The sequence below is a fragment of the Mustela lutreola genome, chromosome 10 (genome assembly GCF_030435805.1).
Source record: "Mustela lutreola isolate mMusLut2 chromosome 10, mMusLut2.pri, whole genome shotgun sequence".
Lineage (NCBI taxonomy): Eukaryota > Metazoa > Chordata > Mammalia > Carnivora > Mustelidae > Mustela > Mustela lutreola.
The window spans coordinates 81,013,305-81,085,393 of NC_081299.1; the positions used below are offsets into that span (position 1 = coordinate 81,013,305).

At 38.5% G+C, this 72,089-nt stretch overlaps 1 protein-coding gene across 7 annotated transcripts; it reads left to right on the plus strand.

Annotated features, from left to right (window-relative positions):
• Positions 1–1,748: 1,748 nt before the first annotated feature.
• On the plus strand, positions 1,749–23,754 carry RWDD3 (RWD domain containing 3). Of its 7 annotated transcripts, none has more exons than XM_059136041.1 (8): positions 1,771–1,945; positions 2,149–2,317; positions 2,512–3,435; positions 6,905–7,033; positions 9,825–9,914; positions 20,790–21,277; positions 23,049–23,164; positions 23,263–23,754. In XM_059136041.1, exons 5-8 carry the CDS (start codon positions 9,911–9,913, stop codon positions 23,375–23,377), a joined length of 723 nt encoding a protein of 240 aa, XP_058992024.1. In that variant the 5' UTR covers positions 1,771–1,945; positions 2,149–2,317; positions 2,512–3,435; positions 6,905–7,033; positions 9,825–9,910; the 3' UTR covers positions 23,378–23,754. The 7 variants fall into 7 exon arrangements, with proteins under 7 accessions (XP_058992028.1, XP_058992024.1, XP_058992025.1 ...); XM_059136042.1 differs by having other exon boundaries at positions 3,370–3,435; XM_059136045.1 differs by lacking the exon at positions 9,825–9,914 and having other exon boundaries at positions 1,749–1,945.
• The last annotated feature ends 48,335 nt before the right edge of the window (positions 23,755–72,089 follow it).

Consider the following 72,089-nt stretch of genomic DNA (forward strand, 5'->3'; position numbering starts at 1 on the left):
TTCTGTGGTCCCCTGTCGGCATGACCATTTCAGGCAGTGGACATAATTAGTATTCGGTAAAGATATCCCTTGATTTCTTTTTGTGAAAATGTTACCCAAAGCAATGAACATAGAAGGAAGACTACTCCCTGAAAAATTTCCTGAGTGTGTAAGCAAGTTAGAGATCATAGAAAGTTACCAAGAATTCCAAGCCATATTTAATACTGAATTAGGAAATAGTTGCTCCAGGTGATTATGTGATGCCAGCTAACAACAACAACAAAAATATTCAGGAGTCTCTCCTTAAATGTATTATTAATTGAAGGCAGTTTATGGAATCAATTCCACTTCTGTTGAAAGAAAGATTCTTAGTACTTTTGGAAGAAATACTTAATAATATCGTAATTCCAATCACATTCCATGGTTTGTTTTTTCCAAGTCAACATTTTTGCTAAAGAGTTTTTTATTTATAAAATTATATTGACTACCAAAGATTGAATATATAATTTTTTAATAATTTCAAATCATTTGTTAATCTATATTTTTAAAGGTGATCATTCTGGGGAGAAAAGCAATCATATATTCTATTTTGGTATTAAAATCTGAATTCAATAGTCCATAAAGAAAAACAAGGACCCTTCAGCCTCCTTCTTATTTCCTAATGTTAAAGATCTGACTTCCTTTCAAGGATATATGCTGGGGTAAGAATAAGAACTCAGTGAACCATTCCAGAACTTGGTGGGTTTCCCTCTTTCCCTCCCTGAGTCACAAGTCTTGTGGTAAAAACAACAACAACAACAACAACAACAACAAACCAAAAAAACTTTCTTCAGATAGTTTCTGGAGATAAGGTTTTAAGCATAATTTATTTCTTCTATCTCATCCATAAATATTTTATAGTTAAAAAAAATTCTTACCACTGAACAAAACCATCTTAATTTTGTTAAAACTATCACTTGAAATATTGAATTTGAATTCTACTAAAAAACAAATACATATTACCGAAGAAACCAGGGGTGGAACTGGCCATGAAAACCCCCGGGTTTATTTACACATAGTGTGACTCACGCAATATCTGGATGGCTTTCATTTGTGCAAGAGCCACAAATCTTAAAACCAGCAAAGTTCTGTGAAATCATCTCGTGATTTGCATCTTCTTACAGTTGGGGAAACTGAGTTCTCAGAGTTAGGTGGCTTGTAGGGAAACAGCTGCTCACAGGGAGACTGAGTAGGTATGTGGTACTGCTTGCTTGCTTGCTTGCTTTCCCTTTCTTTCTTTATTTTCTTTATTATTATTATTTTTTAAAGATTTCATTTACTTATTGGAGAAGAGAGAGATTGTGTGTGTGGGGAGGGAGAGGGAGAGAGAGTCTGAAGCAGACTCCATGCTGAGCTCAGAGCCCAACGTGGGCTTCCATTCCATCCCACAACCACAGGATCACAGCCTGAGGCAAAACCAAGAGTCAGATGCTTAACTGAGCGAGCCACTCTGGCTCCCAGTCCTGTGTTCCTTGCTCCCTGCTCCCCGCTGCTGAGGGCAGACAGCAGGCCCCCCTTGTCTGCAGGCATGTGTTCCAAGACACCCCTCCCGGCCAGGGCGCCCGCACCTGTGGGTGCCACTGAACCTTCTATATACCACGGTTTTCCCTACCCAGACAGTCCTATGATAACATTTAATTTCCAAATTAGACACAAGAAGGGATGAAACATAATTACTAATAAAATAGAATGATTATAATGAGATACCTGTAATCAAAATTATGTGAATGTGGTCTCTCTCCCTCAAATCATCTTCCGGTGCTGGACTCCACGTGCCTGTGACGGTGGGGGCCCTGGGGCGCCTCGGTGAGGAGACGGGGAAGCGACGTGAGTGACGCAGGCGAGTGACGTAGTGGTGGGCGACTCCTGACCTCCCGGGGATTCTTCAGGAGGAGGATCGTGGGCTTCCACACCGAGGTGGACCTGGGTAAGTGAAACTGCGGAAAGCAAGCCCGCGGGAAAGGGAGCACTGCTCTAGTTGCTCTAGTTTCAACCCAAGCCGACTCAGGCGCCTCCGGGGCTGCCGGCTGTCCCTGAAACAGCCAGCTTGGTGTGGCTCAGTGCAGCGAGCCAGCTGCGTTCGGACCGTGTGTTCAAGGTGTGTGAGAGGTAGTATCTTCTTTTCACTAGTGAGATGTGTACATCCGTGAAAACTGGCAAGTGTTACAGTAGTATGCCCTTTGCTGCAAGTGATGCAGTCCCCAAGAGAACTGGTTAAGGCTGAGAAAGAAGGCGGTTTGGTGTTAGGATTCTGGGAGCGCTCACACAATGGAAGGAAGACCTGCGCTGCCAAAAGAAGGTAAGCTGTCTTCCAGCACAACCCGACCAGAACTGAGTGCTGCTAGGACTGTCATTCTCTCTCTCTCTCTCTCTTTCTCTCTCTCTCATTATCTTCTGTCTTCTTTAAGCTTTCATTGGAACTTCTGGGGATGGTGGGGTAGGGGAGTTACCCAACTGAGAACCGGTTCTGAACTCAGGTTTGACTGCTTGCAGCTCCAAAGTCAATACCTGAGAGACAAGTGACGTGGGAAAGAAAAGCTTGCTCTGCTCAGGAAGCTGGTATCCTGAGAAGATGGTGGACTAACATCTCAAAGACCATATTCCCTGCCTAGGGGAGGCCAGACGGTTTGAAAGGGGAAAATGGAGGGGGCTACTGGCAGGAGAAGCAGGTGCCCAGGCAGTTAGGTGTCTGTTGAGATGACCCTGAACAGAGTTGGTGGTATATCTGGCAGCTCTTTTCAAATGTAGTCAGGCCTTACCTTCTGGAAAAGTCTGGTCCTTCACTCCTTAAGACCAGTGGTCTTCAAATTTCATGGAAAGTAAGTTAATTTTGCTACAGACCAAAGGGTTTAGTTCAGCAAGCAAGGAGTGCATAAGCTCAAAGCAAGTTAATCCTTCAGTGTAGTTTGATTGCTGGGATGCCTGGCTGGCTCGTCAATAGAGCATGTGAGTCTTGATCTTGGGGTTGTGGGTTTGAGCCCCACACTGGGTGTTGAGAGTACTTAAAAATTAAAACTAAAAAAAAAAAAGAGAGAGAGAGAGAGACAAGAGACTAGCTGGAGTGCTGTTCAGGGGAGAGGAAGGGGAAGAAGTTACTATATAAAGTCAAAACAAAGTTCACATTCAGCTTTGCAGACTTACTTAGGCCGTGTTATCTAATGGCTCTGACCTGATAATAGTCAGTTAAATGGTAACTTTCTCTCAGACTTTTTGGGAAGAATTACATGTAGTGATATGCATAAGTCACTTAGCATAACACTGGCCTATAGTAGCAGCTAGTCAATAAATAGTTTTTTGGTTACCATACACTTAAGATTCTTTCCTGCCTGGTCTTTCATCTCCCCCTGGCAGAAAAGCCAACATAAAAAAATTGTGAAGATCAGCTTCAAGAGCATCTAAGATGACATCAATTGTAAGGTAAGCCATTATTTTATTTACCTTTAAAATATGCTGCCAAAAAATATGCTGCCAATTATACTATGGCTCATCACTTGGGTTTTTTTATACTCCTTGAAAAAGCTTTTTTAGACTTATTTAGATGTATATTAAAAAGAAGATACACGGACGCCTGGGTGGCTCAGTTGGTTGGACGACTGCCTTCGGCTCAGGTCATGATCCCAGAGACCTGGGATCGAGTCCCGCATTGGGCTCCCAGCACCATGGGGAGTCTGCTTCTCCCTCTGATTTCTCCTCGCTCATGCTCTCTCTCACTACCTGTCTCTCAATAAATAAATAAAAATATTTAAAAAAAAGAAGATATGCAAAAAATTGGTTAAAATGTTCCTGAAACTCCTTCACATTCTGTGTCTGATGGCTGTGAATCAATGTATCAACTCAGAGGCATCAGTGTCTGTGTTTTTCCACATGTATCATCCTTTATTCCATCAAGAGCATCAGTAAGATGGCATTTCTTTTAAAGAAGTCATTCCACCAATGCTAGGATTCTAGAACTTTTTCCAAATTGCTAATACCCATTCTGCCATTCTGCGACTTTTGAGACTGCTGCTTTCATGATCTCCCCAGAAATCACCTGATCAAGGAAAACATCCAAGTTAATGCATGTGCGAGCTATGGAGGTGTCTGCTGCCTGGCCAATGGCCAGTGCAAAGTGCCGTGAATGGTGTAAAGAGACCCAATTTCAGAGCTGTTAAAACGTGAAAATATGTGCATCTAAGGGTTGATGTACAAATGGCGGACAGCGCACATCATTATATGTCCCACACTTAGAAAAAACAGGTCACCATAAAATTATTTGAAATAGTGAGCTCATTTAGTGCATTAAAAAGTATTCGAATAACCCCTCTTTAATCTATATAAAATGAGGTGTACTTGTCTTAGTCACATTTTCTTTCTTTTACATCAACAGGAAATGGTAGACTGAGTTTTAGGCTAAAAACAACTTACCCTAAGTCAAGGAACAGTTTTCTTCAGTTCCGTTAGCATCCTACTCACAGAGACAAATTGGTGCCATTGGAAGATACTTGGGACCTGCAGCCCCTTCTTGCCAACATTTGTTGTTTTAACATAAAAATCAAGCAGCAGCAAAGCTTAAGAGTTTTAAAAGAACAATTTCCTTTAATTTTCAAGTTGAGGGCATATTTAGCTCAAAATCAGAAATAAAAGGAATCTTATAAAAATATGATGAACTTACTAACCCGTATCTTCCTCCCAGCACTCTTTTTTTTAAAAATTGAGATACGCTTTATGTAAAATAAAATGCATAGGTCTAAAATAGTACAGTTAAATGGCATAAAGTCATATAACCACCACCCCAGTCAAGAAATAGAATATTTCCATCATGACAAAAATGTTCCCTGGGCCCCTTTTCAATCATTTCCCCCGTCCCCTTCAACATAGTAGTCTTTTAACTTTAGACAGTAGTCTTTTAACTTAAATCATGGGTCATGGGTCAACAACATATTAAAGTATCAAAAAGAAAAAAAAAGAAAAAACTTCTTAAGTGATTGTGAGTTATAGGGAGAAAAATCTGTTTTGTAACTTAATCTTAATTGCTATGGCTATGTTGTTATATATAATAACTATCCTGTCTTTAAGTGTTTTTGCTATTTTTAAAATTATTAATATTAACCTGAATAGTAAATAAAATGTATACCCTAGTCACACATGCACAGGTGGAAATATGATCTGTTTTTAGCCAGGCTGGATCAGGTAGCTTGTGGTGTCCCATTTCAGTTTAGGACATAAACACTATATAGATTTGCCTACCACATGACTTTCAGGCTTAGCCCAGCAGTCTCAAAACTTTATATTGTGTAAATAATTACTTAAAATTTAATTTTCCTTTGCATATAACAAAGTGAAGTGGAAACTGTGGGAGACCATTACTGGCATGTAAAAAGTTACTGTGGGTGACAATGTTTCTCTTTTTCACTCCCCTGTATGAAACCAGGGGACTTTAGTAGGAGTAATTCACTACTTTTTGCCCAGTTGTACTTTCTTAATTCCAAATGTGATTCCAGTAAAGACAAGGGTTATAATCTTCTTGCTTAATGTTGATGTGTATTAACATGTTCAAGGGCTAATAAAATCTGGTCAGAATCAGAGTAGAGGTAATAAGAAAAAAATGAGCCACCGTCTATTTACTTTGACAGTAGGACTACGGGTTCACTCATTCTTGATTTATTCTATAAACATTGAGTGCCTTTTGTATGCCAGTCACTATACTAAAGTTGGAGGTACAACCAAAGATAGAATAACCAGACCAGAACCAAAGACAATTTTGGACAGAGTGGGATCTCAAAACTTGTCCACCCAATAAGAAGTCAATCAGTTCCAACAAGGAGTTGATCTCCCTGGACAATCACTTGTCCAGAGAGCGAGGACAAGTACAATGTCAATTACTCATTGCATCAAAGTCATACTCTACTGGGGTTATAGACACATAAGCAATTACAATACAGTTTGACAAGAGTGTAAATATGATAAGTAGTGGGGAAATATAGGAAGAGTCCTCATCTCAGACTCTGATGGAGGGGTGTGATTCAGATCTAAAGAATGAGAAAGAATTCACCAGGTAAAGAAGGGGGCAAGTAGCTTATAAGAAAGGAGAAGGAGATGGGACAGAGTATTTGGTAACATGATCCCAATAGTAGGAACTCTGGCCATGCTTCTTCTCGAAGTATAAAGTTCCTTTTGAAACAAATGAAGCCATCAGTGAAGAAATTACTGGCCAATCAAGGTTTCAAAGAGAATTGAGAATCACATAAATATAGCAGGATTTTACCTGAACAATAGACCAAGTATTCTAGATCCACTTTTCTATTCTAAGATAGTTTTTATATTCCTAGGGAGAGACGAGACCCTTCCAACTGATAAAAGTGCCACAAAGGAATTTTGATGTTGTTGTTGTTTTCTTGGTTTGATTTTTCTGTCCACTGAAAACAGAATGAAACAAAAAAGTGAAAACAACAGGGAAATACAGAAACCCTACCACAAAGGGACTATTGTCTTGATCCAGATTGCGTTAGAAAAACTGGCAAACTAGTGCTTCTCTGTTCTGATTGCTGGGAAACACATCACCGTCATTATGAAATTCTTGAGATGCACGCAGGCAATTTCATCTATTTCCATGATTTCAACAGGTTGCTGATTACCAGATGAGTTATCTCTTAAGACCTGTCTCTCCCACTACAATACAACTTCCAAGATGTATGTGTCAAAAAGCCATCGTTTCCCTGAGGCTTGGTGTAATACTTGGCACATAGTAAGGTGCTCAATGAAAGCTTGTTGAATGAAAGTAGAAATTTCTTCCCAGCCATCTTTTTCTCCAGCTTTCCTCCTTGTACCCTGTGATGGGGAAATTCAAACATGATGGCCAAACCAGAATTCCTTGGCCTTCACTGACAGCCCTCTGTTCACTTGGCAGGACACTTACCAGCTGGCCCCAGGAAAGGCTGCTGTCTCTCCCAAACTGGATTGGGAGCTTCTGAAGGATGGTGGTGGTGTCTTAATCAGTCATGGAATGCCTGAGATCTCCTACAATCACTAGGATATAGTAAGTGCTCCTAACTTACTGAATAAGGAATTGTATAAAGAGTTTGTGAACTTTGCAATGAGTTTATTTGTATCAACAAATATTCACTGCATTCCTAATTCACTAGGTATTGTTTTAGGTATGGAGGATACAGAGGTGAAGAAGACTGATAGGGCCCCCAGCTTTATGGAGGTCAAAATTCTGGTGGAGACAGACAATAAACATGTCTGACTCTGTTTGACTGCTGACAGCTTTCAAGCCCCAGCCCTCCCTCTTCCCTGGTGTCCCGCCTCTGGACAAGTGGGTGAGGAAGTCTGGACACTCCCTCCTTTGTTCAGACCATAGAAACCCCAGCGATGTATAGGAGACTTTTAATTTTAATTTTATCCCTGGCCCCACCACAATGAACACCAGAACCTTTCACCCCTGACTTCAGTCAGGCCATTTTGAATTGCCCTGTTCTTCCCAGAAAGCCTCAGCATGTGAGCCATAAGCCCTTTGGATCCTGCTGGTACATGTATGTGTCCTCATGATTCTGGACACCTGAGCCATTTTGGTGGTGCTGGTGGGAGACTGATCCCATTTTCTGTGGAGCAACCACAAGACACATATAAACAAACAAGGTGATTTCAGGTAATGGTAAATATTATGGGAAAAATAAAACAGGACAGGACAAGCAGTGAGGGGTGGCGGCAGTCAAGGCATGGGAAAAGGGTAAACTCTGCAGGATCAGGTATGTGACAACTTAATCTCTTGACCAAAACTCCACTTGATGTTGTGGGGACTGCCAGCTGACTCCTAATATTTTCCCTTTCTCCATAGTAAAGGAATAACAACAGTATTTCATTTCCTCCTCCACTTTTAGCTGGACCTAGAATAAAAATGCCATTTACCAACCCCTTAACTGGGAGTGGTCATGGGACTAAATTCTAGTCAATGGGATTGGATGGAGTCCCATTCTCTTGATTAGATGCAGACTTGGTGGTTGGAGCTCCAGGGACCACCCTGGAGCATGGTATGACAGTGGACCCAAACTGTGCACAGCAGAACCACAGAAGGGAAGTACCATTGGTCCCTACCTTGCGGAGCACCCCAGCTTTGCCTGCCTCCCTCCACTGAAACCTCTAAGACAAAACCCCTGTGTCTTGTTCAAGGTGCTGAAGTTTTAGGTTTTGTGCTTTTCTCACTTGAATGAATCCTAAACCATACATTTGTTGGACTTATCACTTTTGAACCTATTATTTTCTCTCTTCATGCCTTTCACCAACTCTGTTTTCTTTACTTAGTCCATTTCTTTTCTTTTCCCTTCCCTCCCTTTCTGTTCTTTTCTCCTTATTGAGCATTATACAAAACTCAAATACCTTGACCTATTCTCTATTGAATACATTTTAAAAAGTAACCTATTATAGAGAATGTAAAATACACAAAAGTAGACAGTATAGAATACCAAATCTTTCTGCACTCACAACTCTGCCACACCAATTTGTAATCTATGGTCAACTCAGCCACAGCCATACTCCAGCCTCTCGCCCCTTTCTGCATTATTTTGAAGCAAATATCAGATCTCATATTATTACCAAATGGAGTTTCAGGTCTCCCTATTGCTTAAAAAGCAGATGAAGCCATACTTTTCTTCTATAAATAAAGCCAACTTTTAAAAATTCATTATTTTTATTAACATATAATGTATTATTTGCTCCAGGGGTACAGGTCTGTGAATTGTCAGGCTTACACACTTCACACTACTCACCTTATCACATTCCTTTTCCAATATCTATAACCCAACCACCTTCTCCCTAACCCCCTCCTTCCAGTAACCCTCAGTTTGTTTTGTGAGATTAAGTCACTTATGGTTTGTATCCCTCCCAATACCATCTTGTTTCATTTATTCTTCTCCTATACCCTTAACCCCCCATGCTGCAACTCCACTTTCTCATATCAGGGGGATCATATGATAGTTGTCTTTTTCCGATTGACTTATTTCGCTAAGCATGATACGCTCTAGTTCCATCCACATCATCACAAATGGCAAGATTTCATTTCTTTTGATGGCTGCATAGCATTCCATTGTGTATATATACCACATCTTTATCCATTCATCTGTTGATGGACATCTAGCTTCTTTCCATAGTTTGGCTATTGTGGACATTGCTGCTATAAACATTCGGGTGCACGTGCCCCTTTGGATCACTATGTTTGTATCTTTAGGGTAAATACCCAGTAGTGCAATTGCTGGGTCATAGGGTAGTTCTATTTTCAACATTTTGAGGAAACTCCATGCTGTTTTCCAGAGTTTAAAACCAAATTTTTAACTCATGTTTTTCTTCACTTCCTTTTCATATTAAGTGTTCACCTTACTATTTCCCTGCTCTTTGCCCCCCCCATTCCTTTTTTCTCCCTCATTCCCCTCTCTTTCTGTATCTAATACATCATTTGCCAATAGCCCACCCCCCCACACACATTTTTTTTTAAAAAGGAAGTCCAGGTCTAATTTTCTCAGTCATAGATGTAGTTCTTTGATCTACCTACTTCTTTTGATTTTCAACCACTGAGAATCATTTTGCCAAAATGGCAGAATTTCCTCATTTATAGTTCCTTTGTGAGTTTGAAAGTATTTTTAAAAAGTCACATAGTCCCCAAACTACTCTCCCTCTGTCCCCATAATAAAAACTGGCTACACTAGTAGTACACTGTGAGAAAATGTAAAAGGAATCCAGTTTACAGTAATAACAAAAATTAAGTATTGGATGTTATTTTAATTATACAAACTCTAAAACCCGACTGATACTGAGGACTTGTTTTTATAATATAGATAAGGCATTGAACTCTTATGTCATTGGACCTGGGCCATGTGGATGTTTTCCCACAAAGCAAGCTAGAACTGCTTCAATACCACTCATGGGTAAGAATCAAACATGTTTCTCATAGGCAGAATGTAACCAAGCTTTTGGAGTGAGTACAAATTATTTGGACATGGTGGAGGTGGATCTTGCCACCAAGTGGTATGATTACAAAGTCACTGTCAAATTCTTACAGATTTTATTTGTTTTTATTTTGTTTTCTTGGTGAAAAATCAATTTGTGACTTTTCGCACTGTAACAAAACAAAAAGAACTATGACCAATTAAACCAACAGTCTTTGTGTACCTTTGGAAACAGACTACGTTCCTAAACATTACAAATATATTTCTCCTCTGGGAAGTTGTGGGAAGTGGGTGTTACTCCACCCATTTCTTTCACCTACTACATTGACCTTCATACCAATAAGAAAATGTGAAAGAACTTGTAATTGTTGCTCGTTGTGTTTACTTGTCTAACTTAATACTCAAGTCTTTGAGAGCAAGGGCTTGTTGCTTTCATCTCTATTTCAAAACACTAAGCTTGTAGGGTCAGGCCAGTCAACAGTCAATGTGTGCCCAGAACATTTTATGAAATGAGTAAATACAGAAACTCTTCAGTAGGAGAACCGCTCACACAGCTCATTGAAGTTCAGGTTCATTTCGCAAGTTGGCATTTAATGCCTCTTTTATTCTTTACTCTTAGTGGTTCTCTCTCTGTCTTTTAAATTCCAGTTAGCTAACATAGAACGTTATATTAGTTTCAGGTATACAATACTCTTAGTAGTTCTTAAAAAGCATTTTTACTTTTCTTATAGTCTTAACATGATCATTTTCTTTATCATGTCCCACTACGTCACTATTCTTAGCTTTTTTGACATGATACTAACATTTAACCAACCTCTCCTAATACTCTTAAAATTGTGTGTTCTCACTTCTATGCCCCAGTGGGGTTTGACATACATTTTCTGATGTGTATTTAGTTCCACATACTACTCATGATGAAGTGAGAAGAAGTGTTTTCTCAGAAAAGCTAAAAGAACTATTTCCTGAGCTAATGGTTTTAACTGGAGGTGAGAGATTTAAAACTTCTCCTCCTTATGGTCTTGGTAAAACAACTGTTTAGAAAAGTTGCATGTATAAATATTCTAGCAAATCATACACTGTTTAAGGGAGGAGAAGTATGGAGAGGGAGAGGCAGAGAAAAAGAAAGTGCTCTAACTAGACATTCATCTACATGTCTAGACATTCATTCCACATTTAAATATTTAGAATTTTCAGTAGCCTGTGAATACAAGAAAATTTATTACATTAAGGTAGATATTTGACATGTAGATATTTGACATGTAGCTGATATTTTCATAGTGTGAGAAATATCAAGCTGACATTATGCTTTCTCTGTGATGATTACTTCCAAATGTCAGAGAGTAGAAACTTATTCATGGGATTTCGGGGCCTTAGGATAGTGTCAATTTAAAAGACATTCACATCGACTTCTTTTTTTATTTAAACATGCTAAATGGAAGATGAAAAGCAGGTTAAGAAATCAACAGAGAAAGGAAGAGCAAAGAAGAAACATATTGACAAGAAAATTTTAAATAGATTGATGTACTCTTACATCAATTTCATGAAACCCTAGCTGACCGCAGGCTTTGTGATTGCCTCCTAATATTTCTGACAAGTGGAGCCTTGCTGTTCATATTATTTTCACTCCCATCACTTATGTTGAATTTGGGAAATTAAAAATAAGATATGAACTATTTGACTTTTTGTAGACTATCCTTAATAAATAAGGCTAATAACTAAAATTTGTATTTTAATACTGGCATTGGACTTCAAACTAAAATCAAATAACTTATTGATATTTTAAATTTAAAATGTATTCTTTTGTTCACCAAACTCCTTAGAAGTTAATTATGAACCTACTGAATTGCTATTTTAGAAGTAACTCAAAGAAATTTTAAAAATTATTATTAAACAAATTGGCCACATCAGAGATAATTATGAGTTTAAATAAGCCTTTGTCTTTCCCAATTATGTGCACAGCAGTGCTCCTAATTACTTGGGGTCACCGAAATCCCATGGCATCCTGTGAAAAGCATTTCTCCTGCAGTTTATCTGGTTAGATTTCCTTTCTTTTGTGGGGGAAGCCAGCGTCTTCTCCTTTTTAAAAACCCCTTTTAGCAACAGTGGGAACAATGTTGAGGATAATAACATGATTTTTGTTGTGACTTGTGTAGGTCAATGACAGGAGTCACCCTGTAGCCGTCTAAGTTCTCTAATTCATCTTACAAATTTATTTCTGACTCAAAGAAAAAAATTGTGGAACCTCAGTGAGCTAGACAAGCTACTTCCTGGAGCTGCAGAATTTGAAATTGTTACTTAGAAAAACAAAAGGACAAGCCAAACATGCTGGCTGATAGAACTATCTCAGAGGATCTTCGTAATCTTGTTCACTATATCAAAGCTGGAACAGAATGGATTGATAATTCTCTTATCCTATTGGTGTTGCTCAAACTCTTAAACTGAAATGCTGAATTCAAGGACGATCATTCCATTATTAAAGCTTTAAGTGTCCCATTGTTTTGTATTCATCGAGTATCCTAAAATGAGTAATACTGAAAAGCTAGAGTTTGCTACGTTTCCACACTTGATGTACTCCTCCCAAGGCCAAGGAATCTGGGCTGTTCCCTGTGAAGGCAGGAGACAACTGGGAAAGTTAAGACGTTGCCAGCACCCTGGCACATAACGACCCACAAAGTCCACAGCCACCCCAGTGACATCCTTAGAATGGCAGGAGCTGTAGGCCCTCTGCGTTTGCAGGGTTAAGAGAAACAGGTCTCAGGAATCTGCCTCTGGCTCATAGTCCCAGTGCCAGGTCCAGCTCAGCATCTGGGCTCGTTATTGCCCCCGGCCTTTTCCGGGTGTCTCACACTGCCAGAGTCACCAACAGCTTCATCTGGACAGAGTGTTTCCTGCTGACTGCAAAGTCCCCAACACCCAGCTCCATTTTGGGCCGGACCAGGGCTCACCTCCTCACTGATCACTTTCCTGCTTGTTTTTGTCTTTCTAAGCTTCAAGTTCCTTTCTTCCACTCTGTCCTCTACCCCGAGCCCAGGGCCAAGTCTGGGTGGGAATGGTGGGCGTTCAAAGCCTGGGCTAAAGTTAGGGGATTTCGGGCTTTGCTGGGAGGCCTCCCACCTTCCTCTGTTAGAAAGCAGCGGGGGCGCTGTACGGTCGCCTCTGGCTTCCGAGAGAAGTCTCCCGGGAAAAGTCCCCCGCAAAGAGACCGAGCCTTGCGCCAGGACTGCAAGGAGCTTGGACGGCGACTCTTAAGCCAGCGTCCTCACCCCGCGCGTCGACCGTGGAGACGCAGGGCGCCCCCAAGTGGCCGCCGTGCCGCGCGGCTCCGGGCCGGTGAGGGCGGCGGCAGCGGAAGTGGAGGGGCGGTGGCGGCGGCGGCGGCGGAGCCTGGGCGGCCATGGCAGATGCCGCGCGGGAGGAGCTCTCGGCCCTAGCGGCGATTTTCTGCGGGCCGGACGAGTGGGAAGTGCTGAGTCGCTCAGGTGACTACCCCGGCGAGGGAGGGCCCGGGCGTCCTTCTTCCCCGCCACTGGGACCGGGCTGCCTGCCCCAGGGTCCACCCTCGGGGACCCGGCTAGTGGAAGGATGAACGGCACGCCCCGGGACTGGAGATGTGTGGGAGCAGCCGGCAGAGTGAGGCGACCCCTCCAACGTGGACTGTGTGTCGGCGTGCACTCCGCCCCGCAGGGGACTGAGCTCGCAGCGCGCAGGCCGGTGCGGCCCGCCGGCCGGCCCCCGCCCCACCGCCACCGGCCGAGCGCCGGGCCCTGCGCCTCTGCAGCCTGGCCCCGGAACGCACTCCGCCCGGGTTCCCGGGCCGCCCGTGTTGACTTCAGGTCTCACCTTGAAAAGAGGCCTGTCCTGACACCCCCAATTTAAACCCAGCTACCCAGATTACATTGTGTCCTTCCTAAGCTCTGTGCATTCCTTCAGGGCACCCACCATAGTTGTAACTCTGTTAAGGGCATTGAGGGTGCCCAGCAGCAGGTGGGCGGGGACCCTGTCTGTTACGTAATCACAAAACTCTAAGCTCCTGGGACAGTGCCAGGCATATGGTGGTTAGTTAAATGTTTGTTGAATGAATGTTTGAATTGGCTCTGTGCTCTATCCGAACCTTTTCTCGGTTATGTTTCCTAGTCGATTGCTCTTCTTTTGCGTTTTTCTGGCCCGCTGAAAGGTGACTGTCAGAGGCTTTTGGCGTGTTGATCTTTCAGCCCGCATGTACTGATGCCCTGTAAACACAAGGTTTCAGAGACACAGCCCTTGTCCTCTGCGAGCTTACAGTCCAGAAGGGTTCTTTTTGGCTATTTTTTGATGATAGTTAAAATTTATTCTGTCCCTGTCTGTGACTTATATTAAGTAAAAACCAGAACTGCAGATTTTGAAAAAAGTGCAGTGATACAAATAATTTTCAATTTTCACTTAGCTTTTAAATACATTATGTAAATTTTTTGGCATGGGATTTAGCCTTCTGTTATGTTTCAGCAACTATTAAAGTTGCCTTTCGGACCATAGATTGGTTGACCTTTAAGAAAGTAGTCTAAAAATGTTCTGGGTATTGTGAGAAAACCATCTAGGACTAAGATGGGTTTCGTGGTATCATTTGGTTGGTTATTCACACAGGAAGCCAGAGCCAAGACTTTTCATTCTTTCTTCCTTGCATCACCTGTGTGACCACAATTATGTTCTAGGCACTGTGAACCAATTTGGGTAATGCAGCTGCTTTCTTTTCAGTGCCTGGCCTGTCTTGTATCCTATATAGAAACTGTTGTTGACAGTCCATCCGAAATACTTTATTTTTAGTGTTTTCTTTTCACCCTCCTTCTGATTGGAGGATTCATAATTCTTCATCTTTCTTACTGTCTCCATGTGTCTCTTTATTGATAATTACTTCTGCCTGAGGCAGTTATTTAGGAGATCATCAGTTTTTCTAAATTCTTTCATGATGGATCAGTTGAAATATCCTGGAAAAATGAACACAAGATTTCCCATCACACCTTAAAGAGGATGGAGTGGTGGTGAGCTGGGTCATGAGTACATAGATAGCTATGCATGATACTGCTGACCAGTCAGAGAAAACCTAAAAAAGTAAGCATTGAAAGAAAGAGAGCAGATTTTTAATAGCGAGAACACTGTGGACCCTTTATCTGCTGTTAAATTGAGCATGACTTTCAAGCCATGCCTCCTAATTAATTTAATTCAGCATTCTGGCATCAATAAGTAATTGAATTATAAAAGAATTCAGTGTAACAACTTAGGACATTTTGTTGCTGAAAGGTTCATTGGAGAATAGAACAATTGAGTGATTGAAATAAGGATGTTTGATATCCACAACTGGGAATTAAGGGTAAGGTAAGGCTTTCTTTAATAGACCACAGTAAACATAAGTGGGCTGCTGGCTGTCGTTCTCACGGTCACTGTCAGCCTGGGTTGGACGATAGAAGATTGATACCAGAACATTAACACCATCAGTTCCATTCTGGCCTCCCCACAAATAATGCTGCTTCTTGTTGCCACTGGAATTAGGCGAACATCCCAGTGGGTGGGATTGCACTTCTGGTATGAGATTGCCCAGGAAGGGTTAGGCTCCCAACCCAGGGGTCAACTATAAAGGCCATCAGATTGAAGAGGCTGACTAATTGAAATCAGTTAAGTTGGGCTAATTTATGTTGGGAATTTCAGGGGATATAAGCACATGGCCTCTTTACAGTGGTTACAGTAAGCCTATAGTAAGAAGCATCAGGTATAATTGTCTTTTAAAGGTACAAATGATGTAAATCCCCACACTGCTGTCTACTAGGGAGGGCTATGGGTAGACCAAATCAGAAGTATTCTGCCTCTCCTGGTATAGTGCAGTCAGGCCAGGTGCCAAGTTTAATGGGGTCACCTTCCATGTACCTCATACTTCAAATGAATCTTACCTGATGAGGGGTACTCTTAGCTTTTTCATAGAGAAGTTAACAGATGCTCAGGCTGGTTAAGTAACCATCAGGCACCAGAGTATATGGACCCTTAATAGAGATGGGGCTGCTGCACGAGGAAAAGAATTCTTAGCAAGGATAACACTTACGAAAGAGCAATAAGAGCCCCCATAGAAAGGAGATGGGTGTCACCCAACTTATGTTCAGAGTAATTCTACAGGGGTGTGTGCGGGCATGCATCTGTGTGCACACCTATCAGGTAAAATGGATACTGTTATAAATCCTCATTTTCCTGATAGTTGAGGGTCCCGGATTATATTGCTGTAGTCAGTGCTCATTATATGTGGAGTTGTAGTTCTGGAAATTATCTTGTGGATCAGAAACTTGTAAAATGGGAGGTATATAAGACTCAGTATCATATAATATGTTGCACAGTAGCTTCAGCATGAATTTTTGTCTTCTGCTAACACTCATGTTCAGATTGGATTGGGCCCTCTTGCAAAATGAGTCATGACTGTCACCCACTGACCCCTCTAAATCTGCTCAGCTCTGTTTCCTGCTGATTGTCAGTACCGTGCTCACCTCTGCAAAATCAATTCAGCCTTGAACTTAACTTCTAAAGGATGGGATTGCCACTTTTAGCTTCACTTATTTTTAGTTTTCCTTTTGCTTTTTTTTCCCCTGTAGCCACATTTTTAAACACATATAAAAACCCAGCTATAGCATAAAAACAAGCACGAGGGGATGCATACTTGTGGCGAGCTGCCTGGGAGGAAGAGGAAAGAAAGCCCCGTGCAATGAAATACAACAGGGGACTAGGGCCTGCTTCTTGGTTTTCTGAATAATGGCTTACCTTGAGATATCTAAAAATTGAAGAAAAAAAGAAGCAAATAAAAGGAAAGTTAGTTGTATGTGATTTCTTAATGGGCTCCAAATGAATCTTGAAGAATGCATTCTATTAAATTGTTTACATTTTCCAATGTCTTCTGTTATTGGACAGTATTTATTAAGTTCCTATTGTGTAGCTATGAAAAACAGAAATTCTTAAAAATAACACTGCTGTGGAATTTGGGGTTCAGTTCAGTTTCTCTAGTTTGATTTTCTGTTGTTTGGAGTGTGGTTAGGTGTACAATTTCTTTCATGTACTTGTAAGGAAGAACAAGGTCTGAAACCTATTTTGGTTAGTGTTCTATTTATGAAATTGATACACTTATAAGGCAGAGTGACTTACTTAAAAAAACAAACAAACAAACTAGGGAATTTATATGTGAATTTCAACCAGAGGCAAGGCCTACATCTTTTGGTAGGTTCTTTAGGTCTTCAAACTTAGGAATCCTAATTTCAGTTTTCTAGGGCAAGTGTAAATTTTCTAGGGCATAGGTGTTTATTGACAATTATGAGTTTGTAAGTTAATGTGTTTTTTGAGCTCAGGGAGGGGCAAAGATTAGTGTTAGATTTAGAGCACGATTCTTTTTTCTGTTAATCACTCTAAGCTGTTAATAGTCTTAAAGCAGATAGAGGCAATTTTGTTTTTTGTGTCTCTCTTTTCCTTTAATGAAAAAACCAGATAGACAGTACATGTGGTTATATGAAAAATTCTGACATGAGAGAGAGCCAGTTTAATTGCATGTACAAACTAAAGCAGATATGAAATGGAAAGGTAATGCACATACTTCTAGAGTTTTAGGGAGAAAATGAGTTTTTAAAAGAATATAATTTTATTACCACATTAAATATCAGCAGAGTGGGGTCATTATTGGGCTTTTCATTTTCCTATAGAGATAACAGCATTTTGTGTAATTTTAGTTTGCAGCCCCAGTATGTGTGTATGTGTTGGGGTGGGTGGGGGGAATGGGCAGAGTCACTGTCTCTGAGAAGACCAATTAGGAAGAATGTTAATCCTTTCCAGTTCTTGAAAGAATCAAAGCAATTTTTCTTCTAAACATATAACTAATAATTTTATAGTTTTCTAAGGCAAAAGTAAGGATTTCTCCCATTGCTTTTTTTTTTTTTTTTTTTTTTTTTTTGAGAAAGAGAGAGATGAGGGGTAGAGAGGGAGAGAGAAGGGAGAGAGAAAATCCCAAGCAGGCTCCACACCCAGCCACCACCCCGAGATTATGATCTGATGCGAAATGGAGAGCTGAATACCCAACCAACTGAGCCACCCAGGTTCCCCTCTCCCTTGTTTTCTAGTTGCTGCCTAGGACCAGAAAATCCCTATGAGAGAAAAATGAAAACTGGTAAGGATTTGAAAGGCCAGCTCAATAGCATTTTCCTACTTTCTCCCTGAACTGCCTGTTTCTGTCAGTTGGTTACCTGCACTGGGGAGGAACAGGTATATACATACTTACATGGCAGAGATTGAAACACTGTGGGTTTCAGGGGTTTGATCAGAAAGGGATTCTTGCTTGAAGGGAAAGCTTGCTTTGTGGACACAGGTACTGTATTAGTTTCCTGTGGCTACTGTAACAGATTTCCAACAATTGGTGGCTTAAAATAACACCCATTTTTTTCTCTTGTCATCCTGAAAGTCAGGAGTCTGAAATCAGCTTCACCAGACTAAAAGCAAGTGGTCAGCAGGGTTGTGTTCCCTCTGGGGGCTGGAGGGGGAGAATCCACTTCTTTGCCTTTTCCAGCTGCTAGAGCTCATTTCTTGCATCCCTTTGCTCATGGTCCTTCTCTGTCTTCAAAGTTGGTAGCATGGCATCTGACTGCAGTGATTACATTGCCTTGGACAATTGTGATTACATTTTCCTTGTGATTACATTTAGGTCCCGTCTCGGGATCCATAACCCAATCACATCTGCAAAGGCCCTTTGCCATGTTCTGGCAATTAGGACATATACATTGTGGGACCACTATTTAGCCTATCACAGGTAGCAAGGACTTCTGCACCTGTGAGCCCCATGGTTACAAGCTAGCGCTCAGAGCTATTTATCTGTAAAATTTAAAAGCTTCTTATAACTTATGAATTATTTCTTGGCTATTGTCTAAAAAGAAAATTTTAGATAGTCCAGTGGTGAAGAAAGTAGTTCATTTGGTGTGAGAAAGTTCATTTGGTGTGAGTAGTTCATTTGGTGTAATTCTGGTGTGAGAGTACCACAGAATTAGTTCAAAATACCATGGAAATCGTAAGACAGAGTTTATAGGGGTGATGTTCATTTATGATGAAGGTATGAAGATCTTTAGAAGTTATGCCTCCCTTTCAGGGAGAAAGTAGGCTCCCTAAAGGATTTCTGGAGAATTTATTCCATCTAATGGTCATACATTGTCTGTAGGTGTATTTATAGTGCCCATTTCACATAGTGAAATGTACTGATCCAACTGACATTTAGGGACTCTATTTAATAATAAGATATTTTAAAAAATAAGGAACTCGGTGGAAGAAAGAAGGGTTTTGAGAAACATGATGAATTGTGGAGGAATATGCTAAGGTTTGGAAAATTTTTCTTTATCCATACCCATTTTACTTAGGTAAACACATTTTAGTTGTATCATTTTTTTTTAGAAATATTTTATTTATTTATTTATTTGACAGACAGAGATCGCAAGTAGGCAGAGAGGCAGGCAGAGAGAGAGGAAGAGAAGCAGGCTCCCCGCTGAGCAGAGAGCCCCATGCGGGGCTCAACCCCAGGACCCTGGGATCATGACCTGAGCTGAAGGCAGAGGCTTTAACCCATTGAGCCACCCAGGTGCCCCTAGTTGTATCATTTTAATATGGTCTTTATAATGGTTGCTGTCTGTGTTTCTGGGTAATGTCTTTAAATAGTAGTTCTTTGCCACTGATACCAAAAAGTCTATTTAAACAACAACAACGAAAACCGTTCTGTAGCAGATGTGTTTGGTCCTGTGTGAATCAACGTCTGTAACAATAGCTTTTACATAAGTGGAATCAGGTGGCTAGAAAGCCACATTAATGTTCTGTTTGGTTCTTCTGGGGCGGGGCGCGGGGCGTAGCCAGGTTCCAGTTGTTGAGGCTGTTGAGCAGCAATCCAAGTATGAAAATGAGAAAGGTTTGCCTGTTGCTGTCATGAAGGAGGATGGAACAAGGGCGTGTGGAGAAAGAAGCAGGGGTAGAGAGAGGCAAGTTAGCTTCAAAGATACCGCTCTGCACCCAGTTCTCTTCTACTCTGCTCTTCTGATGTGTGTGCTTCTGCCCCCTGCAGAATGAATCAGCCTGACGTTTTATCAACTTTTTGAAAAGTGGGGTGAAGCGGTGTGGAACACATCAGAGGGGTGAAGTGGAGCAAATCTGAAAGGGAGCAGTGTTTCATCTCCTAGCCTGTGTGTGCCTCCCCCTCCTCCTCGTGGAGCCAGAGAAGGCTGAATTGATGTCCGCCCCATTTTAGTTCATTCTGCTACTTTCATGTTACACTGATACTAATACATTTGAAGTCAGAAAAGAGCGGGGCCGGGCAGTTACTGTTTCATGCACAGTCATCAGTTTCTTGGGCCCTGCAACTATACTGCATTGTGGTGTTTGCTTTGACTTGAATCTGCCACCCGATGACCTGCCTTGGGTGCACTGTGTAACTTTTAAATTAATCACTGATTTTATGTATATGCAGCACTGTTTCTCTGTATGTTCATGTGAGTTCATTACGAGTTTCCAGAGTTAGAACTAAGTGAGGGTAGGAAAAAAAAATCATGTGATGAGAAAGCCTTCTGGTAAACCTGACCAGAAATGGGGCACTAGTCAGTGGAAATGCCTCAGAAGCTCTGGATGCTGGGATGCAGGAATCCATGTGTATATGTGTATGGTTGAAGAAGAGAATCTGTAAATCATGGCTCTCTTGGGATTATGTGTCTCTTTGTAAAATATATCCAGTTTTCTCATGAAACATCAATTGACATTGGAAATGAAAATCTTAACTTCTTAGTGTGCCATTCAAATTGAATTATGTATAGCTAATCATTATTTTTGGATGCTTTCCAGGGACAGAGGGGACGGTGTTCAGAATTCTCACAAAAGCTGAAGGCCTCATGGGTGCTGACGTACTTTTAGAATTGGTGTTCCATTTGCCGGTCAATTACCCTTCGTGTTTACCTGGTATCTCAGTTCACTCTGAACACCTGACCCGGGCCCAGTCAGTGACTGTGAAGGAGAAGTTACTTAAGCAAGCAGAGAACCTTTTGTCGGAACCTATGGTCCACGAGCTGGTGCTCTGGATTCAGCAGAATCTCAGGCATGTCCTCAACCAACCAGAAACTGGAAGTGGCAGTGAAAAGTGTACTTCTGCAACTGGCATGACTGTGGATGATGGACTGTGGCTAACTCTTTTGCATTTAGATCACATGAGAGCAAAGACCAAATATATCAAAACTATTGAGAAGTGGGCTTCCGATTTAAAGCTGACAGGAAAACTGATGTTCGTGGGTAAAATAATACTGATTTTACTACAAGGAGACAGAAGCAATATCAAGGTGCCAAAAAGTTTAATGTTGAATATGAATTGGGCTATTTTCTGCTAAAATGGTGTGTCTATAAGTGTGTTTTGTGACAGTGGGACAGGTTAATCATTAAGATGTTAATGGATCTCCATTTTTTTTAAAGAATGTCTCTAACTTCTAATTACAACAACAAACTTGCAAGCCTTGAAGAATAAATAGATTATATTTTTAAAAATTATTCCACATAATGAAAGGGATAGGTCATTAAAAAAATCTCTATAGTGCATGAATTTTGTTTCTTTAGTTAGCTTTGAGCCTCAACTTTATTAAATGTGCACTAAAAGTTTGTGCATATCTGTATTCCATTCCTCAGGCACAGTGTCTGTCTGTGGGTACTGTCTAACTTTTTGGCAGTTAAAAACATATTCAGACACTTTAATTTGGCTTCTGTAATACCTGGAAAGAGGAGCTGATCCTTCCTAACCAGGATTTAGTGTTAGTGGAAGTAGCATCGTTATGCTGTCAGCTTGTCACCTCCTACCTAACTTTTGTTTTCCACCTGACTTGTCTCAGCAGCTGCTTTCAAAATCATGATCTTCTTCAGATTCTCCAAGTTCGCACGCTCAACTCACCTAACCTATTTTATGTGGGACCAGACAAGGAAAGCTGCTTATTATATTTTAAATCTTGAAAGCACTACAAATCACTTAATAGGTTTATGCTTTCAGATGGGTTGGATCAAGAATACTTCAATTGAATTTATTCAAAACAGATTTAGTTTGCACAACCTATAATCTGAAAGATTTGTAGAATAACTACCTAGCTTTTTCAGAATGGGTGCTTATCACAATACTTATTTGGCATTTGGCTAACCAGATTAGTGCTGGGGTTATAGCATATAGATACCACAAATAATTAAAGCTGAATCAGTCTTGGTTTGAGGTCTGACCAAAGTACCAGATACTGCAAGGTGATTTATAGTATATCTATAAAACTTGACATTCTGGGTAAACTCCTGGCTGACAGAATGAATACAAATTAATTTCCTTGTTCATATTTCCCTAAAAGGCTCAGATTTTTCTTTAAGCCAGCTCAGGAGTGTTAGGTTAAGGCAGCTGTTTTGCAGATTGGATCCTTCAATTGATAAGTATTTATTTCATATATCTAGAACTTTGCTAATATAGAGGAATTGTACTTTTTATTTAAAGAGTTCTTTCTTTTTTATGAGCTTTCCCTAAAATGCCATTTAATGTAAATATCTCTGTTAAAATTTTTAAGATTATATATCAGGATTGAGAATTACAGGTACGTATTTATAGATGTCATCCAATTTGGACAGGTAAGTGCTGTGTGCCTGTTAATTTCTTTCAGATGCAGAAGTAGTCATAACACTACCATTAGCTGGTACTGTTAATTGTGCCAAAGCACTTTGTGCCAGGGTGTCCTCTGTGTGCTTTGCACAAATTAACTCTTTTAATCATCACAGCTTCCCATAAGGTAGGTACCGTTCTGAGTACCATTTTTTGGAGTAGATTCCTGAGGCACAGTGGGCTTAAGTAACCAGCCTGGAATCAGATTTAGGAGGCTGTGCAGTCCAGATTTAACCCTGCATTGTTTGAAGGCCTCCTTCTACCAGCACATTCTGCTGCCTAGTATAGAAAGACAGTGTAGCCCTCTTACTGCTTGATTCAGAAAGAGAGTACTCTAGGCAGGAAAATAAGCCTGCAGATGCATGGCTCCTTTAAAACTAGGACTTGGAGATTCAGAGTAAGATATGTACTTAATGTACTGATTTATCATTTAGGAGTACCTGCTTCTTCAAAAAACCTCCAAAGTAGATGTGGACTCAAGTGGAAAGAAATGCAAAGAGAAAATGATTAGTGTACTGTTTGAAACAAAAGTACAGACAGAACACAAAAGGTATAATTTAGTACTATTGCAGATGGAAAAGTAACTGAATCGATAATTATACTCTGACAAATCTAGGCATATTCATGAGTTTCTCTTGTATAATGCAGGTTTCTGGCATTTGAAGTCAAAGAGTATTCATCGTTGGATGCATTACAAAAGGAATTTGAAACTGCAGGACTTAAGAAGCTTTTCTCTGAATTTGTGCTTGGGCTGGTAAAATGAAATGGAAGACAGGAATCTTTTAGTCAGACAGCGGTGGCTTTTTGTTTTGTTTTGTTCTGTGTTTTACAGTGGATTTTGGGAATGGTTAATTGAAATTATCGTAAGGAAACAATTTTAAAGTTTCTCTGAAGCAAAATGATAGACACCATTCTAACTTCAGGAACAAAAGCCCATTTTGCTTATGGATTATTAAACTTTAAAAATGCCCATATATTCTAATTTTTGCCACTAAAGGCTAAGTTTAATAGATGGAATGTTATTTGAAAGATAAATATGAAATGATGGTAAATGAGCCCTTGTGATTATATAGAGGATTTGTTTGGAACTGTGCAATTTTCTAGCTAATTTTCTTGTAATTAAATGAATTTTTTTAAAGATTTCTTTTCATGTTTACTTTGTTCATGTTTACATTTTTAGCATTTGGTCATGATTTTCCCCAATTCAGCCTATTATATCTATGTTTTAAGTTGGATGTTATGAAAAATATAACACTGATTTCTTTGTGCAAGTATATAAACTGTCAGTTTAAATACAGAACTTGACTTTTGATCACTTTCTTTGGGGTCCTAGATAGCATAGTACTTATTAGTACACTAGTTAGTTATAGGACTAGGGAGTCAATTAAAATTAAAGTTAATATTATTGTTTTGGGGAGGAGGGGCAGAAGAGGGAGAGAGAGAATCTTAAGCAGGCTCCATAATGTGGGGTGTGCTCTCAAGACTCTAAATTCATGACCTGAGCTGAAATCAAGAGTCACATGCTTAACTGACTGAGCCACCCAGATGCCCCTTAAAATAATTTTTGAAAAAACTTATCTTCAGGTTTTATAAGAAAAGAAATGTTTCACATAAAATGAACTTGACTTATTAGATGGAGGAAATGATATAGAGATACTATTTTTTATTTCTTAGGAAATCTGTTAAACTATGATAATCTTAAAACATATAATGACCTAAGGAGAGAAGAAGCCATAAAATGAAGGCTTGTATTACAATCTGTAACAAAAGCGTAAGGAGGCATTTATGTTTGAGAAAAGGTATTTGTGTTCATAAAGCCAAGTGTGCTTCCAAAATAAGGGGCGAGCTGATAGAGGAAAAGGTCATGCAAATCCCTCTCACTGCAATCTGTGAAGTATAGTGATGTCATTATAAAATCATGAAATGTAGCATGCAGGTAGTGTTTCTTTCTTTCTTTCTTTTTTTAATTATTATTTTTTTGCAGGTAGTGTTTCTTGACAGTGCTGTTCTGGGACTTTGGTGGTTCAATTTGATTGTCTCACTTTCAGGCACCCTTATAATTAAATTGTACCTCCTATTAATCATCTTATGGGGTTCTAATGAGAAAGGAATTTTGATTCATTTTACCTCGTTCCAGGGTATTTATGATTTTTTCTTGGAGAACAGGTAAATGTAGTTAGGTTGTTCTATGGGAACAGCAGATGGCAAGGAGAAGCTAGGCTACTCATATGCTCAACTGAAAATAGGCTGGAGAATTGAGGCTGGTCATTATTACTACTACTTCATTTGATTTACTAAGTAAGGAGGTTAAAGGTTATTGCCATCAAAGCTGTAACAGTAAAAAGGCTGTAACAGTAAAAGTAGTAGGGGGCTGGTCTGAATTTTATCACAACAGAACAGCTAGTCCTTTATTTTACTTTGATTCTTCTTTGTTCTGTTCAAGTGTTTTCCGCACCATGCTTTGTGGCTCTCCCAACTTTCAGCTTCAGATTTGACCCTCTAGGGAAGAAGTTGAATCAGGCAAAATTGAATATTGTTAGTGACTTTCTCCAAATTAATTAAATTTCTATTTGCTAAAATTATGTTTAAAAAGTATTAGTTATGATTAGTTTCTTGGATGTTTACATCTGAGTCTTTCACAAATACACATATCAGAGTGCAAAACTAACCTTGACAGTATTAGAGACTTACATTAATTTAATTTGACCATCTCTGGATAAAAGAAAATTTAAAATTATATGCAAAAAATCTTTAAGAGTCTTTCTGATAGTTTTTTATCTTTAGAGGAAGAGAATTGCTTCCATTGATATTTTTACCTCAAACTCTAATGCTTTCTTTTCAGCCTGAGGTACTTATGAAGAGACAATTAGGGCTCCCAGAAGACAGAAGAGGTGAGGCCAAGGGCTGGGACTCCTGAAGGACTACACTGTAAGAGTAAGACTGAAGTATAAATAAACTAATTGTCCTAGTACTATAGCTAAACTTTGAGGATTCTCTTAGGTCCAGAAAGTCTTAAACTTTGAATTTGGATTAAAGTAGTCCGTGATTCTAATGCCCCCATATCCTCCAGATCTTTGGAGAAAGATAACATTATCCTAGGCATCAGATTTTATCTATTTTAAAATTTTAATATTTTATTTTAAATTCAATATCCAGCAAATTTTAAGTTTTAAAATTCAGTATCCAGCAAATAATCAGATAACTGGACTCATGAATAGACAAGATATTATCAGCAAGAAACAACAGAAAAAATAGACAATAGAAATAGAACCACAGGAACTCTACTGCTGGAATTATTAGACATAGATCATGGAACAGTTATGCTTAGTATATTCTAATAGACAAAAGCCAAACTTGGAACTGGTATTAGAAACCATAAAAGGTGACATGGTATATTTGTATTTGAAAAATAACAAAATAAAAAACAAATAGAAATTCTAGAACTGAAAAATAAAATAATTAAAGAAATAGCTAATGAATTAAAGCCCAGTTAGGAAATCCTAAACCAGCTTAGGTATTTCAAACAGTGAATTTAAAACAGGAATTGGTTAGAAGTCTGGAAGAGCAAAAAGGAGAAGGAATGGGACTGGATGACAGAAAAGAAAAAGGGGAGGGTGATGTTCTCAGAGTTCAGAAATGGCCAAGAGTGTATTCCTGCTGCTGCACTTTAAAAACTGTTGTAATTGGTCCCAGATCTGCTCACTTGGTGCTGCCTAGACCAGAGCTAAAGGTGCTATCTCTGGTCTGTTGGAATTGCCACTTGCTACCACTACAGCAAATGCCAGCAACTATCACAGAACCCTGTGCTGCCTTCAGTTCTTCCAGCAGTTCCTCCAAAATTGACCAAACCCAACAGGAATCCAGCTGGCAAAAAAGTCCGGGAAATGTAGTTAGAATATCCCAACCCAGATGAACAGCAGAATAGAGGAAGATGTGTGTGTGTGTGTGTGTGTGTGTGTGTGTGTGTGTGTGTGAAGTGAGGGGAGAGACCCAAGCGCCCATAGGAGGTAACCAGCACAATCTTCCTTTTAGCTATTAAGCTTTCCCACATACTCCCTACCCATATTTAAATTTCTGTACAATTTTTATGCTTCCATCTATGCAGACTTAGCTATATTTTGTACAAATAAAGAGATTTTTGCCTTTTCCCTCAAAGGGGGACAACTAAAGTGTCATCAGTTACTATTATACTCACCAGTGTTAATTCTTCTAGTTCAATCACAATTTCACAATTCCACCTGGATGTTCTGTAACCTGAAGATAAAATTATAAAGTTCACCACCACCACGATCTCTTATATCTAACTTGAGGGAAGGAAGGGGAAGAACTTGAGGGAAGAGGGAAGGAAAAATAGTTAATAAATACAAAGATAAACAGAAAAAACAATGAAGCAAATTTTCATGAGTACTTTGGTACTTCTATAACTGGTCATTAACCTATAGCTGGTATTTATAACTTCTTCCTCTACTCTTTGCTCTTGGTCAGCACTTCTACTGGTCAAGGCTCTCTACCTAGTATAGTGGCCAGAACTTCATTTCGGAAGGATCTAAGTCCTCAGTAGTTGAGTTGCTTATTAACTTTGACTATAGAACAAGAAATATTAAGAGGCAAATCAGAGGATTTCCTGGGGTCCTGACATAGTTCTTATTGACCTCACTGTATATCAGTAACCCAATTTTGCTGTATCTGGGTCAGCACCCCAGCCATAATGGGAACCTCTTTCTTTGCTTGTTGGTTTAATATCATAAGGAGCCTAATATATTTGAGTGTCAATCTCAACTTCTAATTGATTTGAGTCATTTTGCGTGCCCTGGTAGAAACATTCTTTCCATGGGAACTAAGATTGCCAAATCAGCAGAGCCCAAGTTTACAGAGGTGAGAAAAAAATTCAGTGAGTGGATTATTAAATATAATATGGATAGAAGTCCATCCTATTGTTATTCCCTGATTTCTGGACCCTCGTATTCTGGCAGTGGGAGAAATACATCTTATACTGATCACTGATTCAAAATACTTTTTTACCTTGTATAATAGTACCTCAGCTTTTCAGAATCTTGCCTCCCAGCTGGCCAAGTAACTGAGTTTTTTGTAGGTCACTATATTACTTTATCAAGCTGGCTACTTCTTTGTGATTTGGTACAGGGAAAGACCTATGAATTTCATAGTCATGAGCCCATTGCTACATTTCTTTTGTTGTGAAATAAATTTCTCATTTAGATGTTGTATTTTGTTCTCACAATGTCTATAATATTGTGGTTGGTAGTATTATAGGAAGGGACTTCTGATTCATATCCAAAATAAGGCTTTCATGTTTTTATAAAAACAAATTGCTGGCTCTTCCACTAGAGAAGAGATCCAATGTGATTAACTAGCAACTAGGCAGATGGTATCTCCCAGGAAGTGAGGCCCTACGGGTAGCTCAGCATTGATATCTGTTCAGAGCAGGTTAGGCACTTGCCAGTGATAACAGCAAGGTCAGTATTGGTGAGAGAAATTTTACGTTGCTGAGCCCATGTATAACTTCCATTCCTGCTGCCACATTTGCTTTGTAGAAGAGCCCACTGAGCAGGCACTGGGATGCTAGGGAAAGAAATTGACTGATGTCTACAGGATGAGTCAACCTGTCCATTTGATCAATGAAGACTTTCTTCAGAGTGGTTGCCCTTTGATAAGCATCACATGGGACACAAATATCCTCATATTTTGTGCTCGTCCCTAGGCGTCCATTCAGGTATCTCTGCCTCATCTCCTTGTCATTAGTATTCTGATCTCATTCTTTCAAAGGGACTGATTTTCTGGCCAATCCATTAGCCACTGCCCATGAAATACTGTAGATCTATACCATGGACATTTCTTTACCTAGACAAGGTAGATAGCCAGAAGTACTGCTCCAAGCTCTGCCTACTGAGAAGATTTCACTTTAACCTTTCAGAGATATTCTAGATTGGAATGGTAATTGCTGAAGCATATTGTGAAGGACCATCTGTATCGCAGGCCTGAGTTCGTCCTTCCTTGGCTAACATGTTATGGGCGCTGCTCATGACGTGAGAAGAATCTCGTGCAATAGTTGCTGTAAGCATCTGAGCCACTTGATCACGAAGCCTGCCTGTGCCTTCAGGACCTGCTTGAGCTTGATCTTGCACACATCACTTCATTGTACATACTCAAATTTAAGATTTCATGGATGAAATAATACCCAGTTCATGGTATAGGTAGCTTGGGTCACATGGTCAGTTGGTATTCCACAGTCAAGTGTTTAATCTCATCCCAGATCCAGGAGCAGGCTAGGAGGTCTTTTTTAAGAGAAGGATACTTAAACATAAAAGAGAGCATGGCTTTTATTTAAAACCCTAAGTTCCACTGTGCTTGTGAGGGGCTCTACATAACATCACCACAGGCCATAACGGCATTGAGCTTCATTGGGTCTTCTGGGTTGCAAGGTCCACTCAGCAAGCAACTTGTACTGAAGTTTGGATCTGTAATTTTTTCCTGCTTTGGGCCCCACTCAAAACAGGCAACTCCATGGGTTAATCATCAAATGGGCAGAAAATCACATTGAAAGACAAAATATATTGCCTCCAGGATCCAGAGATACCTAGGAATCACTGTACTTAAGTGGCAGGCATAGAAGGGGAAGCAACTTGGGATATCCTGGGATATACCTGACAACACTGGAGCCCTAAAAACTTCATCATGCTTTTGGGCTTCTGAATTTGTGTGGGTTTTTATCTCCCTCTTTTGGATAAGGTATTTAGAGTACTTGCTAATTTCTGTTTACCAGGTTTAATTGGCATGATGTTCAGAGGGATGTTAAAATGAATGAAGTCCTTGAATACTGAATTATGACCCAGAGCCAGAGCTATGATATAGTCCCAAAGTAAAATATAGTTGTGAAGTCAAAGTGTCAGGCTGTACTTGCTAGGTAAAAACAAACTGCTTCTAATGGGCTTTATGAATTGATACCAAGAAAAAGCATTTGCCAGATCCAGAGCTGGATACCAAGTACTCAGGGCTATTTGATTTGTTGCAGGATAAGACCACATCTGGAATAGCAATTATGATTGGAATCAATTATCTACCCAAATTTGATATTCTACAGCCATTCTCTGAGACCCATCTGCTCCTGCCAAGCCCAGTTGGTGAGTTAAATGGGGATGTTATAGGAATCACATTTGGAAAGGACAGAACATGGTCCTGGAACAATTGGTTACCTACATGGAGAAAAAACAATTTTAATTTTGCTCCTACCTAACATCATAACCAAGATTAATTCCAGATGTATTAGAGACCAAAATTATGTATTTTGGAAAGGCAAAAATATTTTAGAAGAAAATACGGAAGCGTTTTTTTCTTGACCTTCAGATCCTAGTGTTAAACGGGACACAAAAGTAACATCTTGATGGGAAAGATTGGTAAATTGGCACCATTAAAATAAAACACTTCTGTTCATCAAAAGATATCATTAAAGATCATGGAGAGGTAAGCCACAGAATGGGAAAAGGCGTTTAGCATTTAATTGACACAGGTCTCATTTCCAGAATATTAACAAATAGACAACCTGGTAGAAAAACAGGCAAAATAATCTTGAATAGATACTTCACAGCTGAAACTATCCAAATGGCCAAAACAGTATGGAAAGGTGCTCAATGTCATTAGTAATCAGGGGGAATGCAAATTAAAACCACAGTAATACCACGAGCCACCCACTAGAAGAGTTAAAGTTTAAAAGATGGATAATAGTGAGAGTGGACAAAGAAGTGAAGCAATGCCAACATTGACACTCCCTTGGCAGGAGTATAAACTGACCCAACTACTTTGAATGAACAGTTTACTATAATCTGGAAAAACTGACAATCCCATATCCTATAACCCAGTATTTCTGCTTCTTGGTATATACTTCACAGAAACATGCACAAACATGTGAGTTTACCCATACAAAAATGCCCATAACAATATTATTTTTATTAGACCAAATGAAGCAACCCAAACACCCATCAACAAAGAATGGATGAGTTAATTGTGGTATACTCATAGAATGGAATATAGTAGGGCAAACTAAGGGAGCAAAGTATAACCACATAGAACAATATGGATTCCTTTTATAAAAGCAAGAATGCTCGAATGAAGTAATCTCAAAGGAATATGTGCCATATGATTCTAAAAGTTCAAAAGCAGGCAAACAGCACTCAATTACAGATGAATATTCCCATGCTAAAACTCAAAGTCAAGCAAAGCAGTTGTTATACTAGAAGTCAGCATGGCAGTTACCTGCAAGGGGGGGAAGGATGGCGTTGTGGTTGGGGTTGCATGTAAAGATTTGTTTTGTTTTGTTTTTGGAGGGGGAGATAGTTATGTTCGCCTTCCTGACCAGGTGCTCATTTCTCAGACATTTCATTATAGTCATTCATTAAGCTCCATACTTACTTTATTATTTGTTTCTCGATTTTTCTTCTATAAAAGTAGGCTTGGCTCTTAAAAATGCCAGAGTTCTTACAATATTTTTTGTAAATAAGAAAAATATTGAAGATAATTCCTGAATCTTTATAATTAATAGCAATTTCTCCAATCTTATAGCTTGGCTCAGCCATGTAGAAAATTTGGAAGGTAGGTGTAGGAGGATAGGCTATTTTAAGTAGAGTTGTTAGGGCAGTCTTCTCTAAGTGGACGGCCTTTGAACCAATACTTGAATGAAAGGGACCAAACCCTGGGAATAGTAGGCAGCAGAGAGTTCCAGGCAGTAAGAACTGTAAGTGCTGAAGACCTGAGGCCTGAAGGCATATGGCCTGTTTGAAATAGATTCAACTGAGTGAAGATTACTTTTGCAGTGGAAGTTGTACGTCTACCTGTCTCAGCATGCCAAATGATCTCAGTCTTACTTCAGGTATGCTAACTTTATGAGACTTCTGCTTGCTAGCATTGCCTTAGACCTCTTAATTTGCTGTTTTCTACTTATTTTTATACAAGATGGAGAACACAACATTCAAATACTTGTACATGTAGAGCTATATAGGATGAAGAGGTTAACAATTTTGGAATTGCGGTACGATAGCTTAATTTATCTGTCAGTTGATGCACCAATGTCTGAATTTGATAAATGAAAAACTGCATTTCAAGTGTCACTACTATAGAATGCGTAGGGCAGAAAAATGTATTTGAAATAAACATTAAAAATAGGAGCAATTCCCCCATATTATAAAAACAGACAAAAATGTCTAAAGATGGTAAAACTGCCAGTGATGTACAAAAATGATCAAGAAATGAGAGAAGTTGGGGAATAGAATCTTCACTTTTGATCACTTTGTCATTTCAGCTCATCTAATGCCTAAGTCGGTTTGCTTTCCTCCCTTTGGTGTGAGACTAGATGCTTTTTTTCCAAACAACTGGATTGTAGGTTTCAATTTCTTCAGATCACCTGAAGTGATGTTGCTTTTCTCCTTGCATCCCTCTTGGATTAGTCAGTGTTCTCCAGAGAAACAGGGCCAATGGGGTATGTATTTACCTATTTTAAGGAATTGGCTCAAGCGATCATGGAGGCTGGCAAACCCCCAAATTTGTGGAATGGGCCGGCAGGCTGGAGACTTAGTAAGGGCGGATGTTATAGTTTGTGTGGAAGGCTGTCATTGTGGAGCCCTGGGGAAGAGCCAGTGATGCAGCTGAAGTCTGCAGGCAGTCTCCTCGCAGGATTCCCTCTTCCCTGGGGGAGGTCAGTCTTTTGTTCTATTCCCATTTCTAGCTGATTGGATGAGGTCCACCCACAGTGTAGAGGGCAGTCTGCTTTCTCAAAGTCCCTCAATTAAAATGCAAATCTCATCCTGAAACACCATCACAGGACCAAACATCCAGAATGATGTTTGGCCAAATATGCCGGCAGTGTGGCACAGCCAAGTTGACACATGCAATTAGCCATCACACCTCTCAAGAAGCCATCCATAGCTTTGCTTTTAGAGATGAGGAATGTGGCTTTCAGTTCCTAGCTGCTTTACTCATTGCAGTCTCTTACCATGTACCAAGGCTACAAAACACTGAAGCCCGCTGTGAATTTGTAGTAGCATTGGTAAGGAAGATACTATTTACAAAGCAAGTTAACAACTTGACAAACTGTAGTTTTCTTTGGCCTGAATGGCTCCTCTTGAGTCAGAATTGGCCACAGTAATAAATTCCACAAAAAGCTACATTTCTACTAGCCTAGGAGTATAAAAAATATAGACTCAAAGATGTATATTGATTTTTTTTTTTAAAGATTTTGTTTATTTATTTATTTGAAAGACAGAGATCACAAGTAGGCAGAGAGGCAGGCAGAGATAGAGGAGGAAGCAGGCTCTCTGCCGAGCAGAGAGCCCGATGTGGGGCTCGATCCCAGGACTCTGGGATCATGACCTGAGCCGAAGGCAGAGGCTTTAACCCACTGAGCCACCCAGGCGCCCCTGTATATTGATTTTTTTAAAATAGTGAACTCACCTGCTTTGGGACAACTTTCTAGCATTCTAAGCTTGTGTTTGCTTAGTTCATTGTTATGAAGGGATATTAAGGGGGGATTCTGGAATTGTAGTCCTTTCTATGTGAACTCCAGCCTAGTTTTTTTCTGATGTGTTAGACAATCCTGTTTCTTCAACACCAGGAGAAAAATGAACCTCTGCTAATTTTTAGTAATAGACCTTTCATGCAATGAGGAAAGCTGTGTTGTAAAGTGACTTCCAAATTTCCATGCATGGAGTTTTTCACTTCTTTATTACTTGGGAATTTTATCCATTTGCTTATCGCCTTTCTGTAGCTGTGGCTCAAGTTTACACCTCAGGTCCTGACCTCTCTCCTGAACTCTACACACCCATTTCTAACTCTGCCTGATATTACAACATAGATGTCCTGCCAACACCTTAAATCCACTATGATGAAAACAAACGATCCCATTTTTTGCTGTTGTTGATATTATTACCAAAACTGTCACTGGTTCCCAGGATTAATCTTGGATTTTCCATTGACTTCTTTCTTACTTCTTTGCATCCAGTTAGCTGCCAAATCTAGTTCCTACTGATACTTACATTCCCCCATCTTTTCCATTTTCATGGTTACACTGTATGCCAGGTTCTTTTTTTTTCTGAACAGGACTATTGGAGATTTCCCATCTAGTATTCTCATCTCTGTTCTCCCTTTGACCCATCCTATACATTAATAATCCCTCATATAAAACTTGGGGTCAGATGTGTTTCAGAATGCAGATTTGTCTTTTTCATTGTTGGAGTTTTAGAAAGATAATGTGGAGAAGATACTTTATTTTACAGTCTCCCTAATCGGGACTGGGACAATGTCCTGTAGCCAAATCTCATTTTTCTGCAGTGAAATATGAGTATTTACTTTAGATAGGATTAATAAAAAGTATAAATAGGCTTGTATTGTTCATGTTGAACTTTAATGCCAAATGAGTTCAGATAAGATTGGCTTTTGCCTCCAAATGAAGTATCTAAAAAGAACTGAAACAACATCCTGCAATTTTGATTTTTAGAATTTTTGCTTTTGAAATTGTGGAAAAGACTTGGTAAATCTTAGCTAGGTAAATCTTCCTCAGGTAACCTGATTACTCCCATTTCCTACTGGTTTAGTTGTAAACTCTTTGCTCTGCTATTTTCAAATGCCTTCTCAGTTTGACCACAAAGCATTGTTTTCTGGTTTTGTCTCCCACTCATCTTCTACATACCCTTTTGACCTACTTAAACTGGCTAAATACTTCTTATTTTTTCTTCTGCATATACTCCTGAAATGTTCTATCCTCTTGTCCATTCTTCTGCCAACTAGCTATTGATCTTTTTTCTGTCTTCAGAATGTTTCCCTCTATAAACTGTTTGATCCCCATTCTGGGATCAGTGATTGTTCTTTGGTCTAAATTCTTGTAGTAAGCATTAATTTTCCCATATGGGAATGGGGGTAATCCTACTTCCTTATAATCCTTCTTCCTTACCTCCTAGAGGTAAATCAGTGGATTAAATAATGTTACAAGTGTGCCTAGCATGGTGGTAGACCCATAGTAGTACTCAGTTGAGGTTGGTTCTTCCTTTTTCTTCTTCTCCTTTTTCTTCCTTGCTTTTTCTTAGTATATTCTGTACTTTATATTATAGTTTTAAATGTGCTTTTATTGTGCCCACTATTAGAATGGGAGTTTTCTGAGGGTAAAAACTTACTTAGTAGAAGCTCAGCAAATATTGAGTTATGTGAAATGAATACAAATGGTTGCTAGAGAAATTTCATTTCCTTCTTTGGATTCTGGAAAGACTAATTTGTATGTCTATGAGTGTGCATTTAAAAACCCAAAACAGGGACGCCTGTGTGGCTCAGTTGGTCAAGCGGCTGCCTTTGGCTCATGTCATGATCCCAGGGTCCTGAGATCAAGCCCCACATTGGCTCCTTGCTTTGTGGGGACCCTGCTTCTCCCTCTCCCTCTGCCTGCTGCTCTCCCTGCTTGTGCTCTCTCTCTAACAAATAAATAAAACCTTAAAAAAAAAAAACCAAAAACCTCAAAATGCAAAACAAAAACAAACCTATGATCACAGGACCCATCTTGGTGTTTAGTGTCAAGGGTAATTTTAAATGTCCAGAGCCCTTCTCTGCTCAGCGGGGAGCCTGCTTCCTCCTCTCTCTCTCTGCCTGCCTCTCTGCCTACTTGTGATTTCTCTCTGTCAAATAAATAAATAAAAAATCTTTAAAAAAAAAAAAAATGTCCAGAGCCCTTGTACAGGACACTGCCCACCCAGATCATGGCAAGCCTCAGGGCCTAGAGGGGCACAATCTTTCTGGTACTTGAACAGCCAGCCATTGGGAAACCTTGCCAGAAACCAGTGGGCAAGGCAACTAACACAGTTCTTTGGCCCTGGTGAGATACAGTGCTCACTCCTATGGAGCCTGGATCATGGGAGAGCATAGATTCTGTTCCTGTGCTGTTTCTTAGGGCTCACTGCGGTGTCCCTGGGCCCCCTCAGGGACGGGGAGGTCTCTGAACACCACCTTTGCTTTTGTGCATTTGGTCCTTTCAAGTTGGTTCTGATTATCTCCAAGCTCTGCAGTTTCCCTCCACAAATATCTCCCCTAAAACCCCTTTCTCTGCTCCCTCCTCCACCCCAAGAATATTATATTCCATGGAGAGAGAAAAGCTAGTGGTGGTAGAGGTCACTAGGTGTTTACCTAATGTCCATCTAACCTCCTTTCTTAATAAATTTTCTTAGTAATTTTCTAAGTAATTTCTTAGTAATGTAACGTAGGTACATTACTGTCTAGAATAAAAACAATATTTTGCAGTTCCCCTTGAAGCTAGTTATGGCCGTAAGATTAAATTCAGAGTAAAGGGAAGTGCTATGTGATGTCCAGAGAGGCTCTTCAAGGGGCTCGCTTTGAGCCACTCTTCGGCCCTTCCTGCCTTTGCCGCCTGGACAGTGGACACTGTGGCTGAAAGGCCAGCAGCAATGCTAGATTATGAGTTGAGGGTGAAAATGGAGCTGAAAATAGGAGCTATCTTCTAAACGCTTTTTTAATGTCAAAGAAGATACTTTTTTGGCTTTTGGCCCCATTTTCAGTTTTCTATCATATGCCATCCAGTCCAGCCCTGATGGATCTGAAGATTGAGACCTAGTAAAATAATAGAAGCTAAAATGTGACTGATTTTGAATTAGTCCAGATGCCTTAGTTATGACTTCAGTTTGTTACCTGGAGTTCTTAGGAACCTTGATTTTCTTGAAATGAGATTTCAAAAAATGTGATCTAAAAATTTCATTCTTTTGTTTACCTGTGTTCAGTTTCAACAGCCATTTCCTGTCATTAGAGGTGGTGGAGGCCTGAGCTGTTTGGGCTGGGTAAGGGATACACGAACACGTGAGGGGAAATGCATGTGTGAAATACCATCCCACATCGTATCCTATAGATAAATATGCTTTGACTGTTTTCGGGGAGATATCACCTTGGCGCATTCATAGTTTATGTTTCCATGTTTCTAATAAAGTACATGTCAATTAACTGTGCTTTCATTTTTGTCATTATCATCTTTCTGTTTCTCAGAATTATTACTAATAATTATTGGAAATTCACACGGTGCTAATATCTCCAGTTGACCTAAATGACTTAAGCTTTTTGCTTGGAGTTTTCCAGAAGACAGAGATTCCTCTGAAATTAACACGCAGGGGGGAAAATGGAGAGAAATATGCAAATGTAATTTTTGCCCATTTCTTTGTTTTCTTTAAGCCCATGGCTGGATTTACATTGTCAGCCCACACAAATGTGAATTCCCAAGAAATCCAAGTAGGAAGAGAATAGAGAGAAGGGAGAATGTATTTGGTTTCTTTATGGCTAGATCTTTGTTCTAGGCCCTCAAGTATGAAGTTCTTTATATCTATTTATAAATCATCCATGTATGTCTGTGCCTGAACCCAATCCATGCACCAGGGAGCATCTCCATTAACTTGGATGAATAAGGTTCCCCATGATCCAAAGTTCAGTTCCCTAATTAACAGGGCTCTTTTGGAAACATTTTAGAGATGAAAACATTTTAACAATATTTTGCACTCATCTAATGGACAGAATGGCTAGAACATGATCTAAGCTCATTGCATGGGGGTCATCACTAATAGCTTGGACCCCAGCCTCCTGTAATGTAAGAAAGACAGGTCCTGGTCTGTGGAGGTGAATGAGCCTCAGCTTCCACTTCTACTGTGTGGACCCCAGTGCCTTCATGTTCCAGCTAGTGTTGGTTCCTCCTTTTTCTTTCTGCTCCTTCTGCTCCACTTCCCCTCTGTCTCTTTATCCTACTCACCATTTCTGATGCTTTTGCTTCCCTTAATCTCTGCCATCACAAAGACTGGCTGCTTATTGATTTCTTTCCTCTCTCTTGCTCTCTCTCTCTCTCTTTTTTTTTTTTTTTTTTTTTTTTTTTTTTTTTTTTTTGCCTTTTTCCCCTTTGCTATCTCTTTTCTCCCTTTCTTACCACTTCTTCTAAAGTTTATGACTTTAGGGTAGCAGGGCTTACCTTTTAGAGCCATCATCATCCAATGAGAATGACAACCAGTCACAATTTGTCTTCTTAGATGTCATCTCTTTTTTCTTTTTGTTATTTCCATTCATATTCACAATTGCAGGCTTTACAAATTCTTTTTAGGTTCATAGTCTGTTCCTGAAGGTTGACAGTGTTTGACTGCTTCACTGGGGTATCATATATATAGAAGTCATAGACCTTAGAACTAGGAAGTTCTAGGAAGAACTAAAAAAATAGTTTAATCCAATTCCTTTTTTCTAAGCAGAGTGCTGAAGTAAGTAACTTACCTAAGAGCATTCATACATCTGGTAGCAAAACCAGGACTAAGACATAAGCCTATACATCTTCATTTGGAAGAGAATTATATTAGCTCCTTAGTCCTATATATAATACAAGGAGACCTCAAGGAGCCAAACAAACAATTATTGTCCAATAGCTACAGTCTCCAGGGAAATATCTCTTCTGTTCTGTTCTGGTGCTTTAGAGAGGAGAGAGGCTCTCCTTTATTCTTGATTTGTAAAATTATCCCTAAATATATACTCATGTATGCATTGTAAGATCATAGGGTTCTTCACAAATGAAAGCTGTTTTCTTATGATTGCAATTATTTGTATATGAATAGAATGTACATGACCCAATGCCTGAAACTTGCTTCGTACATATTGGGTGTTTTGAACAGCTAAATGACTCTTTTTAGTTGGAAATAAGTACTCTGAGTATCACAGAGTCTTATATTTATGTAAAAAAAAAAAAAACCTTAAAAACATCTTGCTATTAGAGAAATAAGCATACAATAAAATTCTTTTACATTGCATGTGCGTATTTCACCTTCTCTAGAAAAGTAGAATCTAAGACTTAGACAGAAATGTGGAGTTTTAGCTCAACTCCCTACTCAGTGCAGTAATTTTTAAAAGTTATAACTCTGACAGATATCTAATGTCTGCTTGAAAACCTCCAGAGACTGGTATCACCCTTATGAGGCAGCTGTTATTGTTACTGGACAGCACAAGTGGATAAAAAGTTCCTTCTTGCATTGAATCAGAATCTGCCTTCTTTAACTTCTAGCTTTTTATCCTAGTTCTGGCCTCTGGAGCAACACAGAATTAGTATACGATTCTCTTCATGACAGCCCTTCAAATATTTGAAAGCAGATATTATGCCTTTTCTTATTCTTTGCTTCCCAAGTTGCTTGAATAATTTATCAAAAATTACAGCTTCTCCTATTCACCTGGACATTTGCCTTTCATTACATCCTAATTGGTCAAAGTCCCTCTTAAAATGTGGCACCCAGAATTGAATTCTATATTATAGATGTGGTTTAACTAGCTGGAAATCCAATAGAACTGTCATGGGTAGTGATCTGTGGGTAGTAATTTCTCACGGAAGCATCCTAAGTCCCTTAAAAGAAGGTGGATTGTATGACAACGCTCAGTAAACTGTAAAGTGCTTTATAAATGATAAGCTTTGTTACATTCCATTTAAAAATACAAAAAATAATCAAGGAGTTTTTTTTTTCCCTGTCCTTGACAACGTTGATTTCAACCTTTGGGTCTACAGTTAGCAAAGAGGCTGGTATTTATTCCTTGGTAAAAGTGTGAAGATAATTTTAAACTCAGCCATTATGTTGTGGTACTAGCTGAACAAGTTTTAAATAATCAGGTCTTTTTGAGGCATTTTTTTTAAGTGTATGATAAATGTCATTTTTAACCTGTGCATACTCATTTAATGAGACAAAAGCAGTATCTCCTACTGACAAGGCATTTTCACATTCAAAGTAAAGTTTTAAATATGTAATCTGTATTTCTTCCATTTTAAAATACGAATTTTAAACTTCCATTCAAAACATTTCTTTTTTGAATTTTGTGTAATGGTTTAATATTGTCATCTAACCAGTCTTTCTCATTGCTGGGTATTGATTATATGTTAAGAACTTGAAAAAGACATCAATAAATTGTTTATCCTTCTTTCTTCACTAACCCTAGAAGACTTTTGGAAAGAATAAATTTTTATCTAAAATGTTTGTCACGAATTAACATCTTGAACTTTCTGACCAAGGGCTTAATGCCTAAATGGGATAATCTCAAAACTAACAGTAGCAGGTTACAGTTGGTATATATAAATGTGTATAAAAGTTAAATGTAAAATATAAATATGAAACCCAAATGGGATAAAGGTAGTGATGGGGAGCCTAGCATACTCCCTGGCACATAGCAGGTTCTTAATCAACATTGGCCTCATGAATGCTGCCTATTAGGGGAGGATTATTCCTAATCAGGCAGTGAGCGTGGTATGACAGCTGGAGGTTGAGTCCTGTAGATTGATGTGCCATTGCTCAAATGAGTACGGCACATTAGAGACTGCACTTTATTTTAAGACCTCATATCTCTTTCATTGGAACATTATTTCTTGGTTAAGAAAAATTACTACATTTTCTAAAACATGACAATGTTGTGGTGGTTATAGTTGGATTTACAACATATGTCAAATACTCTAAAGAGCATGAATTATTTAAAAATACATAAATACTCAGAATAAAAATCAGTTGTTCTGTATTGCCCATACTGGAAGGAAATTTAGTAAAGAAAATAATCCAGTAAATCACTTCCAAGGATTAGAGTATTCTGATAGCATGCTGCAAAGTCAGAATTCTGGAAAATCATCCATTTGTTGGTACATTTTTTAAAAAACTTGTATAATTTAATAATTCCTTTTTCTTTTTACAATCCTGGTGACTGGGGCCATGTAAATTGGAGAGGACTGCTTTGTAAAATTGGACTTAGAGTCACATAATTTAAATTTATATTACTCGGTCCAAAATTCCTCTTTCTATTGGATTTTCTTTCTTCTTAATAGTTTAAAAAATGTACAAATAGGTGAGCCTTTCTAGAGAAAGACTGCACTCTTTTTATATTTTGTGCACTTAATCTTCCAGAGCTAGGTATTAGTTGGTTAAATATATAATTTATAGTTATACATAGACTGAGCAAAAATAAATATTCTAATAGCATCTAGTTATTGTTTTTGGCTATACTGATGTGTGGGCTTTTATATCAATATTAGTGTTTTCTACACTTCATAGTATTTTCCTCCAGCAAGAACTGTCTCTTTGCTGAGAAGGAAAAAAAAACAACAACAAACTTGCTTACAAAATGAGGCCATTTTGCATATTAATTAGGAGGTCTTTGAACTCTAAGAATAAAAATCCGTTAATGCTTTGGGTATGAAACAATTATGCATTCAAGGACTTTGATTTTATGCTAATAATGCGACAAGCTTTACATTTTTCTTTGTTTTGTTTGCATTCCCTAAAGATAATTTAATGCAAATAATCCATCCACATACAGCATAGAGCGTGTCGGATGGTTTCCCTATAGTTAAGATTGTATCAGCACTCCCATTATAAATCTCTATTACCCATGGTTTATAATTTAATTGAAAAAACCCACTGCAGGCAGAAACTCAACACTTAGGGTTTCAGGCTAAAAGCAATATTTCTCTTTTAAAAATTGCCTCCTCTCTTTAATTTCATAGTTAATGGAAATGTAAGAAGGATCATCCCGGAGCTGATTTTGAACAAAACCAAACAGATCTTTGTCTATAACTAAAATAATTTCTAAATAAAAGTAGTTGATATCATCTGTAAAGAACTTAGCAAACTCAACACCCAAAGAACAAATAATCCAATCAAGAAATGGGCAGAGGACATGAACAGACATTTCTGCAAAGAAGACTTCCAGATGGCCAACAGACACATGAAAAAGTGCTCCATATCACTCGGCATCAGGGAAATACAAATCAAAACCACAATGAGATATCACCTCACACCAGTCAGAATGGCTAAAATCAACAAGTCAGGAAATGACAGATGCTGGCGAGGATGCGGAGAAAGGGGAACCCTCCTACACTGTTGGTGGGAATGCAAGCTGGTGCAGCCACTCTGGAAAACAGCATGGAGGTTCCTCAAAATGTTGAAAATAGAACTGCCCTATGACCCAGCAATTGCACTATTGGGTATTTACCCTAAAGATACAAATGTAGTGATCCAAAGGGGCACATGCACCCGAATGTTTATAGCAGCAATGTCCACAATAGCCAAACTATGGAAAGAACCTAGATGTCCATCAACAGATGAATGGATCAAGAAGATGTGGTATATATACACAATGGAATACTATGCAGCCATCAAAAGAAATGAAATCTTGCCATTTGCAACAACATGGATGGAACTAGAGCGTATCATGCTTAGCGAAATAAGTCAAGCAGAGAAAGACAACTATCATATGATCTCCCTGATATGAGGAAGTGGTGATACAACATGGAGGCTTAAGTGGGTAGAAGAAGAATAAATGAAACAAGATGGGATTGGGAGGGAGACAAACCATAAGTGACTCTTAATCTCACAAAACAAACTGAGGGTTGCCGGGGGGAGGGGGTTTGGGAGAAGGGGGTGGGATTATGGACATTGGGGAGGGTATGTGATTTGGTGAGTGCTGTGAAGTGTGTAAACCTGGTGATTCACAGACCTGTACCCCTGGGGATAAAAATATATGTTTATAAAAAATAAAAAATTAAAAAAATAAAATAAAATAAAATAAAAAAAATAATAAAAAATAAAAAAGTAAAAAAAAAAAAAAGTAGTTGATATCTTATCATTGGCCTATTAACTACAACATTTAGCCAAAGGAGAAGAGACCACAATGGAATCTGCTTATCCTTTCTCTACACAAAAAAACACATACAAGGAGAACAAGAAAATTCTGTAAGACCAGATATCTATAACATATATGTTTGACAGTATGGTGTGAGGCATTACATTTTCCTTTGGTTTTCAAATGTGTACTTTAGTCCTTTCAGTGGATCTGGGCAAAGGCTGTGGAATTTGCTTTTTGTCAGTCTGAGCTAGGAAGAGGGCGCTGGGTGGAGAGCTGCCAGCTCTGGAATTCTATACTTTGTCTGCTGTATAAATCTTATCTTAAGTTTACGCTTCAGTTATCTTGATGGGATTCAGGGGTTAATTAACAGGCAGGCAGTTTCAGCCTGCTTACACAGTAGAATTGAAAAGATCAGTTTTTAGACACACGGTAGTTTTGTCATCAGCTTTTGAACCCCAATCCTGTAGTGTAGAAAGGTTAACCTGCCTGCCAGGTAATATGCAATCTCCAATCAAGACTTCACCATAGTTTTATCAACCCAGTGAGACAAAGAAACCGTGAGTTAGTTAGAACAAGATGTTCTTTATTACCTGCAACCCATCAACCTTTTCCTATGTAATTCCTACTTGTACTGCTGCATGTGAGATACATGCCATGATTACTTAACCCTAAGCAAACAAAAACTTGCTTAAAGATGGTCTGGCTCTGTCTTTGCAATTCATTGTGTTTCTATATCAATTGCCTTTGAGATCCTAAGGGGAGTTACTGAGGACAAGAACACAAACTCATATGTTACAACACTTAGCTGTGCATAAAGGGCTTCAATATATCTAATACACACAACTGCTCAAAAGTACAGAAAGCAGGGGCATCTGGGTGGCTCAGTTGGTTAAGCATCTGCCTTTGGCTTAGGTCATGATCATGTGGTCCTGGGATTGAGCCCTGCATCGGGCTCCCTACTAAGCCGAAGCCTGCTTCTCCCTCTCCCTCTGCTACTCCCCATGCTTGTGCTTGCTCTTTCTCTCTCTCTGCGTCAAATAAATAAATAAAATCTAAAAAAAAAAAAAAAAAAATTAGAGAAAGCAGAAGCTAAGAGGTTAAGTGGTGGTTAGCACTCACTCTGTCCTGTCTACTACTCGTTCTTCTGTGGCCCAGTGGCTCCTTCGTTCCCTTAAGGGAACTATGTTTTTAACTTTGAGAAATAGGGTCTCGTGAAACCTTGATGAGAATCCCCTGTAATTACTTGCCATCTATTGTCGGAGACCATAAGGGAATTCACACAGTTTCTAAGTCCAATTCTTAAAATATTCCATGTTTGCTTAGATTTATAAATTAAAAAACTTAGAGCCTAGATAACATTCATATATATCTAAGCTACACAGTAAGTCAATGATGAAATAAAACAAGTCATGGATTTATTGTTCCATCTCTCTGATTAAAATTATTTTTAATGTTGATATTTGGATTATATTAGAAACATTGCTTAAGTATAAAGGTTATGAGAAATTCTTTTCTGAACACTCATAATTGTACAGTCTTAAGAGATTTTTGAGAAAATAGTAGATAACTATTTTCCAAGGATGGTATAAATGTAGTACTGGTATAATGATGCAGGGAATACACAAGAAAACTCCCTAGGGTTGCAGTAAATCTGGCAGTCCATATTTGTTATATATAGTGAAAAGCAGATTATCTTCTGATATTTATAAACTGATGCAAAGTTTTTTAGTTTCTGTTGTAAGAATTTTAATAGATCATTCTCTACTCCTCAGCCACCTCCTTTTTTTTTCCTTTCTTAGATTACTTTTTTCTTTTTAAAAGATTTTATTTATTTCACAGAGAGAGAAAGAGAGCACCGCAGGAGGAGTGGCAGGCAGAAGAAATATGCTCCCCACTAAGTGGGGAGCCCCATGCAGAACTTGATCCTAGGACCCTGGGATCATGTCTTGAGCTGAAGCAGATACTTAACCGAATGAGCCACCCAGGCTCCCTCTTTAGACTACTTTTCCTTTTTTTTTTTTTTTTTTTTTTTTTTTTAAATTTGAGAGTAAGAGAGGGCAGAGGGAGAGGGAGGAGCAGGCTTCCTGCTGAGCAGGGAGCCCCATGTGGGGCTTAATCCCAGGACCCCAGGATCATGACCTGGGCTAAAGGCAGATATTTAACAAACTGAGCCACCAGATAACCCTCAGCTTAGGTCTTGATCTCAGCATTGTGAGTTCAAGCCCTGGGTAGAACTCCATGCCATGCATGGAGCCTATTAAAAAAAAAAAAAAAAAAAAAAAAAGGTAATATGGAAAATACAGAGATTAAAAAATGGTTAAGAGAATAATATCAACACATAAGGCTAATTCCACAGTAATCCTCTGTTTTAGGCACCATCACCTTTTTTATTTCATATATGAGGAAGCTGGGAGTCAGAGGGTTAAGTAATTTGTCCAAGGTTATCATTTATTTAGTATTTGCCTTTTTATTGTCCGGAAGAAAATTCCTGTTTGGGGGAGATTGTCTTTCTTCTATCCCAAACACGTGGTTGTGGTAAAGTGGAGGCTAATCAAAATTCTCATGTCCTTTGGCCACAGAGTGAGGCATTGGTACCAGAAAGGGCCAGTCATCATGCTCTGGTTCTATGGTTTGCCATACGATTCCATTGTGGTGGGCCGTGTGATCCAGGCATGTCCAAGCAGTGGCATTTTCTGGAAGAATTTCAACTGAAGTGCCAGGGAAACTCTTTTCTCTCTGGCCCTGTGGCTTATAGAATGTGTTTTTATCATTGTGTTTGGCCATGGATTGATCTTGTGGGAACAGCTGACCTGAGAGAATGAAGCCAGCCAGAGGGAGCAGAACTGGTAGCTCTGGGAGGAGAGCAAGAGTAGATGGAGAGGAGAGAGAGAAGAACCTGATGAGGTTTGAGTCCTTGGATCCAGGTATTTCTGAAGGCACACATATACTCCAGCTTCTCCATGGTTTGGTGGTGTGAGCCTTGATCAAAACTGTCTTTGTCAAGTCAGTTTGATTTCTTGTCTCTGCGTCAAATAAGTAATTTATTATTACTTTTTTTGTTTTATTGTCTCTGCATCAAAAAGTAATTTATTATTACTTTTTTTTGTAGTAATAATAAAAAAAAATACTGATTGAGCACCTAGAGTCAGGATGCAAATCTGGACCTGGCTCACCCTACAAACTTGAGCTTCCTTCCCAACCTTCCTTGGACACAACCTCTGCTAATGGTTTGATATTTTCCTCACCATTTCTTCCCCCCCCCCTTTTTTTTTTAAGACTAAACAAATATTGTATATGTAAATATTTAAATTTATGATATATGTTGCCAAATTGTCATTCAATTTGGCTTTACTAATTGATACTTTCCCTAACACTTATATGTTAGATATCTTATGTTGCACCCCGGTGGAGAGGGTGCAACATAAGATATGTGCTCTGAGAGGCTGACCTGGGGGTATAGGTCCTTTGCCTTCAGGCTTCTGTTTGGGTTGGGTTGTCCAGGATAGGGGACACTGGCGGGAGATGAGAAGGAAGGAGAGTTAAGAGATTCTGCTCCTCCTTGGCTCTTCCTGTGGCATTACTGAGGGTTGGCTGCCTTCCCAGACCTAAGGTTACAGTTCTCTCTGCTCTGCTTTGTTTTTCTGCATCCAGCCCTGGATACTGCCCTCTTCCTTGTGGGTTTCCTCCACCCTGCTTGACACCCTTATGGATAACCCTTTTATTAAATGCTCTTCAAATTACCCGATTTGAGTATGTTCTTAATTTCCTGTCTGGACTCTGAGTAATATTGCTTGTATAAGGGTGTCTTTTCCCTTCACATTTCATGTCAACATAGGGTATTGGCCACGTTTTTAATCATTTCAATTCTCATAAAGGGAAAATGGTATCTTGTTTTAATTTATATTTTTTTGATTATTATTGCATTTGAACATCTGTTCATATGTTAATTGGCTATTTGCATATTTCTCTTAATTGCTTGTTAATATTCTTTGCCCATTTTTCTTTTGGGTGATCTCTCTTTCTCTCTTTCAAATTCCTATTATGAGTGGAGTATTTGTTCCTATTATATTTTCTAACTGATTGTTAGTATAACTGAAAATTATTGCTTTCATATTTTGTTATTCCTATAAACTCTCTGTTAGTTTTAATAGATGTTAATCGATTCTCTCAGATTTTCTATCATTTACAAAGAATGATAATGCTATCTCTCCCTTTCTGATGTATGCTACATTTCTTTATCCCATTTTACACACTGGCTAGGTCCTCCAGAACACTCTTGGACAACAGGGGTGTCAGTGGGAATCTCTGTCTTATTACTGACTCTAACTCTGCTTTTCCCAGAGTGTGTTTCACAGAACACGAACGCTGACAGATACCCCTTGAGAAAAGTTTAGACTGGTATGGGAAGCATCACATTTTTTTTTTTTTAAGATTTTATTTATTTATTTGACAGAGAGATCACAAGTAGGCAGAGAGGCAGGCAGAGAGAGAGGAGGAAGTATGCTCCCCGCTGAGAGAGCCCAATGCAGGGCTTGATCCCAGGACCTTGGGATCGTGACCTGAGCCGAAAGCAGAGGCTTAACCCACTGAGCCACCCATGCGCCCCAGCATTACATATTCTTAAAGAGTCAAAAGCTCTAAGTTGATTTTTTGTTTGTTTGTTTGTTTGTTTTTGGTCTTTGCCTAATATAGCTCTGGTACTGAATTTTCTGTAGTATATTATCAGCCTTGTCATTTCCATAGGTCCTGGAGGACCCAAATACAAACAAAATATTTTGTAATAATATAGCTAAGCCACTGTGTTTTTATGCAAAAACTCTGAATTATTCCAAAGCTTCTTTATGTCTCTTCTCAGTGCTTATTAGTATAGCAATATAAGCCACTGTATTTTGAATGTAAGGGGTCATGTGACACATCCACCACTTTGGCACGTGTTACTCTCAAAAGAAACAGCTGAGATTAAAACACTAACTTAAATGGAAGGAAGGATGGATGTCAGGAAATCCAGCTGGTTTCTCTCCCTCTCTTTCTTCTCTGTTTTATGCACACACACTCACACAACTAACCAACCCACCAAATGAATAAAGCATTCCTGCCAAGAGACCTCAAGGTACCATTTTCTTTCATGTATGGGCTTCCTTCGTAACCCAGCCTCCCTTCTTTCCAATACCTCTCCATTGTTTCTTCCGCCTCCTTCACTTTCTTCTGTCAAGTGTGCATGTGCATGCATGAATGAGCATGTGTTGTCTCCAGGAAAATCTCTACCATCCCTTTTTTCCCATTGCGATTATCAGTTAAAAATTACTATTCTCTTTGTTGATAGAAATCAAGTGAATATCAGAGAATACTTGTAATGAGAAAAGAAAAAAAGCACTCATTTTTTAAACTCATCTCCACTGCTTAATTAATACATGTTATGTTTTCACATGAAATTAAGACCTGATGCAGAATTGGTGACAACAACCTCCAAAGACCTTGAAAAAGCTCAGAAGTCCCCTTCAGAATTCTCACAAATGTCTCATCTACATTTGCTTTCTCTTCCAATTAAGTCTATTATTCCCAGAGCATTTAAGAATAATAAACTATCTTTTATTCAATTTAACTTTCCATTTGCTTTAATTACTAGTATTGAAACAGTTTTGCTTTCTGCTATATTTCATTGCAAGTCTTCCAGCTACACTATAAAGCTAAATTAAGGCTTTTATAGATTTTTTTAGGATCAACCTGATTCTTATTTATTACTTCTAGGGTAATATTCATCTTAAGTCTTAAAAACTGACATATAAGTAATCTGTTAGAAAAGAACTCACTCAAAAATTGGCAGTTTCCTGTGTGGTGAATTAAAAAAAAAAATACCAAAAGATGAACTCCTATTTTTATATAATTTCTTTAATTAGTTCTGTTAGACCATTTTTGTGAGTGTGAATTTAAATCACATTTCAAGGTTAATATGGATTTACAGAAATTCATTATTACCTCTACTTAATTGTTATGCCATTATTTTAGTCATATGTTTATTTTTCATTTTCTGTAAAATTTCACTGATTTCTGAAGTTGTAATTCCCGTGTTTAAAAGAATGGAGCTCTGACTTTATATTAAATGAAATGGTATACCAGTTTTACAGGGGGGAGGGGCATGGTAGGGGGTAATGTTTGGAAAATGCCTTTTTCATGAAATCTATAAGAAGAAAAATTCATTATTGCTAATGAATGCAAGGATTTTACTTACTGGAAGTAGTCAAGTGGTCTGGTACAAAAATGCACATCGCATTATGAACCATAACATTGCGAGGTTTGTAATATAAGAGCTGCAAAATATATTTTGAATATCACAAAGACTGTGTTTCTTCCCCGGAGCATGCTTTTTGTTATACCCTGCTTCTCATATTCTTATCTTTTTCATGAGTATGAATCTCAATAAAATCTATGGATTGTGTTATGTTTAAAGGCTATTTACTGAACCAATATTTTCACAGATAAGATCAATAATATATGTGTAAACCTTTGAAATTTAGATTGGAGAGGAAGCTGCCTAATAAAACTCTGGTACTGAATTTTATACAACATCTTACCAGCCTTTTAATTTTATATTCAGGTCCCGAAGGATCAGAAAACAAACTGAACACAACTGCAATTATCTAGATTTAGCCTGGATGGTTTTATGCAAAAACTCTGAATGCATTTAATGTTTATGTATTGTGAAGCCACTGTGTCCTGGGTCCTCATTTCATTTCTTTAAGAACCTTTGTCTAATGTAAAAATTTTGAAGGAAAAATTTTATGTTTATACCTATTTAGTTGCACCATTAGTTCAAGATACAGATTATGGAAGTGCTAGAGTTCTAAAGCATGTTTCAGTCAATGATATATATTTTTTTATAAAGTTGGTATCTAATGCTGTATTTGTAAGGCCATCAGTTATCAAACCACGTAAGTGTTAAATTCCTTTTGAAGCTTTCAAGAGGTATTTTAATTAAGTTTTCAAAATTGCTTTCGGATCATCTTCACAATTCTTTAGTGCTTTATTTCCATTAACAAAATAGTAATTAAAATTAAATTTTAAAGGAAATAACCACAGTAGGTCATACTTTTATTAACTTGAGGTAGATAATGAACCTGTCCTATTTAAAGACTGATCTAAATCTGCTGAGAGGCTAGGGATAGTATATTTTAATTAAGGTAATCCTTGTTTGCATCTAACAAACAGTATTGCCACTTAGAAATTTAAGATCTTAGTAATGCATATTAGTACGTTACCTCAACAATCTAATAGAGATTTAATACTTGTGTTTTAAAGAGCAATTTGTCATAAATTAAGAGCATTTGCATAGTAAATTTCAAGGATGTTATTCTTTGCAGAGTTTTCTATAATTAAGGAATGCATTAAACATTAAAATTTTATAATTTTTGTAGTACTAGGAAAGCTTGCTTTGTATTAAACTGAGCCTTATTTTCAGCTGCGCATAACTCTATGGAAAAGTCCAGTCTTAATGAAGACATAATGAATGTACTGTCACTAAGATTTTTTTTCCCTCTTAAATCTTGAGCGAAGGCTTATGTGTTTAAAGAATGTTTTATCATACGAAATGTCTGTTTACTTGGATGGGGAGTATTTAATCATTTAAAAAGTAGGCCAAAGAGACTTACTCCAACCCTAGTGCTAAACAGTTATAAGCTGCATCGTATATAAATTAAGTGTTCTGTAATTGGGGGTGTGGGTAGAATCTTTCTTTAGTCAGTTAAGTGTTTACAGTATTCATATCTACTTTAGTTAAAGGAATTAAAAAGCCCATTTTAATTAAGAATGACAACCTTATTCTCAAGATTTCTTTTATTCTGATGGCTAACAAGATAATTTTAGCATTTGTATTTTATTGATATAGAGAGAATGCTTTTTTAAAATATGTTTAGGATAAGGTTCAGCATCCTGGTTCACCTGTGGTCAGATGGATTTTTGACTGTGGTGAGAGTCTCTATCACTTAGACATTTTTACCTGCGGATGACTTTAGGGTATGAAAGGATGTATTCCTCAGAGAAGGAATTTGTACCTTACTCATTTTACCTTAGATTACTGTGTATTCTTCCTTCACATTATCTTCTCCTATAAACTACCTGAGTCTCTTTGCTTTTTCCAACCAAGAGAAAAGGATTTTCCACCAGGATCTACACAGTTCATTGGCTTGAGTTGTAGTAATTTTTTAAAAAAATTTCCCCTTGGCAGGGAATACAGATGTTTATTGAACATTCATTTAGGGGGTTGTCTTCTGTCAAAGAACTAATTCAGGTTATATGGGTGTGATGTGACTCATGATTTTTAACTCAGCACTGTATCATTTCTAATAATAATTATAAAATATTTAGATTCTTAGTTTTATTATATGTTGGAGCTCGTAAGGAAAGTGATATTTTGCTGTTCTCATAATTTTAGAGTTTTGATGCTGTCAATATATCATCATCATCATTATTATATAATTAGCTATAAAGTTTAATACTTATTATGTATTATAGTTATAGCTAAGAAATAATAGTAATGAAAGAAGATATTCCAATTCTTCCTTTCATTATAAGGTCAGACAAGTGAAAATAGTAGGCACAGGACAACAGTAGTTGGTGAGTTCAAATCTCAAAATTATAATTATTGGCTGGCTGATCTTGGGCCTGAATTTCCTACATTTGTATGTTGGAATATAGAAATTCCATTCAATTTTAGCTCCTTCTTTCCTCAACTTTAAAAGACTGTATTAACTTGAAAGCTCTAGTGGTTTCATAGATGACATCTCTGGTGAAGATTCTTTCTTGCCCTGTTTGTACCACCCAACTGCCCATATCTACCCCTCAGTATTTAAGAGTTGGAAAATTAAACCCCAGAAAGACAAAATGATTGGTTGAGGGATAACACTAAATAATTTAAAAATAAAAGTGAATAGTGGCTGCAGATCAACTTAGCCAGGCGTTTCACTCCTATGGATGGATTAAGTGTTCCCATAGTAGGTAGAGTGCTGAGTTTTACCACTGGGAGGAATTGCCAAACTGTCTGTGATGGCAAAGAATATACAGTCTAAGGTCTTAGATTAAAACTACTTTCAAGCTATTTTGTTGTTGAGGTTGCACTGTATTAGATGCTCAGAAAAAGCTGGTGATTGGAAGCTGGTCAGTGAAGATCCTGAATTGTAGATGACCAAATCTCACCTCATTGTAGCTGTTAAAAGCTGAAAATAGCATCCAACACCATTTGGCACTTCCTATGTCATGCACTGAGCATTTCACATTTATTAACATGTGTAATTATCACTACAATTTCATGAGGTCAGTACTGTTGCCATTCCCATTTTACTTATGAGAAAACTGAGGCACAAAGAAGAGAACACTGTCCATGTAAGGAAGTCAGAGGACTGGGAAGCTAATCGAGGCCATGCAATGCCATAGCCTAACTGTTAAGCACTTTGCTATTCTGCCACTTAATATTCTATGAGCTGTCTAAGGAGAGTTGGTGCAAAGGTAGGTATGGAGCCCAGTCTTTCCTTCTGTGATTGTTTTTAGGTTGGAAGTAGCTTTAATGAAGGGCACACATGGTAAAGGATCCAAGAGAAGAGCAGCAGAATAGTGAGTAGTCCTGTCACACGGCTTTGGAGGCAGAAGATGTGACTTTTATATATATATTTATTTATTTATAAATAAATGTGTGAGAGTATGAACAGAAGGGGCAGAGCGAGAGAGAGAGAGAATCTCAAGCGGACTCTGGACTGATCACAGAGCTACCATGGGGCTTGATTTCAGGACCCTGAGATCATGACCTGAGCCCAAACCAAGAACCTGACGCTTAACAAACTGTGCTGTCCAGCTGCCTTAGGAGATGTGATTTTTCACGTTGGTTTTGTAGCTCCTAGCATGACCTCAGGTGAGCTGCGGAAGCTCTCTGAATTTCCTGCTCAGTAAAGTAGTGATTTTAATGTCCACATGGTAGGATTGTTGTTCTACATCACCCATGTGGCAGATGCCTGGTTCAATCAAGGGCTCTATCCATAGTAGCTATTGTTAGGATTTACCCACTTATTACACTTAGAGAAATAAGGGATCGCAGTCGTACTCTTGTGCCCAAAGTGTTCCCGTTCAAAAGTTAAAGTCTGCCTCATTGTTAATCTTAGTGGTTTATAATGGCCCTTGTTTTTGTGACATGGGTTTTATAATTGTGTTTTCAATTAAATATAACTTTCTCTTCTAGTTGCTCCTCTTTTCTGTATGAGAAGGTAGTAAGCATCTGCAGGAGATTGGAGGCTCACTATAAAAATATGAGATATGCTTATGAGCCACTTATTTGCAGTTAATCTCTATGATAACACTTTGTGGGAATTAGCACTGAAATTAAACTCATTTTTGAAGGACAATCCTAACATAGGACATTTTCATCTGCAAAGAGGAGAGGGAGCTTTATTTTTTCATTTCAGTAAATACAGAGTACCTATCATGTGCCAGATACTGTGCCTGGGTAGAGCAAATATATTACATTTTAAGAAGTCACTGAGCAGTTGATGGAAGCTGTTTCCTATGCTGTGTTGAGGTGGATTGTGATCCCAAGTGGGCAGGAAAGAATGCCATGGGTTGAGAAAGGGGGATGACAGACTGGGACTATGTATTTACTGTTCACGATGTAACTACAATAATATGAGCAAAACCAAACCCAAGTCATTTTTTATTAAAAAAATGTTTTGTTTTGTTTTTTTAAAGATTTTATTTATTTATTTGACAGATGGAAATGACAGAGAAGCAGGCAGAGAAAGAGGAGGAAGCAGGCTCCCTGCTTAGCAGAGAGCCCGATGTGGGGCTCGATGCGGGGCTCGATCCTAGGACTCTGGGATCATGACCTGAGCCTAAGACAGAGGCTTTAACCCACTGAGCCACCTAGGCGCCCCCCAAAAAAGGTTTTTTTAAAGTGTTTTGAATATGTTGACTACTTTGGACCTTTTTCTATTATATCTAAATATAGTTTGTATTATGCATATATTATATGATCACTGACATATTTTACATCACTCATACCATCATTTTATGCCAACTTGATATGATCAACATATAGATAGGAGTTTATCTTCAAAGAGAAGTTATTAATTATTTTCATATATATAACAAAGACATAGATCCTTCCCTCTAGGAGATAGAGTTTAAACTAGATAGTACTAAGACCAGATCACTTTATTTTTTTTTTTATTTAAAGATTTTATTTATTTATTTGACAGACAGAGATCACAAGTAGGCAGAGAAGTAGGTAGGGAGAAGTGGAGGGGGAAACAGGCTCCCCACTGAGCAGAGAGCCTGATGCAGGACTCGATCCCAGGACCCTGGAATCATGACTGGAGCCTAAGGCAGAGGCTTTAACCCACTGAGCCACCCAGGCACCCCAAGACCAAAACACTTTATAATATTGAACAGATACCTACATTGAATAAAACATTTTATATTTCTAGAGATGTCACTTACTTACCTTAATCAGCATGTGTGCTAGTAATTTTTGCTTCTGTTTCTGCAAAAACAGAAAGAACTAATGATTCAGTCCTAATGGGGAAAGAGCAAAGATGTCACAAAATCATACAGTTCTTTAAATTAGTTTTTTTTCATACTTATTAGGATTATGCTTTTTATATATGATTGCTGCTCTAAAATATTAACCTTTAAAAAAATTCATTGCACAGCTGGCTGTACCTCTGTGATCTGCCCAATTACAGCATTCTGAATGTTTATACCTCATTGGGAATCCCCAGCGGGTTTCCCTCAATTCCCTGAAGAGAAAGAAAAATTCCAATCCTTGTTTCCCCTTCCTGCTTTTGTTCCCAGAGAGAACAGACAGGCTCCTCAAGAGCATACCCGAGGTGAGAGATCAGTGAGATTGTAGGACAAGGCAGCCGAGTTCTGCTTTGTTGAGCAGAAGGAGTGAGCCCTACAGTCTCCATGAGGTGTCTCGCTGTCTGTGGAGGATTTGTGTGAACGGTCAGTTGAAAGCATTGACAGTGTTCCATTAGTAATGAATTATGGGAGTAATTTCATTAATTTCTTTACCTCAGTCGGTACATGTTAGTGTAAGTTGTTCAACCAAACATCAAAAGAACCACTGCATTGTAACCTTTTAGTCTTTTACTATGTAACCAGGAACAGCAAAGAAATAAATTAGCGTAACATTCCTTTAAAAAAAAATGACTGGAGATAAGCAGTGGACATAATTTCTCCTGTTTTTAATTTAATAGCAGGTTTATGGTTTTATGCAAAACCATTCACATTACATTTGACCCTCTGGGAGCTGCCTGTTTTTTTTTTTTTTTTCCTTCTGTGGGTATAATTTTGAGTCTTTAATAATCTGTTGTTAAATCCAGTCTGAATTTGATTAATGAATTGTGATGAACCAGTGCATTAATTTGCAGGTTTGGTCTAATGCCCTAAAAGGCTGCTTTGTTGTGGATGTTATTAACGCTAAACTCCTCAGGAGGAGCCATGGGATGGCAGTGTGCCCCAAATAATGGACCAGCTACATCTTTGGGAAATCCCAAGGAGGGAACTATAGCTCTAGAAGTGACTTTGGAGCTATGTTATTGAAGGAGAAAATCCTGATTGAGTTTAATGTTCTACAACAGGGGGCTGTAGAGCCCAGGGGTTCTCTGGATGGAATTCAGGGGGGCCTGTGGCTTTAGATCGTAAAACAATTCTTTACTTTCAGTAAGTTTTAACTGAAATTTCATATTCTGGTCAATTATAAATGTAGGCAGCAGACCACAGAATTATTAATAGTATCTGTGACTTTGTCATCAGTAAAAATTACAGATATTTTTATAACATATTACGGGGTTACAAGTAGCTCAACATGCCATTTGTGCTATTTGTGCTTATGACTGCTTCAAAATTATAGTTGTTATTAAGACAGCTGCTGAGTCTGGTTACTTAATGCGTTAGTAAAGAAATATACATATCACAAATTTTAAGGACAATAACCATATTTCAGTATGATTGGTTACATTTGTATTCTTATTTTAGACATTTAAATACATGACTCTGAGAAGGGGTCTATGGCTCCCAAATAGTTAAGAACTCACTGTTCCAGATTGGAACAGATGATGTTCTATCATCATCTTTCTCTTTGGTAAACTGATACTTTACTTCTTCCTCAGAGCTTTGTTTACAGGTGCAGGTACAAGGTTCAGGTGCGTTAACCCATGTGGCCAGATGACAGTAGTGACTGTGGGATGCTAATATTACAACTTCTCATTTATTCCCCTGCTTTCCTCCTCTGAGTTCCTGGAAGCTATGGACTGTTTATTTTATTCACTATTAATTTCCCAACCACTTATTATACTGTTTGACACATAGTAGGTACTTAGAAAATATTTAATGAATGAGTGATAGGTTAGGAGGAAATAACTTTTTTTTTGCCCCATTTGAGTGAATCTGGGTTTTAAAATCATTTTTTGAAGTGAAAGAAAAATCTGGTCACATTCTGAAGATTTTATTGCACTGTAAAAGTTATTTACAAGGCATTAGGAATGTTTATAGGAACTAATATTAACCAGTTTATTGTCCAGCAGCTCTGCTTATCAGGGAACTATAGACTCTCATAACTGATTTTTTTTTTTTAAAGTGTTGTTATCATTAAACAAAGAGAACTGGAATCCTCCAAAGGCAAATGTAGCTGCAGAGAGATAAGAAAATTAGATTAAGGAAAGAGGTTAGCATGTGTGCTGGGAGTGTGTATAAGTATGTGGATGTGATTTTGTGTGTGTCTCTGTCAAAAGAGACCTAGCCCACATGAGAGAATCTTTGGAGCTGTAAGTTGCCTTGGAAATTATTTTTCAATTTAATTTAACAAGTATTGAAACTGAAGCACAAAGAGGTTAAATGATCAGTGACCTCCTAATTGCTAAATCCAATAAAGCCTTCCTGGACCTTATCTTACTCAACCATGCTCCTGCATTTTATGTTATTTACCTTTTACTTTTTCTGAAAGTCTGTGCATATGCTGTTTGCGCCACCCAGAATGCCTTCCTTTCTTGCTCCTTTATATCTCTGCCCCCTACCCTTCTTCCAGAAGAATATACCTTTCACACCCACCTGGTCTCCATCCTAGTTCCATGGTTTTGTTTTTTTTAATTTTTTTTTTTGATTTTTGATTTTTTTATTAACACATAATGTATTATTAGCCCCAGGGGTACAGGTCTGTGAATCGCCAGGTTTACACACTTCACAGCACTCACCATAGCACATACCCTCCCCAATGTCCATAACCCCACCACCCTCTCCCTCCCTCCTCCCCCTGGCAACCCTCAGTTTGTTTTTTGAGATTAAGAATCTCCTATGGTTTGTCTCCCTCCTGATCCCATCTTGTTTCATTTATTCCTTTCCTACTCCCCAAGCCCCCCATGCTGCCTCTCAGCTTCCTCATATCAGGGAGATTATATGATAATTGTCTTTCTCTGATTGGCTTATTTTGCTCAGCATAATACCCTCTAGTTTTATCCACGTAGTTGCAAATGGCAAGATTTCATTTCTTTTGAGGGCTGCATAGTGTTCCATTGTATATATATATACCACATCATCTTTACCCATTCATCTGTTGATGGACATCTAGGTTCTTTCCATAGTTTGGCTATTGTGGCCATTGCTGCTATAAACATTCGGGTGCACGTTATCAAAACATTTTCATTCTTGCCATCCCTAAGTAGCCTTCTTAGACATTAAATAACAGACACAAAACTCTCCTCATTCGCTCCTCCACCAAATTCTGGTGTAGCTTTAGAACCACAGATACACTATAGATCAGTTTATGGACTCTAGCCTTTTGCAGGGTAACAAACCAAACCGTTATAGTATCAAAGAGATTCTTACCTCCAAGAACTAATTTAATCTCTCTGGGGGTTGGATCACCCCTGCTGAGAATGCTTACTCTTGTAGAATTCAAATGTCGCCAGACTCTGAATTCAAAAGACATTGCAAAGGGCATCAACTTCTAGTTATTTTGCTAACAGAAATTCCAGTCTTTCCTACAGGATTTCTTCCTTCTCCCAACTTTTCAGGAGTGTTTACCTGTTTTGTATAAAAGTAAGTTTTGTTCCATCTGTTTGTTTCTACCTAGGAGGTAACGGAGAACATGGTCACTATCTCAAGGAAGGACTGGAAGAGAATTATTCTCCATTTGTCTTTGGTCCTGACGGTCAAGCCCAGTGAAATGCAGCTGGTGGGCATAAATCTCAGAACCCTCTTAGTGCTGCTACAACTGCCTCGTGGGCTGGAAGATGGTCACCTTTCCTGCTCTTACAGCTGGTGACAGGTGCCTGTGTTTACGGGCCTTTACCCAGATCTCTGGTAGAGTAATTGCTCAGCCAACTGTGCTTTTTGGTGATAATAACTTCTAATTCCTATCTTACACAACTGTGTTCTCTGGGTGCATCTGAGACACCAAGTCAACTAGCAACTTCCTGAGTATCCCATGGTGTCTCTGTCCTCCAAATTTAGCCCATGCTGTTCTATCACCCTGGGATATTATTCTCCTTTTCAACTAGGTACCTCTACTGTCGTTTTTCTCAGGAAGCTCCTCAGATGCTGTCCACAATCTATGCATGGATACCTTTCCTGCAAGATCCCATGGTTTCCTGCATTCGTAAAGTTATTATATACAGACTGCTTACTTTTCCGTATATCCCATTATCATCTAGCCTCCTTACACACAGAAAGCATGAGGGTTATGAGGTTTAGCAAATAAAAATACAAGATGCCAATTAAATTTGATTTTTAGATAAATAACAAGTATTTTTTAGTATAATTATATCCCATAATTGAATATTTGCATATGGGACATACATATTTGCATATGGGACATACATACACTAAGAATTATTCATTATTTATATGCCATTCTAATATAACTGGCCATCTTGTATTTTACCTGGCAGTCCTAAGAACATGTCATGTGTTTTACTGTATTCCTGGAGCCTAGCACTGTTCCAGTCATCAAGGAGACACTGTAAATCCTTACATAGTAGATAAATTTATTTTAGAAACTAGGGATAGAGCAGTGAACAAAAGTCTTACAAAGTAATATTTCTTGGAGGTTATATTCTAATGGGTTAATATAAATAATAAATAAGTAAGTAAAATACATAGCATGTCAGTGTTGGTAAGTGCTATGGAGGAAAATGAAGCAGAAAAGGCGATATAACATGTCTAACATAGGACTGATTTTTCTTCTTGTCAAACTTGCTGTATGTTCAGTTTTTCTCATTTCAGCTGATGGCAACTCCATTCTTAGAGTTGTTTAGATCAAACCCCTGGAAAGTCATCCTTCCTCTCTTTTATACTTCTCATCCCATCTGTTAGGAATTCTTATTTGTTTCACCTTCCAGAATTTGCCCACTTGTTACCATCTCATAAAAAGTCATTCATCTGAGCTACCATCAACTCTCACCTGGATTACCGCAATAGGGTGGGATGGCATCACTTCTTCTGCCCTTGTTTCTGTATGTCGCATTTTCAACACAGCAATAGAAAGAGGTTTTTTAAATGTAACTCAGATTGTGTCATTCCTTTCTTCAAAATATTCCAATGGCTCCCTGCTTTCCTCATGTTAAAAGTCAGGTCCTTAAATGATCTTTAAAGATCTGGATGATTCAGCTCCATTATCTCTTTGATTTCACCTCCTGTAACACTTTCTCACTAGGGTAACTGACACACCATCTCAGTTTTCCCTGGGTGCCCTCAAAGTCACACATTCCAGGAAATCCCTGAGTCCCTGGTGAACTTAGACAGTTGGTTGCTCACCCTACCCACCACTCTAGCCATTTGTGCCTTTTTACTGTCCCTCCAACATACTGGGCACACTCCACCTCTGGCTTTTGCACTTTATTCTCCCTGTTTTGAACATTCTTCTCCCTATATCTAAGTTATTAATTCCCTTCTACCTTCAAAGTTTTGTTCAGATGTCATTCTTCTCAATAAAGCTTGGTTTAAACACCATACTTATAATTTGGGGTGCCTGTGTGGCTCGGTGGGTTAAAGCCTCTGACTTCAGCTCAGGTTGTGATCCCAGGGTCCTGGGATCAAGCCCTGCAGCAGCTCCCCGCTCAGCAAGGAGCCCCCCACCCCATCTCTGCCTGCCTCTCTCCCTGCTTGTGATCTCTGTCTGTCAGATAAATTACTAAAATCTTAAAAAAAAAAAGAAACATTAAACACCTACTTATAATTTAATTTTAACTCCTTTCACATGCCCTTTGAAGAGTATAACAAATGCTACTTGACCTGCCCCAGTTTTATTTGCAAAGCGTTTATCTACCTCTAACACACTATATAATTAAAGTAACTATGCTTATTGTTTGTCTCTTCCTTTTAGAATCGAGGCCCCGAAAAGGCAAGAAACTTTGTTTTGTTTACTTATTTGTCCTAAGCACCTGGGTCACATTGGCACTGGATTAATACCTGATGAATTGAACTGAAAAGGGATTGGAAGTTGTTGGTAGTGGAAAGAATTGCAGTGATAGTGGTCAGGGATGAAGGTGATATTTAAGCAGAGATCTGAAGAAATGAGGGAATGAGCCATGTGAATCTAGGTGAAGAAATATCCAGGCCCATGGAAGAATATGTCATGGGGCAGGAATGTGCCTGTCATGTTTGCAAAGAGCCAGGAGGCAGTAAGGCTAGAGCAGAGTGGTCAAGATGTGGGGGGTAGGAGATGAAGGAGGTGATGGGATGGCAGTCCAGATGATGTAGAGACATAGTTGTGACTGTTATTTGGCTGTTACTATGAGTAAAATGAGAAGCCAATCAGATAGTTTTGTGGAGAGTGGTGACGTACTATGATTCAGCTTTAACAGTTTACACTAATAGCTGTGTTGAAAATTGGCTATAAGGAGCAAGGGTAGAAGAAGGAAGACCAGAGATTAAATGGAAATGAATCAAGAAAGAGATGATGTTGGTTTATACAAGATTAGCAGCTGGTGGTAGTGAGAAATAACCAGATTCTGGATAAATTTTGAATTGAAGCTGGCAAGAAATGTTGATGATCTGGAATGTAAGGATTGAGAAAAAGAAGAGTCAGGAATAATTTCTGATTTTTTTAAAGTAAAATTTTCCTTGCAGTATAATCATGCATATAGAAACATGCCCACATCCTAAGTAGAGCATGCTGAATTTTTCTCAGAGGGACAATACTCATGTAATCACCTCCTCCAGCAAGACATAGAACATTACCAGCCCCTGCTATGCTGCTTCTCAGCCATCATCCCTCCTTGAATAACTATTGTCACTGCCTTTTTCCCACTCAGCACAACTTAAGCTGTGTTCACAAGTTTTGATGTCATGTTTCATCATCATTTAATTCAAAATATTTTATAATTTCTATTCTTATTTCCTTGACCAATTTTCAAGTATTTGTTGGATGTTTTGTTTTTTATCTGGTTACTGATTTTTTGCTTAATTCCACTGGTTCCAAGAATAATACATTAATGGTTTCAATATTTTGAAATGTTGGGGGACTTGAGAACTCATTTTCTGGTCCAGAATGTGGTCAGTTTTGGTAAATGTCTCACGTTCCCTTATTAGATGGAGAATTTTGTGTCTGTCAATTAAATTAAGTTTATTAATATATTATTTAGCCTGACCAGTGAGTAATTTTTCAAAGTTTGTTGAAGTCTCCTACTATAATTGTGGACTTATCTATTTCTATATTTAGTTCTGTTAATTTTTGCTTTACTTTTTGAGAGACTGAATTTAAAATTGTCATATCTTTCTATCAGATTAACTTTTTTACTATTTAAAAAGTTCTTTTATTGTCAGATAAATCATACACATAAAAAAGAGATAATGCATAACATATATATATATATATATATATATATATATATATAGTTTAAAGAATAATAGAAAAAAAAGAGTGTGAATCCACAACACACCTTAAAGATACCCTTGTTCTTGTTTATGTTCCTGCCTAGTTCTATCTCACACCACCATCCTAGATGTTTTTCTTAAAGATTTATTTATTTATTTGAGAGAGAGTGAGAGTGAGAGCATGTGAGTGGCAAGTGGGGTAAAGCGCAGAGGGATGGAATTTTCAAGCAGACTCCCCACTGAATGTGGAGCCAGACTTGGCACTCCATCTCACAACCCATGAGATCATGATCTGAGCTGAAATGAAACCAAGAGTCAGCATTTAACCGACCACCCAGGCATCCCTATCCTACTTTTTTTTTGTTAAGTGCTCTTGCTGTTAAAAAGAGTCTTATCATAATTATAAGCATCCCTAAATTATTGTTTAGTTTTATCATTTTTTCATCTCCACGTCTGGCAGATTAACTTTTAAATATTAGTAGGAAATGTCACTTTTTATGTTTAATGATAGTGCTTACATCTCTCCACTCTGTGATTTCAGATGCACTTATTTAGCAATGTGCAGTTGAATATCTATTTTTTCATTTAGTTGGACAAACTTTATCTTTCAGTTGAAGTATTTAGTCCATTTACATTTAATGTAAGTAATGTATGGATATATTTGGGATTATATTTACTGGATACAACAGCATGCATCTCTACTTAATAGATCTAATACAAATTACCACTTCTCAGACAATGCTAGGATTTACTAATGTATTAATTCCATTTACCCCCTTTGCCTGAGAGTATTGCTCTCATGCATTTTAATCATGTATTTTAAACTTCATAGTATATTATTATTGCTTTTAGTCAATGGTCATTTATATTTATACTCATATTTACCTTTCTATTGCTTTTCATTGCTTCCTGAATTTCTGTCTTTCCATCTGGGATCATGTTCCTCCTGTCTAAAAACCCCTTCAGTATTTCTTTTAGTATGGATCTGCTGATAACAAATGCTCTATTTTTTTTTTTTTTTTGGATGCCTTTATATCTGAAGGATGTTTTTACTGTCTATAGACTACTAAGTTGTCAAAATTTCTTTTGGCACTTAAGATGCATTCTATATTCTTCTGGCTTCCAAGGTTTCTGTTCAGAACTTAGTTGTATTGTTGTCGCTCCTTTGAAGGTAATATGCTTTTTCATCCAGCTGTTCTTATGGCTTTGTTTTTGTCTTTGCCATTTGCAAGTTTTACTATGGTGTGATGAGTAGCTTATTTATCCTGCTTGGAGTTTGGTATCTTTCATCTGTTTCAGAAAATTCTCAGACATTATGTCTTTAAATATTGCTTTAGACCCCATTCTCTCTCGAATGCACTTCTAGATATCCAGTTACACTTTTGCCATCACTCATGTGTCTCTTGCACTATTTTCTATATTTCCATTCTATTTTTCTTTGTATTTTGGGCTATTTTGGGGCTGAATATTTTCTACTGAGCTCTTACAGTGCTAATCCTTTTTTTACCTGTGTTTAATCTGCTATTAAACCCTTCTGTTGACTTCTTAATTTTAATTATTGTATCTTTCACTTCTAGAATTTCCACTTGATTCTCTTTTAATGGATTCCATTTTTTTCTAGTGAAGCTATCTTGTCATCTATTTTTAAAATATATTTATCCATATTTGATAACTTTAATTTCTGAATTATCTGTGACCCTATTTCTATTGTCTTTCTTTTTCTTTTTTCTTATTTCTTGGTATGTTGGCTAATATTTTATTGAGTACCAGAAACTTTGCATGAAAAATTGTAGACGCTCTGGATGGTGCTCTTTTTTTCTAGAGAGGGTTAACTTTATACAATGGTAAGCAGCTAGAAAAAGAGCAGAGCAACTCAATCCAATCAGTGTATGACTGAAAATAATTGAGTCTCATCATTTTTTTTTTTAAAGATTTATTTATTTATTTATTTGACAGAGAGAGATCACAAGTAGGCAGAGAGGCAGGCAGAGAGAGAGAGGAGGAAGCAGGCTCCCTGCTGAGCAGAGAGCCGGATGCGGGGCTCGATCCCAGGACCCTGGGATCATGACCTGAGCCGAAGGCAGAGGTTTATTAACCCACTGAGCCACCCAGGCGCCCCGAGTCTCATCATTTTTAAGGTCATAGAGTCATCTGCTTGGATTCAACTTGTTTGTAGGCTGGGTAATCTTGGATAAGTACTTAATATTTCTGTTCATCACTTTTTTCATTGATAGTACAGGCAAAATAATAGTACTTTCTTCATGGGGTGATTAAGAACATTAAATGAGTTCAAATATGAAAAGTATTTAGATTAGTACCATAGTAAGTGGTCAGTAAGTGTTAGGGTAGCTATTAAGTATTGCCCTGATCAAACAAACATTGAAGGCCAAAATCTTCTCCTTCCATTCCTGCATTTAATAAATATTAATTGGAATGGCTACTGATGAAACTCAATATGTGGAGAAAAGTAGACCTTGGTACAGGATGGGATCAGGAAATAGGGTGGAAATGTAAAGCACTTTAAACTTTTACTACATTTATAATAGAGTCAAAGCTATAATGTAAGAATCTCAGTGCTGGTCCTTTGTTATTCCAGATAATGTCCTACATGTAACTCAGTTAGTTCCCATAAGGCTAAGTAGAGTTTCAAGGTTTAAGTCTTGCATGGTGGAGGTGATTTTAAAGACTGGTAAAGTTTCTACTTGCTGTCTCTGAAGTGGGAGTGAGAAGTGGTTAGAGAAAGCAAGCCTTAGGAAGAAGGAGTAAATATTTCTAAAGTTCTCCCCAATCTATCTCCTGGGCTTTGTTTTACTTCCTTTTGGAGTGGTGCATTCTTGACATAGGCTCCAAGAAAGATGTTCTATCAACCATGAATTAGACATAATTTCATTAGAGAATTTCCCAACTAATGTTTCTTCTTCACTTTTAGAAGAATCGTCCTAGTAGGATCATTCTAGTTTGATCGGATTCAAGGTACATGATTATGCCACAGACACTGTACATGAAGCAATCTGTGTTTTGACTGGTGATAAATTGATAATCACCTAGCCGGCTCAGCCAGTCCACAGAGAGGCAGTTAATATTGTGAAACTTCAATAAAGTCGGCTGTCAATGCAATAGATATTACAGGTGAACTCCTTGATCTCTCATTGTAATCCTTTGAATCTCTGTTATCCATCACTCTATAATACATTTGTTTAGGAGGAAAATAAGCTTCTAAAATCGCACCATCAAAGTAAGTCTCCACAATAACATTTCTAAATCTGACATACAAGTCTCAACAACACTGTCAGAACACTATTTAGCTATCAAATTTAGTGAGGTGATGTAAATTTACAGAAGGATGGCAAGAGATTGAAAAGTGTTCCCCTTTGTTTTCCTGGACAATAAAAAAGTTTTAGAAGCATATCCTTTCTACTCCCCTTACCAACCAGACCTTTGGGTAACAGGTCTTGGTATTAGGCTTCTGAAATTTTCCTACTGCCAAATGTTAAGTGATACAAAGAATAAGAATCAGCTACAGAAAGGTATAGCTTTGTTCTTATGAATGGACACAAAACTCTGAAGAAGCAAATAATATCAGCAGATGTTTTTTATTTAGGAAAAAGGATTACATTCTTTTTTGTTTTAGTTATCTTGTACTTGGTTTCATTGTCAAAATGAGTTATCACCTCAGTAATTCTTCTCAGAGAACTTTTATCCTACAAAGGCCAAAACTCAAGAGTAAAACCAGTCTTGGCTCCACTTAGCATTTCTAGGGTGTTACCTTTTATGAAGAAGACATTACTCTTCCCATGGTATATTTTGAATTTATATGAACATTCTAATGAATGATCTTATTGTGTGCAGTTTAGTCTCCCGAGGAAAGAATTTTCTTCTATTTAATCTCAGGAAATAGGATCAGCTCTGCCAAAGTATTATAGAGCCCAAGGAAACACTTCCTGTATTTAAATTAAGCAGCTTTAAAATTGCTTAAAGGGGTCTTACTAATTAGAATACCAGTGGAGAAAGCTTGGGAAGGTTTCAGAGTGCTATATCTGAATCCACTTCTCTTCCACTCCTGGTGGGAATTTTGAAGGGATTTCACGTCGTTTCCCTAGGAGGTCAATTACAGACCTACTTTCCCCAATAATTTTTGAATTCATTATTCTCAAATATCAAATACACAACGGAAAATATAGTCTTTAAGCTCTGGTACGAGATATAGTGATTGAATCAAAGGTTTCTTATAGTTTCAAAAAAAATTTGGCTTTCTTCATCTTTATTCAGAATAGGCTGGGAGAAGTGTGGAACCAAAAGTTTCTGAGGATATGGACTTCATGACAGCAAGCTCTTTGAGGACATGTATCGTAACTTTTCTCACAGCAACTTGCTCAATATTTTGTACAAAATTTACATTCAATAAATGTGTGATTAAACTCACTGATAGCTATTGCTTGGAAAAATACTTCTCACTTAGGTATGCTAGAGCAGCCTGACTCTTTTGGAAAAAATGGATCATTTTAGAATGTGTTTCAAGCAATCTTTAGTGTGTTTCACTTGTAGTTTATCTTTCATGCCAGTTGGACCTTCCTGGTGTCAGTAGAATGTTGCTAACTAACAGGATGTTTGCTCTGGCTTTTGAACCTATCATAACTAAATTTAATAAAAGAGCTGGAAAGCAAGGGAGGCAAGCCCAAGATTAATTTCTTTCTTTCTTTTTTTTTTTTTTTTTTTTACATATGGTACATTATTATTTCCAAAAAGAAAATTATATCTAACATTGTAATTAAAGCAAATTTTCACAGACTTAATTGGCGGCAGTGTGTAAGATTTTTAATCATAGTAATAAGCAGTAAGTTGAAATGCTCAGAAGAGAAATAGTAAGAATAGCTGATATTTATTGACTACATAGATGAGCCAAGTTCATAACCTTTAGGAACAGTGCCTTCTCGAGCTGGGTCACATTTTCCATTTTTTTATTCAAGAACAAGGTGGCCAACTGTATTTTAGGCCCAACTTAATTTCTTTCAGTCCTAGGTATGTGAGGCTATATTCATTTTCATAGTCATGTTAAAGGTTTTGGAGTTTTGGATCTTTTGATAGCATTTCATCAGATGCTTCTAAAGACCTGACAGAAAATTCTGTGCCCCATTTACCTTGTGTCTTAAAGCCACATTCAGTTCTCCATTCTGGGACATCTTCAGTCATTGGACTCTGAGGAATTTGAAGAGCTCACTAAGGTACTTCATTTTGTTAAATGCTCCCAGCGAGCCTTCCTGTAGTATGTGGAATTTCATTAATTTGGAACTCAATGTCATTGCATTCAGACAAGGCCAGTCTAGAGGGCAGAATTTCAGAGGAATTCACAGAAAGGAGGATGCTGGAATACCCAAAGGAGGAACATAGAGGTAATATACCGATATTGTTATTTACCACACAGGAGATGAGCTCCAAGGGATTTTTAAACCATTTTAAACCTCTTGGTATAAGAAAAGATGATAGATAAATAAATTTATTGCATTTGGGAAAGGCATATGGTTCCTGCACTGTGACACACAATTACAAAGTTGTGAGCAGATAAGCAAGAGAGCAGAACTCACTCTCTTCCTCACTACTCTCTATGGCCGATGCATAATAAGTTTCCAATTAAGTTTTGTTGAGAGAATAAAAGAAATTGCTATGAAGGAAGATTTCTTAGGCTATTAGACCAAAATACCAAAAACATGATCATCTCAAAAGAATATTAACTCTGGATTTACTTGTGCAAATGAGAAGGACAGTGTGAGGGGCGATGGGGACAAGTGATAAAATGAATGCTTGCTCCCTCAAGATTCAGTGTGTCCATTCACTAGGACACCTTACAGTATGAAGGAGGCTGGTTTAAGTAGGAACCTGTGGAGACAATAAGCTTTTGTTTGATTTTTAAAGCTTGTTTGTTTGCTTATTTGCCTCCTACCCTCAGTCATAACTGCTCTGTGAGAATAGTGGGGTGGGATAATCTTAGATGAGCCACCTGACTTGGATTTTTCATCTCTGAGGAAATGAGGTTATAACAGGTGAGACTTGACATCTTTTTGAGCTATTATCTTGGATTTTTTTCTTTATTTCCCTTCTCTCTTACTTGCAACTCAACTCCACATGGTTTTATTTATTTTTTATTTTTATTTTATTGGCTCACCCCCAAATTATAAAATCTCTAGGAGAATATACTTATGCTTATCTTTGCCATTTACTATTTGATTAGAGCCCAGGCACTGTGAGGTTACACCATTAATTTGTAAATTTCTCTCTGATGGAAAAAAATAATCTCAAAGATTTTATTAATTACCCTAAGGACATTAACCAGTTTTGTACCTAACCTAGCAGTTTTATTCTATCTTTCCTTTATTAGATTGCCTGTAAACCCTAATTCCTCAAATGCTCTTTGTTTTTATTCAAATATAATTAACATAGTGTTGTATTGGTTTCACATATACAATATGATGATTTGATAATTCTATACATTTCTCAGTGCTCATTAAGATAAGTATAGTCTTGTTTTTTCAAGATTTTTAAATTTATTTGTCAGAAAGAGAGAGCGAGAGAGAAAGAGAATGTGTGCATAAGCAGAGAGTCTCAGGCAGAGGGAGAAGCAAACTCCCTGCTAAGGAAGGAGGCCGATGTGGGACTCAATCCCAGGACTCTGGGATCATGACCCGAGCCGAAGGCAGATACTTAACCAACTGAGCCATCCAGGCGCTCCAAGTTAAGTGTACTCTTAATGCCCTTTTTGAATGAATTGTGTTGTTTATATGTTGGTATACACAGAGTTTCTGATTTTAAGACTTACTTGCAAATGGAAAGAGCACAGAAAGAAAATGAGAGATTGATTGGGGTGGGGTGGTGATATATAATGGGGCAGTTGAAGAAAGACTGATTCTTTCATCCCTTATTTTTTGGATTCCCCAACAGGAGAGACAGAACGATGGATTTCCCTCCATAGTTAAGATGTTGTATAATGTTCCTGGAAAGACCTGTGCGGATCTCAGCTCTGGCAGTCCCCATGCAGGAGGGCTTCCCCTAGCTGCCTCCTGTCCCCACCTTGATTCATATACCCGACAGGGCTGCAGCCCACTGTTCCCTTCTAGAAGTCTTGGGACCAGATTCTCAAGATGGATTAGGTTTTGAGAGAGAGAGAGAGAGATCAACAGGCTGTAATAGCCCCTCAGCTTACATTTGTCTTTCCATTTATTTCTCTAGGTAGGGATTTGCATTTCCTTCTTTTAGGAATTACCCTATTGGGACAAACAGCTGTTGAGTTATATGATGGGGAAGAAGGGTTATTGGTCTGAATTCTCACTTTTGGAAAGCAAGATATCCTGCAATTACTTCAGATACCAGGTCTAAGTTTCATAAAATTAAGCTTATTGAGTTGTGAGGCATTATTTCCAGTGAGCACTAGACTCTGTATGGAACACAGTAACATGTATGTAACATCTGAAAAGTCATTCTTTAAAAAATTATGAATAGCACCTTATTGTATGTTAGGAGCTTCATGGATTTTTAAAAAAATGTATTTTCAAAAATTTGATTAAAAAACACAAGTTAGCTATATCCTCCAATGAATTAGGAAACCCATAATAGTGTTTACTTGGGGCTGAATTAATTCCCAGTATACCTGTCTGCTTCTTGGGTCATACTGTATCCAGTCATGGTGGAATACTAGTGGGACTACAGAGCTCTACCAGAGAATCACAAACCAGAACCAGGAATCCAAATAGAAATGCCCAGGTATTCTCAGTAGAAGAGGTCTTGGCATGCAGAAGATGCTCAATAAACATTTACTGAAAGACTAAAGTGGAGGAAATTGCTAAGAGCATGGTGGAGATGAGGCGGTTCCTGGCAACTTTATAAAACATAGCACAAGTAAACAATTACTTCTTGCTGGAAGCCATAGCGCAGAGGGATTGAAGCTGGTGAACTAGGTGCCACAGATCTAGTTCAGCCTCTGCTACAGACTTGTGTCTGTGGGCAAGATAGTTCAACTTCTATGAGCCTCAGTTTCCTCTCTGTAAAAGGAAGTGGTTTTCAAACTGTGGTTTTCCTTTTTCAAACTAAATTTTTAAAAGTATTCTAATGTACACAATAGGAAAAGTCGACCCTCTTGGGTTGACTCAAGTAAGGCAGACTGTAGCCCTGACTGCTGTACCACCTATCTGACCCCCATAGCACACAGTTTGAAAGACACTGAACTTCATCCTTGAGGTCCTCTCCCGCCATGACATTTGTGGGCGGTGTTAATAACCAATACTATAAGCAGCTGTCCAGAGGCCAGAGGAGGGCACTCGAGGACATATTTTGAGAAGTACTACTTTAGAGTGTCATCTTCTCCCCTAAGCCGTATTCTGGCCCCGGTGGTCTCTAAGTCAGCATCACAATCCATGTTGTCTCCTATACCTGAACCCTGGGGATTATCCAGGACCGCCTCCTCAGTGCCCCTATCCACTAAGGCACGAACTGCTCTCGGTTTTCATCTCTGAATATTTCTGAAACCTACCATTTCTTCTCCAACTGCACTACCACCCCCAGGATGCAGGCCTTTATCCTCTTTCTCTTGGACAATCACAAAAACTTTCACTAGTCTTCTGGCCTGCAGTCTCAGGCCATCCCCTTCTGTGCCACTCCTTAACAGAAGTCTTTTCATTGATCCCATGGCCTAATGGACAATCCCAATCTCCTTCAGAGGGCAGGCGGGCTCTCCATGACCAGATGGACCTGCCTCCCCAGCTTCTACTCACATGTGACATCTTGTCCTTTATGCGCTGGCAGGATCAAACTGCCCAAAGTTCTTCAGATATACTGCGTCCTGTTACACCCTCGCCCTTGGGTCCTAGGGATTCTCCTCCTATCTTGCCCTCTACCTTTCTTTTCTATAGCTCCTTTATAGTTTCTTTAAAGTGTTGTGCAACTGTTATCCCTCCATAAGGCCAGCTAAGGGCCCCACTCTGTCTTTTAGGACTCTGCTTGCTGCTACCACACTGTATTAAAGTAACCCAGATAGATATAGTTCCTCCACTAGATGTAACTCATTGGAGACCAGTATTAGTTCTTTTTATACTGTTTATTCCCCTGTGTCAAATACAGTGCCCATGAGCTTCTCACTAAGCAGCCTGTCTTGGGATTATCTCTGATCTCAACACATCAGCTCACTGATTCGGCTTCCCGTGAGATTAGTCAAGAGATGTAAGTGAACTCAGGGGCAAGGGAAGGGCTAATGTAAAGTGTAATACTTACAAAATTAAAAAAACACTCTTTCATATAAATGCTATTCTAGTATTTATCGTAAAGCTGTTTAGAACTTTCAAAGTTCTGTTTGCTTTTCATTTTAATAATCTGCGTCATTTAAGAAGAGAAAAGTCAAAATACACAAGTGAACCATGACTTTGTGCTAAGATGAGGGTAGACTATCCTCTAGGCAGATGGCCCCATAGGAAGGGAAGCTGGATTGGAGCGCCTCTACCAGGTACCTTTATGAAAGGTGCAGACATCCATGCCTAATGCAAAGAGCCACACATTTCCTCCTTGTCCTCAAATGATAATCTGTGGCTGCCCACCAAGCAGGGAAAGGAGTAGACTTCTCGGAGAGACTGAGAAGCATTTTGGTAGGTTTGCTTGTTAAGTCTAGCTTGCCATTCTGATGGGGCTAGCTAGTGGCATTCTGTGGTGCTTTCTGAACGTGACCCAGAGAAATCCCTGCTTTGCATAGGATTGTCATTTTGTAGAGCTCATTTTGCTTAGTGACAAAGCTGATTCTGTCACAACATTAGCCAAACAAAATGGTGATCACTGGCTCACGCGTGAGGGGTCACTTCATTTCCACACACCCTGTGGTAAGCATTGTTGATGAAGAGTTAATTATTGGTCTTCATACATAAAATGAAGGTGAAATTTGAGACAGATGTTTATTATTTGCTACATATATATATATATATATATATATATATATATACATATATATTTTGTTAAAACTTCAGCCACAGAAATTGGCCAAAATTACCATCACAAAGCACAGCTTTTGTACATTCGGGGCTTCATCCTGATCTCTGACCTGTAGGAACAGTGTGCAGGTATGGTGATAGACAAATGGACAGACTTTTCTTTTTATTGACAAGAGGGATGAAGTTTCTTGAACAACTGTGCTCAGGCTGAAACAACTGCTGAGTTCCACCAGGGGCTGCTGTTGAACTTCTAAAAAAAAATCATATTTTAGAGAAGAAGTGGGGGTGATGGTGGATGGGGAGGGAGGGATGGGAAGGGGGTAGAGGAATAGAAAAAAAAAATCTTGGAAGGAAACCTGACATTTCTGTCGAAGGTGGAGGAACATGCTTTGCTGATGCCACACGTGGAATGTTTCGGAAGTGTCAGTAATAAATACTTCTATCAGAAATTTTCTCATTCTATATCTCTGCATATTATACCCCAAGGAGAGTCATACAAAGACATAGCTGTCAGGGTCTAATTTTGGATCTGAAAACTATGGCGGTTGTCAGGCATCATTTCCCATGTGTGATATTTATCTCCTCTCACAAACAAACTGAGTGCAGGGTTTTTAATTAATTTCCAAGTGTCTCCCATGATAATTTCCCCCCTAATATATTAATACGATGATTTAAACCTTCATTCAGAGGCAGACTTTTGGTTGGAAATCACTAAAGGCTTAGACGGTGTTTAGTATTATCAATAAGTTACACGTTCGTTGGTTTGCAGGGAATCAATAAAGTTGCCCTTTCCTCATTCTTATTTTTAGAGGCATCAGTGGGATTGTATCTCTTTTAAGTATATTAAGGAAATCATGAGTGAGCTGATTTTGTTATTTTTCTTCTTGTGATTGGAGGCAGTTCTGAGGCTGCTCCCCTTCTTGCTTGTGGTAGAGTTACTTTAAGAAAAGTTCTTGATTTGATGAGAAGGGAGTGAATTTTCTCCTGTAAAGTATTCCCTTCAGA

What these genes read in the sequence shown, in the direction of transcription:
- RWDD3 (XM_059136040.1), top strand. Translation starts at nt 13,330, where the DNA reads ATGGCAGATGCCGCGCGGGAGGAGCTCTCGGCCCTAGCGGCGATTTTC. An exon ending in GGAAGTGCTGAGTCGCTCAG is followed by an intron (nt 13,415 to 20,789) that starts GTGACTACCCCG and finishes GATGCTTTCCAG; the next exon opens with GGACAGAGGGGACGGTGTTC. An exon ending in GAGACAGAAGCAATATCAAG is followed by an intron (nt 21,278 to 23,048) that starts GTGCCAAAAAGT and finishes TTTATCATTTAG; the next exon opens with GAGTACCTGCTTCTTCAAAA.